A 72,089-nucleotide genomic window follows, 5' to 3' on the forward strand; every position below is an offset into this window, starting at 1 on the left:
AAATTCTACAAATATAAAAAGTTTCACACATTCAAAGTAGACCCTTATAGAATCAAACCCAAACTTTGGAAGAATCTAAGGTTCTTAGCTCAACTTGGCTCTAAGTAATTCTTATGAATATTTGTCACCTCGAAAGAACATCAAACGTGAGGATAAAGATCATGAAGATCATATTCACATGAAAATCATTTGGATTATAACTTATACATAGAGGAATGACGGTTCAAGGACTAGCCCAAAAATACTAGGCATTATAACTGTCTAAGGATCACTTATGAATACTGAGCATGAATGCATGAACATATAAAATGAATGCAAGACTAAGTAAAGCATATGGTGGAATAATTTGTAAAACTAAATAACTAAAAAACTGATAAGCTGAACACTAGGTCATTCAAACCTGAGCTTATATGATCTGAATACTGGACTGAGACTGTGGGAGCTAATATTTAACTAACATGCCCTAATCTAAGCTAATTAGGGTCCAACCTGTAACCCCAGTTGGAAGGGTATCAGTACCTTGCCATGGGGTACTAGCACTGGCTGTGTGGATCCACAAAATTGGTGTCCTGAAGGACTAGGGTGTCAGACCTAAACTGACAGGTGACCCCTAAAAGAATATCAGTATTGAACTGGTGGGTGACCTCCCATAACCTATATTATCTACATAGTGCTGGATCATAGGAACTTCTACTAAACGTCTCAGTCTTATACTCACGGGTGAGCCATCATCCCTAACTTCGCTTGGTGCTAAGTTCTACTTGTAACTGAGCTAACACGGAAACATAAACTAGTGCATGCACTAATAACTAATATGCTCAAATATAGTATTCTGAAAATAACATTGCATACATAATCTGAAGTAATCATGAACATATTAACTGATGTATTTAGTATGATATAATACTAGTGAGTGCTCATTATGAAAAATATTATAAATTTCATGGTACAAATATGGTATGTGATAACGCCCAAGCTACACCTTTACTTCAAAGGTTATGCGGTTCCTGTCAAATATAGTAACCCAATGAAGGTTGGGGTCAAATCCCAAGAGAATAAGTGAAATCGTAGCTCTCAGTTGTTGTAATCAACGAGCAGAACTGGAAAAGTAAATGGGCTGTTTAGAGTGGCAATATCAAACAAGTGGAAAATATCAACTTCGGTTGTAATCAATCATAGGTTAATACTAGGATTGTATTCCCCTTGGCTTCTCAGCTTTGTAGGCTTATCATGTTTTCTTGAACCAACCTGATACCTTGAATGCAGAATCGATAAATTATGTACCATCAATAGTTTTTTGGACGAGCTGGCAAATTTCACCCTTTACCTTTTGAGTCTCAGGATGTCGTCTTTCTAACCTTTATCTTGATCCCAGTTAACTATTACCTTTTGAGTCTCTAGTTATTTGATGAAAGCTAACCATCTTACTTAGATAATACATAGTAGCATGGATCGATGAAGAAACTTCAAATTACCATTGTTATTATCTTTTTCTAGCAACTACTCCTTTTTTGAGTAAGTAACAATAATCTAGGTGGGATCTTAACATTTGTAACTGCTAAGATAACTATTAAAGTAAAGAAAATACAATTTATACATGGGTATCGATTTAGAACAATAATAGCACTTCCCCTACTTTGCCAATCTGCCAGGGTCTCCAACCCTAGCTAAGAGTTTTTATCTGCTCATGCTTGTGAAGTATTGAAAGTATAAGATGAAATCACAATAATCACAAATAAAAACCCAAAATTGTAACTGAATTAATCAACCAAAATCAATACAAGAGAATTCCAAGACAATAATCAAATCTTGAAATTAAAATATATTTGCAAGTATAAAGAGTGCATAACTTCTACTAAAAAACACATAAGGGGTAATTATAGTAGATGAGGAAACCCTAAAATCAAAGTCTGGACAAAATAGAAGGAAAAAGGGTTGGTGTCCACATGCGGCCTGCCCTTGGACGCATGTGGATGCGTCCTAAGGTTAGGCCTGGTAGACATCTACATGTTCCAAAACAAAAAATCCTACAACTTTGCTCTCAAGATTTTAGACTTATGGCACTTGCCTTATCCATATGTGGTCTACATGTGCTACATGTAGTCCACATGTTGACATAGGTAAGTTCTGAAAGTTATTTTTCAGCTCTTTTACTCTCAGGGTCTTCACTTCCAGTACATACCTTAGTCTTATACAGACCACATGTGCTACATGTGGTCCACTTGTAGACATAGGTAAGTGTTGGCCTTCCAACACTTGCAACCAAGCTTCAACTCTTCAACTTTCATCACATTCTTTGGTCATGAATAATTTAGAAAGTGTCATGAACAGCTATAATTGATCACATAAGTAGCCAGAGACACCTTTATTCATCCTATTCATGAACTCAGCGTCCAAAACCTAGTTTCTTGCAAAACATACCCAAAACGCATCATATCTAACAGAACAACCTCAGAAACTTATATATTTTCCTTGTTTTAAGTAATGAAAGTGCTATATTTCTATAGTACATCATTATGATTAACTTGAAATCTTGAAAACTATAGCATGCATGATCATCTAGGTATCGAGTATTCATAACCCACCAGCATTGAAAAATACAATTAAATATGATAATTTCAAAGTAATGGCATGATAATAAATTTCATGACTTAAACTCAAGAATCCAATAATTTCATCAATGTAACAGATTATCATGATAAAAGTACGGAAGAACTTTGAAATTATGAGGGAACACTATTTAATGGTAGAATTTAGGAATTACATAGAGGAAATCATGGAATTTATACTTTTCTTGGAACTATAAATCACAATAGAATTAAACTTGAGAATTAGAGAAAACTTTAGGACTCAATAGGTTAAAGGAACCATTGCTGAATATCCCACATACCTGAATTTCTTAAATTCTTGAAGGAAAACATGAATTTAGATCCTTAAAAGTTCAATTTTTTGAAGAAGAATCCTTATTTGGTGTTCTTGAGTATTTAGGAGAAGAAGGATTGTGTATTTTGTGTATTCTGGGGTTATGGAATGATAAATCATATTTATACCATGTATAGGATGATTTAGGGCGTAAATGACCACTTTACCCTAAAAACTAAAGAGGAATGAGGGTTTTAGCATTTCTAGACATAGGTTCGTGCCATGGTAAAATCGTAGAGCACAAGGTCTGTGCCATAATAAAATTGTGGACCCTCACTAGTTCCTCATAAAAATGCTCATAACTTTTTGCTCGGGTATCAGATTAAGGAAAAATCGAATGAATTGAAAAGAGGACACATTTATCTATAATTTGGTGGGTTTTGAGATTAGAAATTCCATATATTCCATAAGTTATACAAGTTAAAATTTGACCCTTATAGGATCGAATACCAAAATTTGGTCGAATCAAAAGCTCTTAACTCAAGTTTGCTCAAAGTGTTTCCTATGAAAATTTTTCACCTCAAAAGAACTCTTCACACTAGGATAATGATTATGACACTTATATTTGCATAGGGGTAATTGTTTTATAGTATACACATATAGCAACAACGGTTTGAATTCTAGCCCAAAAATGTGGGGTGTTATAGATATCAAGGATAAATGACTTGTTAATGATTAAGGTTATCCTAGTGTGCCATCTCTTAGTGGATATCCTGTAATATAATTGATAAAATATCCATGTTCAACTTCTTGATCCGTTGGATCAGTGAAGTCTATCGACTGAGATTGTTCAGCCTTTGTAGGAAATTGTTGGAGGACAAGTCGATCTAAATCTTGTCTAGATTTTATTTCCCTAACTTGTAAATACCTTAGGTTTACTAGATGAGAACATATTAATAAAATCAATGATTTTTTAAATATTCACTATTTGAGGATAAGAAAATACATCAGACGAAAATGTGGAAGGCTTATCTAGAGTCCTATTAAATTGGTCTAGGTAGTATTTCTTTTCTAATCAAAATCCTGTAAATTAGTTATTATTTATAGGAGGAGATATTGCTCTTTTGATAGAATATTGTAGTCAGTTTGGTATTCTTAGTCAGACTGGGAAGACTCTTAAGTCATTATTTTCAATTTGGTTAAACTCTTGATCAAATTCGTCATTGGCACTATCAAAATCTCCACTTTCTTCAAGTAAGAGGTGTTGGATCTGGCTATGGACAGAATCATCAAGGTTAAGATTCCTAACCTTTTTAGATAATTTGCAATATTTGGCAATATGACCACGTTTTCCACTCCTATAATATTTGCCAGTATTGGGGGCAGGAAGAGTTAGTTTCACTATTGAAAACTGTTTGGGATGAGAAGATTTTTATTTTTTGGAAACATAAGGCTTAGTAGTAGAAACCATATTTTTTGAGGTTGGTTTTTTATGAGCCTTCTTCCCACAAGGAGGTAGGCTAAATTTCTCACAAAAATTTCCTAAATCTCGTCAGGTTTATGCCTTGTCTGTAGCTTGTTGTCTTAGTATCTTATCTTTTCAATAGATTTTTAGGGCAACTTACTAGATTAGTCTTGTGAGATGACCATAAGTTATTTGTTCATAAGGGATGATATCGCTTGAGTATTGGTGTTGAAGTTTGTGTTTGACTAGGTCCCTAAGAGATTTAGGCAATCCATTAAGGAATTATTCTTTTCAATATGGGACATTTCCATCATGTCTTTCATAGATTCTTGTAAGAAAAGAGTCTTTATACCATCTAAAATCAAAAAGCATTTTGCACTTAAGATTGTTAAGTATTTTGGGAGACCTTTCTCTAAAAATACCTTGACTTCCAATGAAGGTTTTGATTATAGTATAAGTTAATGCTTTTTTAGAGTCGAGAATGGTCCCACCATCCTTAAGAAATGGTTCTCCTAGTGAGTTACCTTAGACAATTTGGAAGATATTTTATTTATCTTCCTTACTAAGATGGGTATCCCACCATCCTTTAAGCTAGATTGTGAATCCAACTACAAGGACATGGGTAGTAAGTTGATCTGAGCAGTTCTATAGACAGTGATAACCATTTTCACCTACTAAAATTTGGATAGGATATTATGCTCAGAATAACTATTTACTTTCTATTCATAGATATTATTTCCATTGTAATTATTTTATGTAACATTAAGTTTCTCCTCTAATGCTACGTCTGAATGGTAGCTCAAGGGTTACAAAGTTTTTGTGGCTTATGCTAACTGGACAATTTAGTTTTGATAGGGGCTATTTCTAAAGGAACATTTTCCTTCGACTGGATGTCCTCTAAACTGCTTTGTTGAAGTACCCCAGTTGTAGCAGATGCTATGTTACCTAGGGTATTAGGGACTACAGGGTTGAGGGATTTCTCAATTTATATGATTCTTCATTAAAGGATGGAGGTTGGGGAAAGGTTTTGCATTATGCATTTGGATTTCTCTAGTAAAGGTTCTAAGGATCTCATAAGGTTTGAATAACGGAGTCGAAAAAGTTGAGGTATCTGATGGTTTAGGAGTTAGATATGATTTTGAAGTCAAATATTCACCAAGAGTATGAAGATACATGAAGATACTTATTTCTATAGTTATTTTGTTCAAAAATATTTTTAATATCTTATTTGTAACTGGTTCATTTTCAACCTTTCTTTTATAAGGTGAAGCAACAACTAAGCTATTAGCATGAGAAATAGTAAAACTTTGTGAGGGAGAAAGATTACCGGTGACATCCACACTATTTATGATTTTTAATACTTTGAAACATTAATTGATTTTGAAAAAGAAAAATCTGATTGATGATACTCAGTATAGGCTTCAAACCACTCACAGAAATTAATTTATTTTTTAACAGAATTAAAAACTCGTAATAAATTTCTTTGATACTATTTCCTTCGTTCTTTTTGAAATTATTGAAAAACCAAGTTTGTTTTAAAATATTTTTAGATGAATAAAACACTGTTCTAAGTGTTTCTTTATCAATATGAAAGTCTTGAATTAAAACCCCTAGCTCTCCACCTAAGGCCGAGTAAGTTGGTAATTGGGGTGGTTTATCATGTATTTCAGTTGGAGGTATCTCCATAAAATATTTTGCCTATGGTATCTTAGACTTGAAGTTAATGACATCAATTCTACAAACAAATGAGCAAACTAAATTCCTAGCAGTTTGTATTTCTAGAAGAATCCATGTGAAGCTAGAGACCCTCTGTCTAAGAGATCTATAGAAGGAGATAAAAATAGTTCCCATACAAAACTATCGGATCTAAGAAACTGTAGATTCTTAGGTTTTTCTGCTAGAGTTTCATCCTGCAACATCCAATTTTGGATTAAGGATACCTAGTTCTAAGATATTGGCTTAGGAATCGATAAGTGAGACCGCTGAAGATCAGTTTGAAAGAGAAAAGTTCTTCCTTTGTAGCTATTTTTCATAGCTTTGGAGCTGAAGGCAGTATACATGGCCTTATGCTGAATCTTATAGATAATTACTATTAGGAGAGATTCAGCTTTGGTCTTATAGTTGGATGTCTTAACATTGAGTGTTAAAGAATCAAATATATTTAGATCCTTTAAGGGTACAATAAAATTTGGAAACAATCCAAATAAATTGGACCATTACATATTCTGGTTTTGACCATCCCTAGTAAGGAATCATTGAGATCTAGAAATCTAGAGTCTCTAAGACAAAGGAGAAGTAAGGTATCTAAACCTTCTCAAGAAAGAGGTTTAGCTGCTATTTGAAATAATCCAAAATGGAGGTAATTGTACTTATTCTTATATCTTTCTATAGACCTAGGGTTAAGAAGTTTGATATCCTCATGATTTGATTCAAGGGGAATGGTTTGTTCAATGGTTGAAATATGGTAGTGATTTGTCAGGGACCGCCATCTAGAAGGAGCTTTGTAAATTTGATCTTGAGGATGTTTGGGAATTTGCCAATTATCAATTAATTGCTGCAAATTAAAGAAACTAATCTCTTCTTTGAGCTTTGAATTGGGAGAATTATAGAAAGTTGTAGTGGATGAAGTGGATGGAGAGTTTTTTCAAGGAGAAGAGAAGGGGTGGAAGAATGTTATGGTACAATCTACGAGAGAGTAATTAGAAATAACAATAATAATATGCTTCCTATCCTTGAGTCAAGAGACCATTGGGTTCCATAAAGAAAATTATTCAAGTATTTTAACTCAATACTATATGGGAGAGTTAGATCTATTAATTAAATTAGTGGAATCTTGTCTCAATCCTATATGTATTAACTAGATCAATTTTATTTAGAAGTTTGTTTAATCGGATAGTCCAAAGGTTATAAATAACCATTTGTAAGTCCACTAAGTATTCTCCAGCACTTTCCAACCAGTAATGCTTAGGTAAACAACCTACAGTGTAGATCTGAAAGATCACAGTACTATCTTCAATTTGATCCTTTTATAAAATAGATCTTGAAAATGCATATTGATAGGTAATTTTATATATATATATATATATATATGTGTGTGTGTGTGTGTGTGTGTGTGTGTGTAAAACAAGTGTACATTTTCTATACACATTTTGTACAATTTCCATACATATATCTTATATCGATACATATTTATTTAATAAGAATATATTTTTATACAATTGTATTTAATTATTATTTTTTTAAAAAAAAAATAGACTTTTTTAGTCAAAAATATTGCAGCAAAAAAATAAAATATTTAATAGAAGGGTCGATGACCCAAATTGTAAAAATACTGAAAATGGCCAAAATTGCCCAACAAGGAAAAACAGAGCTAAAGCAGCCCAATCACTATTGGATGGTAATAGTTTGGGCCGACTAGCCATTATTTGGCAAGTGGTTTAAATGTTGACCATTTGTTTTAAAAATGGCCAGTGGGTGTCTTTTTCTTTTTTTTTTTAAGCGTGCAATTAATATCTCTAATTTGTTTGGCCAAATTTTCAGCTATCATTGATTGGAAAAAAATTTCAAAATATCAAATCACTTTCTTCCAATTCATCAGAACACATTTATTTCTCATTCATGACATTTTGGAGTAATCTTATTTGATTTTTTTCTTAATGTTTTTTGTATTTAATCCACATTGAAATAACAAAAAATAAAATGAGATCGTTGGACTGCTTGAGAATTCCAATTATCACCTCATTTTATTCTATAGAAGCCCTCACCCCACTTCCTCACCAACCCCTTCTCCGATGAATTATCATGGGTTAGATCCTCAGTTTCCTCTTCTTTTCCCACACCACCCAAAACCAAAGCCAGGGAACTCATTCTCTGGTTAAATCCCAAGGGGGTAGATTTGTCTCTTATTTATCATCGTCGGATTTTATGTAGACCCTCACCCATTTTCCTCGTCACCTCCTTTTGCGCTGAAATTTCATGGAGATAGATCTCCCTCTTCCTCATCCTCATCGCCTTAATTTTTGATGAAATTTCACGAGACAGATCTGCCTCTTCTTCGTCCCCATCGTTTGTATAGTTGAAATACATTTATACAAATGTATATTTGTATCTCTAAATTGTTTTAGTCATAAAGAGAATTTGTTTGTATATTTGTATTAGTATATTTGTATTTTCATATTTATTTTGTTACATTTCCTTCATTCTTCAATTGATTTCATTTTGAATGCATTTATCCATTTTGTTATGAAATTAAAGTAAGACCAACAAGAAAAAATAGAGAGAGAAGATAAGAGGCTTCTTTATTTCTCTTGAGGATGAGAGATCATAAGATTATTGATGATACAATGAATAAAATCCCTCTATTTATAGGTAAAAATACTCCTAGTTTCTCACTAAAAGACAGATACTACAAATCCTCGTAGATATCAACTAAAAATTGATAGATCTTATCTATATTCTTGATAGACATTCACTATAATGTAAATACATTCATAACACTTCCCCTTGAATATCTAATTGATAGATAATGTGCCTCGTTAAAATCTTACTAGAAATAACCCAGTGGAAAAAAAATCTAGAGAAGGAAAAAGAATAAAAGAATACACACATCTCTAACAATACACATTTCGGCTGCCTTATTAAGAACCTTACAAGGAAAAAATAGTAGGCAAAACCTTGAAAGGGAAAAAGAGTACAATTCAGATTTGCTCCTCGTGATGAGAACATCAATGAACTTTTGCATCCCGATATTGTGCATCATCTTCTTCAAAGTTACAATTGGAGGAGACTTGGTGAATAAATCAGCCACATTGTCACTTGAATGAATTTGTTGCACATTAAATTCATTATTTTTTTGGAGCTCATATATATTGAAAAGTTATGATGAAGTGTGCTTCGTTCTTTCTCATTTTATGAATCCTCCCTTAAGTTGTCCTATGTATGTTGCATTATATTTACACAAAATCATAGGTACTTTGTCACATTTTAAACCATATTTTTCTCAAATGAGATATATCATGGACCTCAAACACACATTCTCAACTTATTTCATGAACAACTATTATCACAGCATGGTTTGATAAAGTGCTAGATAAACTTCTTTGTATATCTCCAAGATATGGCAGTATCCCTCATATGAACACATAGCTTGTTTGAGATCGAGCTTTATGCGGGTCAGATAAGTACCCAACATCAGTATTTCAACAAGATTGAAATTGCAAGCTTTATAATAAAATAATCCCATGTCTTTTATCATATTTTGATATCTACCAGTAGGAGGGGAAATATACCTTGCTAACAGATTGACTGAAAAAGCTAAATCAGACATTGTTGTATCTGGAAGATACATAAATGTACCACTTGCACTAACATATGGTACTTCATAACCAATTCAATTCGGTATATTTCTCATTTTAGCAAATAATTTATTGCTTTTAAAAACTCTCCAAGAGTTTCAATAAATTTATGCAATATAAGGATTATAAATAAGTTTCCCAGAAACTTTTATATGCTTCAAATATTTTGAATCCTTAAAAAGTTTTGATATTAATTTTGGTAAGTGACAATATTCAGCATATCATGTGTGACATAATCAAGTGTCTGGACTGCAATTCAAATAAGTTTTACACTTACGAAGATGCCTCCTTTCATGTCACTTGATAAATATTTCTACGTCAACATGCTTAAATTAATGTAGAATTCAATCCTCATAATCTTTTCACAATATTGTCCAAATATTATATCAAATATATCATCAACAGTTTCTTATTTTGTATCAATTTGCAATGTGACATAACATTTTGAGATCTCATCACTTCATTATTTTCAGGCACCGGAACCTCTCATAAGGTTTCATGAAGTGTTATGTCATAGGTTCTTCAAGAGCATATTGCCTTCTTATTATGATTGTTTTCTCCTTATTCTCTTTACGAATTATTTCATTTGAAACCAATTGGCCTACCACGCTTTACGCATACATAGACTTTGTTCTTCAGGGACACAAAATAGGAGCACTTACAGCTTAAATATGAGATATTTTCGGTATTTGACTTGAATTATCTTTTGAATGAGGATTTGATGATAATTCCTAACATATTTCATAGTTGCTTATAATTTCCCCCTTATGTTAGGAAACTAACATACAACCTCCATCTACTTTGAGGAATCCATCTTTGTGCATCATGGTATAGTTATTAATCATATACCGCACATCAAAACATTAGATAGACAATGTATGGTTCTTGACTCAGAACCAGCTTTAAAGGGAGTTAATCATAATTTATTGGTTTGATACGTACAAGTGCTATTGTATTCAACATATCATATTATAGAACAATACATGAAGCTTTATTCTCATTAGAATTATTTATCGAAGGCATTCAATGCCTAACCATCGTAATCAGGATGAACTGTCTTGATTCCACAGTCTGAAAATTGTGTTCTTTAACTCAATTTATATTGAGCAAGCAACTTTATGACCGTCAAACTATAGGTTGTACATGTGATCATCTTATTGATGTATATTTTCAAGATATCACATGATATGTGAACTGACCCTTATTCACTTTTTATACTTTTCAGATTTTAAGGGATCCAATCCCAATATTAGTTGGTCCAACAAACTTATCACGAGAACAAGCAACATTAAAATTAATGAAGAATTTTCTGATTCTTTAATATATGTTCAAAACTCAGTGTGCACTTCTTTGAGATGTCGCAATCGTTCATGTCAATTTATGAATTTTTATTCTACCCAAGTTTACCATGACATGTACCTTTTACTTTATTAAATTTCAGATTTACTATTACATGAATAAATTTTAGATTTACTACTTTGAAAGTAGATTTAAAATAACTCTTCTCAGTTATTCTTCCTCATTCGGAGGTGAGTTGTGATACCATCACAATCAAGTGTACATTTATATTAAAACAATCTAAATCATCCTTCCCCAAGAATGGAATATAATCTTACCCTAAGTCTATCAAATTTTGATAGCTTATAATCTCTTTCATGATATTGCTACTCTAGGAACAAATTGAGGCATATATATAATGTAGAGAATTTTTCTCTAACATATCTTATAGTCATAATAAGTGTGTGAAAATATTATCACTTGTCTTCTTTCACACATATTATGCACTGCTACCTCATTCACTTCAATAATGGAGCAAATTGTAAACTTTTAGATTCATCGTATATTGCTACCATATTTACTTTATGGAGCATATCTATAAGACCCCACAAAGTCCTAGTCATTTCAGTCCTATATAGCATGCCAAAAAGGTCCCAGACATAGAAAACTTCAGCTAAGTGTTGACACTTAGTCTCATTTATAGCCTCGATATTTCAATGGTATCATTTACAATCTTTCTGGCCTTAGATTGTTGATTTTTAAATTAAATATTGATCAGAGATGTCAATAGGTCATATTGGGTAGTTTCAAAAATTTTAACCTTTATTTGGGTCATGTTTGGATGGCCAAAATAGCAAGCCAATACGATCTTGACGCGTCGTGTTGGCTATTACGTCGACACCATCAACGCGACGCATCAGTGATTGTGTTGATCCCATCAATGTAGCACATCGGTGATCATGTCAAACCCATCGATGCAGCGCGTTGCCAATTGCATCACTGAGCATAATTTGTGTATTAAGTTATGAGTTTTAGGGGGCAAATAAGCATTTTCCACCCATATTGATCCACCTATATCACGAAATTAAGGATCCAAAGGGGCCAATATACTCATTTTTTCACAAAATACTCTCAAGAACAAGCCCTAGTTTCTTTCAAGTTCATGTCCAAGTCCCAAGAATTCACCATAATTCCCACGAAATCAACAATCAAGGTATGTTAGGTGTTCATCCTTGACTTTTCTTTCACCCTTGGAGTTCAAAAAAATATTTCAAAAACTTGAATTATGATTTCCATGTTATGAATTGAATTATGCCCATATTTGAGTTATTGTATGGATTTCAAGTTGAGATTTTTTAAGGGTTCCATGAAATTATCTTAGCACGTGTGTTGAATTATGAATTTTTCATGCCAAAACCCTTGAATTTACAAGTTTAAGTTGTAGTCATGATGCTTATGTGTTGTTCATTATCATGTGCATTAATTAAGCTCCCCAAATGTTTGATAGAATGTCCATGTGAATTGAATAGTATTATCATGATATGTTACCATGTGTTCTCATTCAAGTACAAGTTAATGACTTCTAAGTAATTGACGAAATGTATCAGTGAATGAATTGTAAACAATTAACTATTTCTATGCTTTCAAGATTTGTTATGTTTTACTATTGATGCTATCAAGTCCTAGGGTTATTTATTGCTCGAAATCTAGTTGTTTAATTAGTTGCAGTAGTTATAGTATAGTCCCAGTAAAGGTGAAGAATAGTAGTACTCAGTCAGTAACAGAACTCAGTGAACTTAGTTCAGTTCAGTCAGTCAACACGATTAGTGTCAGTTTAGTCAAGCCTAGTACAGTATAGTGATTAGTTCAGTATCAATTCAGTTAGGAGTAGGATTCAACATCGAGTGAACCCAAGGATGGGGGCATTCCTACCATTAGAGGGTTTGACCCTTAGTAGTAGTTCCTGTGTTACAGAACTAAGTAGCTAGATAGGGTAAGTCGTCCTCCTGCCAGACTAGGGTTGATGCAATCATATATATATTTTATGAGTCTCCTGCCAGATTAGGGTTGACCAAGCATTGTTAGTATCCCGTGGCAAGGTGCTAACATCTTTCCAACTAGGTCACAGGTTCGACCTTTTCTCATTCTATAATCGGGGTATGTCAGTTTGATGATAACTCCTACAGTTATTGTTTCTGTCTTAGTATTCAGTAAAGAACTCAGATAGTTCTACAGAACCATGGCTATCAGTTATTAGTTACACAACCATTAGAATTTAGTACTTCAATATCAGTCTAAACTTTCAACGACCAGTATTCATTTATCAAAACTTAGTACTTCAATTTTAGTCTAATTTAGGTAGATATTATATGCATAATATTACTTATACAACATGTTCAATAGTTATAGTTTTGCATGTACTCTCATCTAGTTACTTTACGATATTCATTTTAGTCAGTTATCATCTCATGCATATGAACCCATGTATATCAGCTTACCTTTCTTATCATACCTGTACATTCAAAGTATGGATACATACTCATTCTTTTGTACTATGATATCTCATATCATAGGTTCAGATGCACAAGTTCCTAATCATACTTAGCAGCTAGGATATCAGTAGTAGATTCAGTAGTGAGTCCTCATCCATCGAGGATATTATTTAATTTTAGTATTTCAATTAGTTCAGTAGTTATTTCAGTCGGAGTTAGTTGGGTGTTTGTACCCTCAACTCCATACTATGACAATTAGAGGCTTTCAGACTAGCACTATGAGTTATTCTATTTTTAGATGTTATTATCAATACACTCAGTTATTATTTTAGTATTTTAAGAACCTTATGGCATTTTCAGTTTTACTTTCGCATATGTATTTCAAGAATATTATTTAGAGCTTATAGCAAGTACCAGTCATGGATTAGCTTGTGAACCTTCGGGGTCGTAAGCACCGTGTGACACCTATGGTGTAGACTTAGGATGTTACAAACTTGGTATCAGATCCTAATTTTCTTAAGAGTCTTAGGGAGTCTAACATTTGCATCAAGTAGAGTCTTGTGCATGGGTGTGAAGCACACCACACCAATGGACAAGAGGCTATGTGTAACGCCTAGAATATGATACCTGAAATGCTACATGGTGCTAGTAATACTGAAGTACCACAAGATGACCCATGAATGATATCTTTAATTGAGCACTACATAATATACTGTATAAATGTGGAATAAAAGGGCTAAAAATCCATAAGGTTCAAATATCTGATAAAACATAACATCTGGAAATACGGTATATCAATACAAAAACTGAAATAAAATGTCTGAAAATACTAGTCTAAAAGCCTCTAAACTGTGTGAAAGCTATGGAGTTGATGGGACATATCCCCAAATAACTCCGTCTACTAAAACTGAAATAATGAAGTAATGAAATAATCATGCTATCCTCAAATGATGGGGAGTCACTGCACATATACTACTGCTGGCAAAATCTGAAGTTAAGTGTGATCGGGAACTTGAGCGTACGAACCTATGGTATAAAACACCATATCACTGAAGAAAAGTATGTGTCAGTACGTCTGAATGTACTGGTATACAAAGTGAGGTAGGCTGAATGCATGGGGGTTCATATGCATGAACAATTCTAACTGACTGAATAACATGAATGTGAGAATACATGCATGAATACGTAACTATAAATGAGATTGTGATAATACTGACTAGTAAGTCTGTATACTGATAATATGAGTTTCGTATAACTAATAAACTATTAACTAAGTGATTGTGTCTGACAGTCCTGATTATTTTGGAACTACCTGAGTTTTGTACTAAACTTAGTGACAGTATCTAATAGTTCTAAATCTGAAGAACTATCAGAGTTATTTTATAAGACTAAGGCTGAGACTGTGGAAAGTAGTCATCTAACCGACATGCCCCTTTTCTGTATGAAGTTGGGGTCCAATCTGTAACCTCAATTGGAAGGGTGTCAATACCGTGCCACTGGTAAGGACAAACTGTGAGTGACCCTTATTTGGCGGTGTCCCCAAAGGAGAATGATAGGACCCTCAACTGGCAGTTTTAATACACCTTATCAATCCTCAAATATCAGTGTTGATGTTTCAACCTATGCTAGCTACATAGTTCTGGAATGCAAGGATTTCTTCTAAGGGTCACACCTTCTACGGTCAGTGTGTGCCCTCTTCCTTGGGTTTGCTCTGTGCTAAAAACTACTCCCAACTGAATAGACACTGAACTAATTATATTGAGATAAACTACACTAAGTTCACTGAGTTTCATGGACTGATGGAATGTTATTGAATTCTATTAACTGACTGAGTTCATGAGATTACTGTGTTTTCCTGAGTCATGTAACTGATTGAATTCTATTGATTTTTGAAACTGAATGAGAATAATATTGATCATGGCATGACTAATATTATGTTAAAATTGACACTGGATCTAGGCACACAACTAAATTATCAGGTACAAGTACCCCCAGGACTCGATAGCATGATACTGATAAGACATGACACTTCTTGAACACATGACCATAGTCAACAATTCATAGTACAAATATTGGAGATTTTCATGAAGTATTTGTATGTCATAAGCTTCACATAAATAGAAATACATATAAACATGTCATAATTTCGTAATTCTAATCTCATGAGCATTCCACCAAACCATTACAATGCATAACAATAACATGGAGGTCCTTGTGAACATAAGGGTAAAGCGTGGATTCATCAATTTGGTCACAATTGAGTCATAAAGCATAATTCTTATTCTCTTAGGCAGTTTAGCAACTACCTTGCATGCATAGCTTGAGGCTTAGACATGAACATTAAAATAATACATCAGGGCAATATTTTTTTCACTTCAAATATAAGAATTCCAATGGCATGCTAATATAATTTCATTATATGTATTAAAGATTTCAACTTGGTAATCATACAACAGCATAAACATGGATATGATTCAATGCATAACATGAAATTCAAAATTTATATTTTTGAAAGGGTTTCTTGAGCTTCATGGGTGAAAGGAACCCGTGAATCAACACTTTACATAACTTAGATGGAAGTTTCTTGAATATTAACGGTGGAATCTCCTAGATTAGAACCTTTAATTGAAAACCCTAGACTTGTTCTTGAGAGACTTTGAGAGAAACAACTATATTTTGGTGAAAACCTAGCTGAATCTCGTGTTATAGGCTTATATAGAGGTGGGAAATTGACCTTGTTACCCTTAAAGATGCGAATATTTAGTGACTAAAAACTGGGCATTGATGCGATTAGTGATGTGGTGCGTTGATAGCATCGACACGATACCTGATGTGTCATGCTAAGCCTCAGTTGTTTTTATTGGTATTCCCTGAAACAATGTTAACCAACACAATAGGCTATGCGGCATGCCAAGATCATGTTGGTCCACTATTTAGGTACACCAAACGTGGTCTAAACGAGTTTCAAAAAATCTGAAACTTGTTCGGGAATACCTATCAACCTCTCTGATCATGAATCAACAAAAATATGGACCATTAAGGGATATTAAGGTCACGAAATGAGATTTCCAACTTTTGAAGTCCAAAAATAAACTAAGTCTTGGAACTTAGCTAGAATTTTCTTCGTCTGAGACCCCTTGAAAAGCCTAAAAGGATGAATTAAGCGTAGAAATTTTGCAGGGTCTTACAATATCTTGCCCTTGAGAACATTCATTCTTGATGAGACTAATTGAGATGGGAGAAATGATAAGCTGAAGTACATACTGATCATGAACAACCAAAACAAGAGTTCATGACTAACATTACTGATTTACTGAGATTCATACTGAGCATGCATATCTGATGCATGATTTCATGACCGAGCTAATACATAGATGCATGAGTGGGAGTACTGATTCACTTGTTCATACATATCTGATGCACGAATACATGACTGACATGATGCGTGAACACATGACTGAATATGCAATGGTAGTGGATACCAAGTTTATAATGGAAATCTTAGCATGAAACTGAATACCAAGTTGTAACTAAAATTTGAACATCAAAATAAATAAGCTTTAAGAAAAGCTATTACCTTGGGCTGAGTCTGAGTTTGCAGAGAAAAGGTGAGAGTACTTGGTCTTTATGTCTATTTCTTCTTCCCAAGTAGCTCCCTCAATGGATTGATTCCGCCAAAGAACTTTGACTAGAGTGACTTCTTTGTTTCTCAGTCTATGAGTCTGATAGCCAAGAATTTTGATGGGCATTTCCTCATAAGAGAGGTTCTGAATGTCTATGCCCTTATAGGGACTACAACTGTCGGGTCAACTATGCACTTCTTAAGCAAGGAGACATAAAGCACTGGATGGACTGAGGCTAGATATGAAGGCAATTTGAGCTCATAAGCTACTTTGCTAAAGCGACTGAGAATTTTGAAGAGACCAACATATCTAGGACTGAGGTTTCCCTTCTTTTCGAACTGCTTTACTCCCTTCATGGGAGAGATTTTCAAATAAACATGATCACTAATCTCAAACTCGAGATCTTTTCTGTGCATATCTGCATACGATTTTTGTCAGCTTTGAGTTGTCTTGAGCGTTTGTCTGATCAATTGGACTTTCTCTAAGGTATTGAATACCAAGTCAGGCCCTACTACTGCGGCCTCACCCACTTCAAACAACCTAATTGAAGATCTGTATCTCCTACTGTTGAGAGCTTCGGATGGAGCCATCTTAATACTGGAATGATAGCTATTGTTGTATGCAAACTCAATCAAAGGAAAGTGGTCATCCCAACCACCCTTGAAATCAATTGTACACACTCGTAGCATATCTTCTAAAGTCTAGATGGTCCTTTTTGCTTGACCATATGCCTAGGGATGAAAGGCTGTACTGAGGTGAACTCGGGTACCTAGACCCTTTAGGAATGCCTTCCAGAACTGAGAGGTGAATTGGGTATCTCTATCAGAGACAATGGACAACGGGAAACTGTGTAATCTGACCAACTCCCTGATATAGAGTTTGGCGTAATCCTTGGTTGAATAAGAGGTATAGACTGGAAGAAAATAAGTTGATTTGGTCATCCTATCTACAATGACCCAAATTGAATCATGTTGATGATGAGTATGGAGTAAAACCGTCACAAAGTTTATGTTCACTTCTTCCCACTTATAAGTGGGAATATTGAACTCTTGCATGGACCCACTAGGCTTCTAATACTCTATTTTAACCTATGATATGTAGAACACTTAGCCAAAAAAATCTGCAACATCTCTCTTCATACCACTCCACTAATAAATCTCCCACAAGTTGCGGTACATCTTAGTGGCCCCTAGATGAATAGAGTATCACACACCATGCACTTCTGAAAGAATTCGTTGCCTCAAGTCATCTACACCTGGCACACACAGATGACCCTGATATGCAATACACCATCTCCCTCTTAGGACAATACCTCAACCTTCTAATTTCTGATGGACTCTTTTAACTTGACTATACTAGAATCTCTATCCTGTTTTTCTTTTACCTAAGAAATTGGAGATGATTCTGAGCTGTTCTGAACTCATACAATACCTTCCACTGAATCGACTAAGCAAACCCCTAGTCGGGAAAGTCGATGGAATTCCTAAGATAACTTTTTCTTACTGTCCCCAACATAAGAAACACTAACCATAGACAGTTTACAGAGAGAGTCAACCACTACATTGGCCTTGCCCGGATGGTAAAGGACACTCATGTTGTAGTCTTTTAAAAGCTCTAACCACCTTATTTGATGTAGGTTAATATCTTTCTGAGAGAATACGTACTGAAGGATTTTGTGATTTGTGAACACATCTACATGCACCCCATACAACTAAGCCTCCAAATCTTTAAGGCAAAAACTACGATTGCTAACTTAAGATCATGAGTCGGATAATTCTTCTCATGGGGTTTAAGCTGTCTAAAGGAGTAGGCTACAACCTTACCATGATGCATGAGGATACAACCCAAACCCACTCTAGATGTATCACAGTATACAACGAACCCATCTGAACCGTCAGGAAGAGCCAAAACTATAGCTAAGTTGAGTCGAGTCTTCAACTCCTGAAAACTCTTCTCGCAAGGATATGACCACTGAAACTTGACTTTCCTCTGGGTCAGTCTGGACATAGGGGATACAATAGAAGAAAATCCCTTAAAAAACTATCTGTAATAGCCAGCCAAACCCAAGAAACTCCTGATATCTGATGGAGAGATAAGGCGAGGCCAGTTTTTTATTGCTTTGGTCTTCTGAGGATCAATTCTAATGCCATAACCAAAAATGATATGACCAAGGAAGGCTAGTGACCTTAGCCAAAATTCGTACTTATTGAATTTGGCAAATAGCTGATGATTTATGAGAGTTTGTAACACTATTTTGAGATGTTTTGCGTGATCACGCTCACTGCGGGAGTAAACAAGTATGTCATCTATGAAGACTATGATAAACATGTCCAATTATTTCTTGAACACTTGGTTCATCAAGTCCATGAAGGCCGCTGGGGCATGGGTAAGACCAAAGGAGATGACTAAGAATTTGAAGTGACTATACCGAGTTCAAAAAACTATTTTTAGAATATCATATTCTCTGACTTTAAACTGATGATAACCTGATTAGAGGTTTATCTTAGAGAAGTAACTGGATCCCTAAAGTTGGTCAAACAAGTCATCAATTTTGGGAAGTGGATACTTGTTCTTGATCGTGACTTTATTGAGCTGGCGGTAATCAATGCACATTCTGAGAGAACTATCTTTCTTTCGCACGAATAAGACTGGTATGCCCCATGGGGACATACTAGATTTGATGAATTCATTATCTAGGAGATCCTTCAACTGTTATTTTAATTCTTTGAGTTCTACTGGTGCCATTCTATATGGCAAAATAGATATAGGCTGAGTATTTAGGAGAAGGTTTATGGAAGTCTATTTCTCTTTTGGGAGGAATTCTTGGAAGATATTCAGGAAAGACATCTGAATATTCATTCACTACTGGGAATGATTCAAGACTGAAAGTTTTGGAACAAGTGTCCTTAACTCAAACAAGATATAGACACATCCCTTAGATATCATTTTTTGTGCCCAAAGGTAGGAAACAAGTTGACCTTTGAAGACTGAAGTACTACCCCTCCACTCTAGGATAGGTTTATTTAGAAACAGAAACTAGACAACTGTGTTTCTACCATCGACTATGGCATAGCAGGAATGAAGCTAATCTATGCTGAGAATGATATCAAGATCAGTCATCTCTAATTAGACTAAGTCTACTGAAGTAACTTTCTGAGATACCATAATCGGATAGTTCTTATATACCCACCGGGCTAAGATAGTTTTACCCACTTGGGTAGATAATGAAAAGGGTTCTGCTAGAATTTTGGTACTGACTCTGAAATCAACTGCTATATAAGGAGTAACAAAATACAAAGAAGCTCCTGGATCTAGCAGAGCGTAAACATGCAAGTGAAAGATTTGTAACTTACCAGTAACTACATCAGGAGAATTTTCCTGATCCTTCTGGGACTGAAGAGCATAAAGTCTGTTTAGGCGTTGCCCACTGGTGGTGCTGGAAGTGGCACCCTACTGGTTCGAGCGACTGGAATGAGCTGAGGAATGGTTACGCTTACCCTAAAAGCCTAAATAGGGATAATATCTAACCCTGTGGCCTTGATTTCCACATCTAAAATAGACACCACTATCAGCTCTGTAAATACCCTGATGGTTCTTAACATAAGTCTGACAAAAAGGATAAGTACGCACACTACTAATACTGCCCTAAGGTTTAGGGTCTGACACCTTATCCCTTCTGTCGTCTCTAAATTTCATCACTGGAGCACTAGTTAAGAAAGGAGATGGAATGGATGACTTTGGGCAAAACTGAGAACGAATCCCACCATCTGACTTAGGTTGAGAAAATTTGAACTACCTGTCCTTATTCCCTTATTCGGCTTCTCTCTCATCTTAATCTTTTGCTCTTCTATCTGATGAGCATGGATCATAAGCCTGGCTATGTCCATCTCACTAATCAACATCGCAAACCTACACTCATTGACCGCACTATCATTCACTCCAGAAACAAACTTACTTATCTTAGCCCTGTTGTCTGCCACTACATAAGGAGTGTATCAAGCTAATTGAGTAAACATAAGAAAATACTCTTTCACTGTTATGTTGCCCTGCCCAAGGTTGATAAATTCTAACACCTTAGCTTCTCTCAGCTCTATGGGAAAGAATCTATCTAGAAATGTAGTGGTAAACTCCTCCCACTCAATAGGCCTTGCATCTATAGTCCTCTCTGCCTTTTACTATTTGAACCATGTGTAAGCCACATCCTGCAACTGATATGCAGCTAGATCAGCACTCTCACAAGAAGAAACCCCCATGATATCTGTAACCTTATGAACCTGATCAAAGAATTCCTGAGGGTTCTTATCTGACTTATACCCGAAGAAGGATAGAGGATTCATTTGGGTGAAGTCTTAAATCCTGGCTGCAGCTAAATTGGACACTGGTTTGGATGGAACGACAGCTGGTTGTTCATTCTAGGCAGTAACTGAATTAGCAAAAGTAGTGACTGTAGCTTTGAACTCTACATGAGAAACATGTTCGTCCAAGGGATCTTCTTGGACGGGCTGAGGGGCAGACTGCTTTCCATTTTTTATTTTGGGAGGCATGTTTTATAAGCGAAAAGGGAGAAATGAATTAGACTAAGAGTTAAATTTGAGCTCATGCTCACTGGCATGACTTGAATAATGAAAGAAGAGAGACTGTTCCTAAAATATCTTATAGCCTCCTGGACATAAATATGGCGCACAACACACCCATGCATAAGACTCTACTAGATGCGGCTTTTTAGACTTCCTAGGACACTGTTGAACCTCTCTCTGATACCAAGTTTGTAACTCCCCAAATATGATACCCAAAATGCTACATGGTGCTAGTAATCCTGAAGGACCACCAGCTAACCCATGACTGATATTTTTTACTGAGCACTATATAATATACTATATAAATGTGGAATAAAAGGGCTGAAAGGCCATAAGGTTCAAATATCTGATAAAATATAACATCTGGAAATATGGTATATCAATACAAAAACTAAAATAAACTGTCTAAACATGCTAGTCTAAAAGCCTCTAAACTGTAAGAAAATTATGGAGTTGATAGGATATGTCCCCAACTAACTCTGTCTACTAAAATTGAAATAATGAAGTAATGAAATAATCATGCTATCCTCGAATGATGAGGAGTCACTACAAATCTAATACTGTTGGAAAAATTTGAAGTTAAGTGCAATCGAGAACTTGAGCGTCCAAACCTAAGGTATAAAACACCATAGCACTAAAGAAAAGTATGTGTTAGTACATTTGAATGTACTGGTATACAAAGTGAGGTAGGCTGAATGCATGGGGTTCATATGTATGAACAAGTCTAACTGACTGAATAACATGAACATGAGAATACATGCATAAATACGTAACTATAAATGAGATTGTGATAATACTGACTACTAAGTCTGCATACTGATAACATGAGTTTCGTATAACTGATAAACTGTTAATTGAGTGACTATGTCTGACAGTCCTGATTCTGTTGGAACTAGCTGGGTTTCATATCAAACTGAGTGACAGTATATGATAGTTCTGAATTTGAAGAACTATCTAAGTTCTTTTACGAGACTAAGACTAAGACTGTGGGAAGTAGTCATCTAACCGGCATACCCCTTTTCTGTATAAAGTTGGGGTCCAATCTGTAACCCCAATTGGAAAGATGTCAATACTGTGCCACTGGTAAGGACAAGCTGTGAGTGACCTTTATTTGGCAATATCCCTAAAGGAGAATGATGGGACCCTCAACTGGCAGTGTTAATTCACCTCATCAGCCCTCAACTATCAGTGTTGATGTGTCAACCTATGCTAGCTACATAGTTCTGGAATGGAAGGATTGCTTCTAAGGGTCACACCCTTTGCTATCAGTGTGTGCCCTCATCCTTAGGTTCGCTCGATGCTGAATCCTACTCCCAAATGAATATATACTGAACTAATTATATTGAGATAAACTGGACTGAGTTCACTAAGTTCTGTGGACTAAAGGAATGTTACTAAATTCTGTTAATAGATTGAGTTTATAAGATTACTGAGTTTTCCTGAGTCATGTAATGGACTGAATTCTACTTAGTTTTAAAATTGACTGAGAATACTACTGATAATGGCATGACTTAGATTATCTTAAAACTAACACTGGCTCTAGAAACACAGCAAAATTATCGGGTACAAGTACCCCCAGGACTCGATAGCATGATACTAACAAGACATGACACTTCTTAAACACATGACCATAGTCAACACTTCATAGTACAAATGTTGAGGATTTTCATGAAGTATTTATATGTTATAAGCTTACACATGAATAGGAATACATATAAACATAGCATAATTTCATAAGTCTAATCTCATGAGCATTCCACCAAACCATTACAATGCATAACAATAACTTGGAGGTCATTGTGAACATAAGGGTAAAGCATGGATTCATCAATTTGGTCACAATTGAGTCATAAAGCATAATTCTTATTATCTTAGGCATTTTAGAAACCACCTTGCATGTATAACTTGAGGCTTAGGCATGAACATTAAAATAATACATCATGGAAATATTTTTTTCACTTAAAATACAAGAATTCCAACCACATGCTAACATAATTTCATTTTATGTATTAAAGATTTCAACTTGGTAATCATACAACAACACACACATGGATATGATTCAATTCATAACATGGAATTCAAAATTTATATTTTTGAAAGGGTTTATTGAGCTTCATAGGTGAAAGGAACCCATGAATCAACACTTTACATACCTAAGATGGAAGTTTCATCTACTGGATTAGAACCTTCAATTAAAAACCCTAGCCTTATTTTTGAGGGAATTTGAGAGAAACAACTCTATTTTGGTGAAAACCTAGCTGAATCTCGCGTTATAGGCTTATATAAGGGTGGGAAATTAAACTATTTTCCCTTAAATATACAGATATTTAATGACTAAAAATTGTCTATTGACACGATTGGTGATGTGGCACATCGATAGTATCGATGTGATACCCGACGCGTTATGCCAAGCCTTAGTTGTTATTACTGAAAGTCCCTGCAGCAATGTTAACCAATGCGGAAGGTGATGTGGCATGCCAATATCGCGTTGGTCCATTATTTTGGGACACCAAACATGGACTAAATAAGTTCTAAAAAATTTGAAACTTGTTCGGGAACACCATCGACCTCTCTGATCATGAATCAACAAAAATAAGGACCATTAAGCGATATTAAGGTCACGAAATGAGATTACTAACTTTTGAAGGCCAAAATAAACTAAGTTTGGGAACTTAGCTAGAATTTTCTTAGTTTGAGATCCCTTGATAAGCCTAAAAGGATGAATTAAGCTTAGAAATTTTGCAGTGTTTTACACAATGAGGCATTTTTAGGAAAAAATTCCCTTCTTTTAGTGTTCATGTTGTCTGAAGGAGAATGAGCTATATTTAAGAAAATATCTTCCTAACTCATCCATCCTTCCATGTATAGAACATGCCTCCTAGATAGAACAACATATGAAGAAACGGGAACCAGCCTGTACTTGCGCCTGTTCAGGAAGATTCCCTGAAAGAGCATGTCTCTCATGCCGAATTCAGTTCTGCTTTTACTACCTTAGCTTATTTAGTACTTTCTCATAGTAATCTTCAGTATATTATCCTATCTAGGCTTTAGATTCATGCTCAGCAAAGTGAGAAAGGGAAGTGTAGAAAGAAAGAGAGAAAAAATAAGAGGCCCAGAATAGGTAGTTTTAAGCAAGGTCAAGAGGTAGTAACCGCTCCCTAATTCTTTAGATATTCTTAGACCTAGATCTATCTTCGGTCAGCATGCTAGTGCCTAATTTTAAGAATAACAGTCGAAATAGAGCACCAGGCTCTAAGTCACAGGGTAGTGGGAAGGATGTCCGTACTTATCCGCTTTACGGAGAATGTGGCAAGAATCATAAAGGTTTGTGTAGAGGCGACAGTGGTATATATTTTGGGTATGGCAAGCTAGGCCACAAAGTCATAGATTGCCTAACGAGTGGTCAACAGGGCTAGTCCAACCATCAACTAGTCCCATCCGATCGCCTGAGTCAACAAGGCACCACTTCTAGTACCACCAGTGGTTAACTTCAGAACAGACTTTATGAACTCCAGTCCTGACATGATTAGAAAAGTTCCCCTAATATGGTTATGAGTACATTATAGGACTTTCATATTCTTATGTATGCTTTACTAGATCTAGAGCTTTACTTTCTCTTGTAACAACCCCTCCCCCTCCCATATAGCTGTCAACTTTGGTGTCAGCTTAAAACATTAGCAGAGCCCTTCTCAGTGTATACCTCAGTGAGAAAGCTCATCATAACTAGGCGGGTACATAGAAATTTCTTGATTATAGTATCCTGGTAACCCACTTCAATTGATTTCAAACACTGAGTCATTCAGTTTTAGTATTTTCGATGATCCAGTTATTGAATGAAGGGGTAGTATCTCCTCAGTACTTAGGAGTCATATGTGTTTCCATATTCCTTCTCAGCTATGATATAATATAATCTAGAATTCAAAGCATGAAACCAGGAGTTTAGCAATAGTAGAAGAGTTTGATGATGTTATCTAAAGTTGAGCAGGTTATATATTTTATGGGACTAGCCATGTGAAAAGTGTGTCAGTAGGATTGAAGTAGTGTATACAAGAATTTAAGTTTGTTGATTTAAAACATATGTTGTGGATGTGATAATAGTAGTCTATGATGAAAGTAGTATAGTTTATTACAGAATTGGGGGATATCTATATTATATGTTAGGACCTAAGTTTAAATCTTTGAATGTTGAGCTAATAGAAAAAAGAGTTGAAAATTCTAAGTTAGTCAATTTTTAAGTAGTTACTTGATGTATTTGGGTCTATAAAAAGTTAAGAGTTCCATCTCAGAAGAAAATATCAGCAGTAGGGTCTTACACTTTTAGGTGTAGTCTTTCAGGATGAGTTTAGTATTTATAAGTATTGTTATATCTCGAACTCTAGAGTAAAGTAGTTTTAGTACAGTTTAAAGAGGTTGATTAAGTGTTCCATAGACTTAGAATGATGGCTTTAAGCTAAGGGGGAGATGGTAGAACAAGTGACCAAGTCAGGCTCTTAGATTCTAGTAGTGATGCTAGTGTGTTGTAGAACAACACTAGGGAGGGAAATACCCGACCCATGCTTATTTCAGTATTTTTACTTTAGTTGTTATGACATATGCTCATGCCTTACATATCAGCTTTATGCTCATAGCTCATATTCATGTACTTTCCATAGAATCATGTATAATTCCAGTCCCTCGTATGAGGAGTTCCAGTTTGCTCAGAAATACGAATCATGTTCCATGAATTCAAAAATTCTAAACTCAGGTCATGCATCTTGTGACTCATGTACTCATGCTCTACAGTATGTTTAGTTCCAGTATTCATGCAACACTCCTAATGATTAGCGAAATTCATATTAAGTCATGTATATCCTCAGCTTAGGTCTCTTGATGAAACCATGATGTTGATATTCTATTCCTTAGGCTTTTTTTAAGTGTCAAGTTCTATATAGTGATCATTCATGCTTTAAGTCCTCGTGTTTTAGCCTTTCAGTGATCTCTTTTTATGAAATGATAGTAGTGATGAACAATTGCTTAGATGGGAGAGAGTAAATGTTTCATATTAAGGAAAGATTATTGCATACTTTTCTTACTCGAGGTTGTAGTTATGAAGATAGGCTTGAATGTCATGTTGGTGTGTAAATGGATAAATGCATTCCGCATTGGCGAATGGCTAATATGAGGTTGTATTTAGTTGTTGAAGGGGAAATTAGAATTATTCATGAGATGAGAAGTTTTGAAAATGCATAGAAATTCATGATTCAGACTAGTATTATAGTATTTTGGGTGCATTTCATAGATCTGAGTGGGCTTGTACATAGTTGGAGAATTTAGTCCAGCTCAGACTTTAGTAGGTAGAGTTAGCAGTGCCTATGTGAATATTTTCAGTAGTCTCAAGTGAAGTGCAGCATTATGGTAAAAGGTATAGTTGTGAGAGTATTCGAGGAGTATGTCTAATCTTGAAAGATAGTAGTTGCAGTGCATAAGGCCTAATAGCTCTAATTTAGTTGATGTTTCATAAGCTTGTGTTTCATATTACCGAATTTCAGTCTTGTTGTGATTTCTTATCTAGATGTCTGATTTAGACTATGCCCAAGATTCCTTACTCCCTAAAAGTCATTAGAACTTCTTATAAAGAGTGTTGATGAAATACTTCAATTAAGTATAAGCTTTCAGTAGGAGTTAGTCTATATAGCTTTCGGTTAGATGATAACTTCCATAATTATAGTTTCGGTCTCAGTATTCAGTAAAGAACTCAAATAGTTCTACAAAAGCATGCTATCAGTTATCAGTTACACAACCATCAGAATTCAGTACTTTAGTATCAGTCTAAACTTTCAGTTACTAGTATTCAGTTATCAGAACTCAGTACTTCAATTTCAGTCTAATTCAGACCGACGTTATACGCACAATATTTCTTATTCAGCATGTTCAATAGTTATAGTTTTGCATGTACTCTCATCCTGTTATTTCGTGATGGTCATTCAGTCAGTTATTATCTTATGCATTTGAACCCATGTATATCAGCCTACCTCACTTAGCATACCTGTACATTCAAAGCACTGATACATAGTCTTTCTTTTGCGCTATGATGTCTTATATCATAGGTTCCGACGCACAGGTTCCTGATTATACTTAACAGCTCAGGATATCAGCAGTAGATTCAGTAGTGAGTCCTCATCCATTGAGGATATTATTTTATTTCAGTATTTTAGTTAGTTAAGTAGTTATTTCAGTCGAAGTTAGCTGGGAGTTTATCCCATCAACTCTATACTCAAACAATTAGAGGCTTTCAGACTAACACAGTCAGTTATTCAGTTTTCAGATGTTATTATCAGTACACTCAGTTATTATTTTAGTATTTTGAGAACCTTATGGTATTTTCAGTTTTACTTCTGCATATATTTTTCAGTATTATTAGTTAGTGCTCACAGCAGGTACCAGTCATGGGTTAGCGTGTGATCCTTCGGGGTCGTAAGAACCATGTGATGCCTAGAGTGTAGACTTGGGGCGTTACATTATCAATGGGATATGTTTCATGAATTTTCACCACACACCCATTATTTTACCGTAGCGATCATTATATCAATAATATGGTGCATTGATATTCAAACTCAATGTCTTATTAGTACAAAGGCATCTTAGCCACAAATCTATGGGGTTTGACCCCAAAATCTTATTTTCATGGTGCATGAATTCATATCGTACTTTTGGTAGAATGACCATCTTCAAGTGGTCAAATCTTTCTTTTAGGCTATTCCACAAAACAAGTGGATCCTTAGTAGTAAGGTATTCAATTTTTATAAATTTGTCAAGATAAAGACGAAAGAAAAAGATAGCCTTAGCATGATTTTGATTAGATATTGTATTTTTTTTCTTTATGGGGTTTCCAAGAACCATAGCATATAAGTGGATTTTAGCATTCAATACCCATGAAAGGTAGTTCCTGCTCGAGGCAGCGAACTCAGGTTTTATAAGATTCTTAGCAATATGAAAAGAAACAAAATAATACCTTAGCCTTCAAATTTGAGATGACAGAGTCTCTTACAGATAATGTATTATGAAATATAAAGTAAGAATAATAAGAATAAATAGAGAGAGAAGAGAGGGGGCTTCTTTATTTCTCTTAAGAATAAGAGATCCTAAGATTATTTATAATACAATGAATAAAACCTCTCTATTTATAGGAAAAAATACTCATAGTTTCTGACTAAATGACAGATATTTCAAATCCTAATAGATATCAACTAGATCTTGATAGATCTTATCTATATTATGGATAGACATTCAGTATAATGTAAATAAATTCATAACAATTTTGAATTTGTATGCATTTATAAATTTAAATTTATATATTTATACATATAATCTGAATTTGTTTCCATTTTATACATTTGAATTTGGATCAATTCGTATTTATCTTGAATATATGAGTAACTGTATATTTGTATCTCTGAATTCTTTTAGTCATAAAGTGAATTTGTTTGTGTATTTCTATCGGTGTGTTTATATTTTTGTATATATTTGTATTTTATGCATACATGTCCTTAATTGTATATAATTGTATGAACATATGTATCATGCATGCTCATTTAATTAACTATATATACATGTCCTTAAATAATATTTTGTATACTCATTTAATTAACTATATATACATGTCTTCGCACATGTATTCTTAATGTATTTTCTATATTAATTATATAGATTTAAAGCTTTAATATTCAATATTTTGTTGTTTTCATTTTGTATACATATACATTCAATTGTTTTCTGTATACATGTGTACTCTATATATATGTATTAATTTCATAGAGTCCATTGATATTATATGTATATATAATATGTGTATATTATATATATATATATATATATATATATATATATATATATATATATGGAAAAGTTGGAGAAAATATTATGTGTTGATTCTTGTCCCTTTCCCTGTTAATCTCTACTGTATTCGAAAAGAGAATTTTTCTTTTATGTTTTTGTATAAATTCTTCCCAAATACATGTAGACATTAACTACTTGTCTATAGAATGTAAATATTGAAAATTAGACTAAGAAATTAGTAAAGAGGTATCTAAGATAGCTATATGTGAAGGTTTACAAAATATATTTTCAGTAAAGCATGTAGTACTACCCTGAACTATGACCAAATTTTCTATGAGACACTCCGACTTCACAAAAGTCCTATACCCCCCCCCCCCCCCCCCCGCCCTCATTTTTAGTTTATTTTTGTCACCCTTTTTAGCCGACATGGCACCTTTGACGTGGGTTCTATTTTATGTAATAAAGGTGTCCTGTCAGCACAAAAGGGTGACAAAAATATGCTAAAATTGAGTTCAGAGGGTATAGAACCCATGTGAAGTTGGAGTGTGTCGTAGAAACTTTGATCATAGTTCGAGGGGTACTAGATGCATATCTCTTATATTTATCTTGAAATAACTTTCAATGAGAAGAAACTACTTACTAGTAAAATGTCAATTATTTAGGCACCAAATGTTGTTGAGACATTATCAGTTTTGGTAGAAAAATAACTATCTTTCGAAAGCCTCTTCTCTTCTCAGGGAGTTGAGCTTCTTTTATACTATTACGAAAGATTTCTTGATGATTTCTTATTTTAATAATCCAAATATTTCATTAATCGATTACCTTCTTACTCCTCTATCAAGCGAGTCTAATTATCTTATACAAAATGATATGGAGAATTTGGCCATTAGGACAATTTGTTGCACCAATTCAAGAATAGTTTAATTTAAGGAAAATTTACATAAATATACATTCTAACTTTCTATTATTACATAAAATCTCATCTACCAAAACTAATTACAAATATCTCATTTTTTACACTTTCTCTCTCCAACCTCTATATACATATCCATATCCATAGGACACCTCCATAATTTATGTCTAAAATCAAGCAATCATAATTAAGGGGTTTCAGGGTTTGAATTTACAAAAATCTTATCAAGTTGCTGAACATAATAATCTTCTTCAATTTATTTTTGAAGTTAGTTTAATTTCTTGATTTTTTCAACTTTACTAAATAAAAAATCTACAAGTAACTTGTAGCATGTGCGTAATTCTCAAAACTTAAGCATTGTATGGAGTCTGGTCCGAGTTTTAAAGAAAATAAATTAAAACATCGAAATGACCCCGCCAAGATAAAAAGGTCGAGGGAAGTTGCTCGTACAAACTCTAAAGAGCCTATTTCTAAATCTTTAATTAAGATAAAAAGTGAAGAATCATCACGACCGCGTCTTTCAAAATTATAGTGATTTGTTGCTAAATATGTATTTTTTGTCGATTTATACATTATTATACATTTTTATATAAGAGAATTTTGTTGTTATTTCAACCTTATGCATAAATTAATTATATTTAGTGTTAGAGACGCCTTCTTATACATTAAATTTGTTATGTAGATGGTCAGATTACTTAGTAAATTCATGTTGTTATTTTGAACTATGATACATAGTGAGTTATGTATATATATGTAGTTATGTCATTTATTGGATGTTTTATTTCAACCTATATACATAAATCTGTTATGTATATATGTATTGAAATAAAAACTGTTGAGTTGTTTAATTTTAGGTCATATACATTACAGAGTTATGTATATGTTATGCATCAATAGTGTTATACATAGCATAGTCATGTGTATGACTCTGTTAGACAAGACGAACTATGTGTATTTCAACCCATATATATAACAGTGTTTTGTATATGAAAGAACATTAGGCATGCATATGATGTGTTATCTTTATGTTTTCAAGTTTTGCTTCATATAGTTATGTATATGTGATGTTTGGATGTGTATTTTGCAAACCCATATGTATAAGGGCTGGGGTTCACTGTTGCCATGTTCTTCAAATCTTATAGGAATTCTTTTTTTTGTTTCAACTTTTTTCATACTTACGTAGTAAAATTTCCTTTATATTAAACAAGGTAGTAAAATTTTTCATAGACTTACATGGTAAAAAAATTTTTATACGAGTCTTTTTTTTCATTTTAAAAATTTCTATGTCCCTTTATTTTATATGGGTCCTTTTTCTTTGGTTCTAAAATTTTCTAGGTGATTTATGTGGTAAATTTCCTAGTAGGAGTATATTTGTAAAAAATTTACATAATTAGGGGATTCATTAATCACACATTAATAAGGTATAATATTAGACAATTATTAGACTTGATTTATTTTCTTAACTATTGTTAAGGAAGTTAGTTTTGATACATAAAATACTTATGTATATTAATATTCAGTTATGTATATGAACAATTAAAATCTGGGAGAGAGAAAAATTTATTTAAAAAATTGAAGGAAAAGATAATTAAGAAGTAAACCAGTGAAATTTATGAAAATTATCCTTAATTTAATAATCACTTATCATCTTATTAAATTCACATGCACTGAGACTTTTGGAGGTAAAGGCAAAAGTAGGAAATATGGACATGGATCCCCCATTGGAATGGGATATGAAAGGTATGTAGTGCCGAAGAAGGCGTTAACAATGGTGGTACTAGGTCTGTGGTTCTTCGAATATTAATTTGGTTGACTTTAATTTTGGGGACATTGGCTTTGCTGTCAATCGCACTCATCCAACATTGGTTCTTTTCTTTCTCGAGACACGTTGCATTTACAAATATGATTAAAATTTGTAGCAATGAGTTTTTTCATTCCATAATGAGATTAACACAATCTTTTAATTTAATTTAAGAAAAAAGTGTTTGAGACATTGTAAGTTCATATATCTATTTGAATGTTTTTGTTTTGTGAACATGATGATTTTCTATTAATAGTTAAACAGTAGCAACATTTGATAAAGCGGGAGGTTCGGGGTTAGCCCTTAGAGTATTTAGGGTTAATACATTAGTAGGCAAATAACTATTACAATTTGCAACTTTCCTAGGGAAAGAATTTCCTATTTTGTCTGCTACCAATGCTTCAGCTACTCACATAATAGGAAATGTCAAAATTTGTAATTGACCAAAACCTGCATCTCCAATTCCCGACCTAGCTAGGGCGAAGACAACTCTATTCTGCTCCCTACATGTGTGTTTCAGGATTGGGAATTCCAGTCTCCAAATTAAGAACATGCATTCAATAATTATGTTGCAATAGACAAGATGGTTAGTGGTTAGCATATTTAAAACAGTGGATGAGTCGTAATTGATTTCAAGTGGGAATAGATTCTTATCCATTGTTAACCTAAGACCTTCAAGGATGGAGAGAAGCTCATCCTATTGCACATTGACATGAGGCATGAATTTGGTGTAGCCCAGGACCTAGTTGCCCCTATGATCTCTAAAGATCCCCGCTAACCTGCCAAACCCAGGTTGGTGTTTAAAACTTACATCAATGTTGAGTTTAATCATGCCATGGTTGGGGGTATCCCACTAATGATAGATTGTCTTGGTGGGCTTGATTAAGCCTAAGTTTCCAGCAACCAACAAAGCATACTCATTTGCATAAGAAATAGTTTGTTCTACATTGGTAACATTACCATAGTTGTTAAATAGTTTAGCATTTTTGTTGAGCCAAGTGTTCCATATGAAGAAAGAGAGGATGGTGTTCCAGTAAAACCACTCATTGAAAGATTTGTTCTTAATGGATTTTCATGTGGTATCCTAATTATCGGGGTAGATAGAGTATGAAAGCAATGGTTTTGCTATGTAAAGCAATGTTGCTCCAGAAGGTGACAACTTTAGGACACTTAAAGAAAATATGGGAGATACCTTTCTAGTTATCGGGGCAGTGCTTGCTGTTTGGGGGAAACCTCAAGGCCTATATGGTTCAGGTAGCCTCCAGTGGGCAACCTCTTACACAAAAGGATCTAAAGGAAAGTTTTGATTTTGTTGGGAGTATGAAGCTTCCAGATCCAAAGGAAATCTTTGGTATAGCTAATAGCCTGAGTGGAGCACCCTTTTTGGATAATTTTGTAAACATTGTTCATGGTAAAATTTCCATCATGGGAATGGTACCAAATGAGTTTGTCTTTAAGATTGGTGAGAGGAGGGATGTAGGCAGTAGAGATAGTGGCAATGGGATCAGGGGGTAAGATAAAGGAAATGGAGTTGAGGGACCAGTTTCCTTAATTATAGATGTCAGAGATAGTTAAGAGGTTTTCTCTTTTATTAAGAGGTCCTTCTATGAGGCTCTTAATGAAAGGGAATTTGGGAATCCAATTATCCTTAAAGAATTTTACTCTATTCCCTTTGTGAAAAATCCATATATGTCTTTGAGAGAAAACCTCCCAACCCTCCTTGATGCATTTCCAGACCCTAGAGATAATTCTTTTCTTGGGTTCTCGAGGGTAGCGTCTATAGTATTTGTGGAAAAGAGTATTTTCCCAGAGGTATTGAGTGTTGTGATAAAGTATCCATGAGAGACTGGAATGGGCAACCTTATTCTTAAGGTCACTTCTTTGGATTCCCAGACCTCCCTTATTTTTTAGATGGTAATTCTATCCCAACTAAGGAGGTAGATTTTCTTCTTCTCTACAGTACTCCCTTAGATGAAATTACTTTAGATTTAGTCGATGGTGTTATGGATTTTTTGGGGTAGCTTAGTATACTGCCTGACATGGGAGGGACTATTACTAAGAGTGGACTTCACAAGGACAGTTCTACCAGCCACGTTAAGCATTTTGGTTTTCCAACCAAAGAGTCTAGTTTGCATATTATCTAGGATGAACTGGAAATCAGCATTAGTAGGATTTGTATGGAATATAGGAAAGTCAAGGTACTTACCAAATGTTAGGCTAGCACTTATATTCAGGGCCTTGGAGCATTCATGGGATGTCTCAGAGGTACAGTTAGAATAGAAAATTAATTTAGATTTATCTCTATTGAGTCTTTGCCTAGAATTGAGATAGAACTCAGAGATGGTAGTATTGATGACTTTATAGTCCTCGGGGATGGCTCTAGAGAAAAGGATTTAATCATCTACAAAGAAGAGGTAGGATATGGAGGGGGGGCTTGTTTGGAGATGCTAGTAGGATTCTAAATTTTGGAGTGAGCTTAGCATCTATATTCCTGGAAAGTCTTTCCATGCACAGAATGAAGAGGTCTCAGATATAGTCTCAGTTCAGTTATGCAGTCTTAGAGTTGTTTGACCAAAGCATACAAATATCAGTATATTTTAGTATTTCAGTTTACAGATTTTACTCAGTCCATGTTATATACTTCGTCATTCATCCCAAGTGTCTGTAGATTTTCATGTATCTTCAGTATTTATAGACTGTCATGCATACTCGGTATTTACAAATTCTCCATATTTTCAGTATCTATATATTCTATGTTCTTTACTTAGTACTCCATGTTTTACATACATATTCAGTTAATTATTAGTTATGTTCATGAATCCATGCATATCAGCCTACCTCATTTAGCATACCAGTACATTCAAAGTACTAACCGCATGCCTATCTTTTACGAAATGATGTATTATATCATAGGTGTTGATGCTCAATATTTGGACCGCTCTTAGACTTCACTTCTTAGGCTATCAGCAGTACAGTAGCAGTGGTGAGTCCTCATCATCCGGGGATAGATTATTTTACTTTATATCTCTATTTCAGTAGTTAGCAGAGTTATATGGGGGCTTATCCTATCAACTCATATTCAGTCAGTCAGTTTTAGAGGCTTTTTAGACATTAGAGTAGTTTGTCAATATTCATACATTATAGTTAGTTATCTAGTTTATCATTATTTTATCAGATTTAGTCAGTTATTTCTATAGACTCATATTTCATTTTTAAATTCAGTTATTAAAACCATATGGCATGTCAATAATCTTCCACATTTATGATCATGTTATCTACTGCTCACAACAGGTACCAACTCATGGATTAGCTTGTGGTCCCTCAAGACTGTAAGCACCGTGTGACGACTAGGGGGTAGTCCCGGGTTGTTACAAACTTAGTATCAGAGCATAAGGTTTTAAAGTATCCTAGGATGTTTGAAATCCATGTCGAGTAAAGTCTTGTGCATGGGTTTGTAGCGCGCCACACTTATGGATGAGAGGCTACAAAGCGTTTAGGAAAAAGTTTCCCTTCTGTCAGTATTCATGTCATGCGAATAAGCATGAGCTCAAGTTAAACTCTTTGTCTAATTTATTTCTTCCTTCCATTTACAGAACATGCCTCTCAAGAATAATGAAAGAGGAATAGGAAATCAGTCAGTCCCTCAGCCTATCCAGGCAGATCTTTTGGACGAGCACGTCTCTCATGCAAAATTTAGGACTGCGTTCACTACGTCCCCTGTAGAGTAGGAAGAGTTTGACATAGCTTTCTTAGACAGATTCTTCCCATTGGAGTTGAGGGAACCCAAAGTGTTAGAGTTTATTAACTTAACGCAGGGCAGCATTAGCGTGAGAGAGTATTCTCTTAAGTTTACTCAGTTATCTAGGTATGCTCCTCATGTGGTAGCTGATAACATGTCCAAGATGAGTAAGTTTGTATATAGTATATCTGATAGTATGGTCAAGGAGTGTAAAACTGCAATGATTATTAGTGAGATAGATTTGTCTAGGCTGATGGTCCATGCTTAATAGATAGAGGATCAAAATATTAAGGAGAGGGAAAAAGAAAACAAGAAAGTTGGGATGAGTAGTTTTAATTTCATTCAGCCAAAGTCAGAAGGTGGTAACTGTCCTCTATTTTATCAGAGGTCTACAACCCCAGCACCCTCTTTAACCAGTTCCCCAATACGCAAATTCAGAAATGACAATAGGGTTACGGCACCAGGCTCTAAGTCCCAGGTCAGTGTTAGCAATGCTCGTACAAATCCTATAAGTGAAAAATATGGCAGACACCATCTGGGTGAGTGTAGAGTGGGTAGTTATGTGTGTTTCGGGTGTGGAATACCAGGCCATTAGATTTGGGAGTGTCAGATAGTTGATCAGAGAGAAAGGGATGTACGCCAACAGGGCCAGTCCTATGACTCTTCAGTTCTATCTATTCGCCCGACTCAGCAGGGTACCACTTTCAGTGCTACCAGTGGTTAGTGTTTGAATAAATTATATTCTCTTTAGTCCTGCCAAGATTAAGAAAATTCTCCTGACGTAGTTACTGGTATGTTGCAGGTCTTTCACTTACATGTTTATGCTTTACTAGACCCTGGAGCTTTTTTTTCTTTTGTAACTCCATGTATAGACGTCAACTTCAGAGTTAGTCCCAAAGCTCTAACAAAGCCCTTTTCAGTGTCTACCCCAGTACGCATTTGCATTATAGCCAGACAGGTATACAGGAACTGTCCGATCATAATATTTCAAAAAGTTACCTCAGTTGATCTCATAGAGTTAGATATGATAGATTTTGACGTTATTATCAACATGGATTGACTCCACTCATGCTATGCCTCAGTTGATTATAGAAACAGAATAGTGCATTTTTAGTTCCCAAATGAACTAGTCCTTGAATAGAGGGATAGTACCATAGCTCTTAGGGGTCAGTTGATTTCATACCTTAGAGCGAGAAAGATGATATCGAAAGGGTGTATTTACCATCTTATGCGAGTCAAGGACTCTAACTCAGAAACTCCAAATCATGATTCAGTTCTAGTAGTATATTAATTCTTAAATGTATTTCCTGGAGATTTCCTTGGAGTTCCTCCCGAAAGAGAAATCGACTTCAAAATAGACATTCTTCTAGATACTCAGCCTATATTTGTACCACCATATAGAATGGCTCCAGCAGAACTCAAGGAGTTAAAATAACAATTAAAGGATCACTTAGATAAGGGATTCATCAGACCCAACGTCTCCCCGTGAGGTGCACCTGTTCTATTTGTTTGTAAGATAGACGGTTTCCTCAAATTGTGCATAGAATACCATCAGTTGAACAAAGTCAGAATCAAGAATAAATATCCACTTCCTATAATCGATGACTTGTTTAATCAACTTTAAGGTGCCAGTTATTTTTCAAAGATAGACCTAAAATCAAGCTATCATCAGCTCAAGGTAAAGGAATGTGACATTCAAAAAACATCTTTTCGAACTTGGTATGGTCACTTCGAATTTTTAGTTATGTTCTTTGATCTTACAAATACCCCAGTAGCCTTTATAGACCTGATGAACCAAGTCTTCATAGATGACATTCTTGTTTACTCTCATAGTAAAACCGATCATGCTGACTGCCTCAGAATAGTACTTCAGACTCTTAGAGCTCATCAGTTGTTCACTAAATTCAGTAAGTGTAAATTCTGGCTAAGATCAATAGCTTTTCTTAGCCATATCATTTTCGGTGATGGCATTAGAGTTAATCCTCAAAAGACTGAGATGGTGAGAAACTATCCTAGACCCATCGCTCTATCAGATATCAGGAGTTTCTTGGGTTTAGCTAGCTATTTCTATCGATTTTTTGAAGGATTTTCTTCTATTGCATCCCCCATGTCCATATTGACCCAGAAGGAAGTTTGGTTTCAGTGGTCAGATTTATGCAAGAAGAATTTTTAGGAGTTAAAAACTCGACTCACCTCAGCCCCAATCTTGACTCTACTAGATGGTTTAGATGCTTTTATGGTGTACTATGATGCATTTAGGGTAGGTTTAGGTTGGGTAGAGGTAAGGTCATATCCTATCCCTTCAGACAGCTTAAACCCTATAAGAAGAATTAACCTACTTATGATCTTGAGTTAGCAGCTGTAGTATTTGCCTTAAAGATTTGGAGGCATTAATTATATGGGGTACATGTAGATCTGTTCACAGATCACAAAATCCCTCAGTATGTGTTCTCTCAAAAAGATTTAAATCCGTATCAGAGAAGGTGGTTAGAGTTATTGAAGGATTATGACATGAGTGTTAAGTATCATCTGAGCAAGGCTAATGTAGTGGCTGATGCACTCTGTAGATTGTCTATGGGCAGTGTTGCTCATGTTGAGGATGGTAAGAAAAAGTTAGTTCAGGAAGTTCATCAGCTTGCCTGACTAGATGTCCGCTTAGTCGACTCAGCAGAGGGTATTGTGTGGGTGCAGAGTAGCACCAAATCATCTCTAGTTCTTGAGGTGAAGGAAAAGCAGGATAGAGATCCCACACTAGCTAAGTTAAAGGAATCAGTCAGAAACCAAAAAGTGGAGGTTTTCTCCTAAAGGTGAGATGGTGTTTTGCATTGTCAGGGTAGATTGTGTGTGCTTGGTGTAGATGATTTGAGGCAACGAATTCTTACAGAAGCACATGGTGTGCATTACTCTCTTCATCCAGGGTCCACTAAGATGTACACCGATTTGCAAGAGATTTATTGGTGGAATGGGATAAAGAAAGATATTCCAGAGTTTATAGCTAAGTGCTCTACATGCCAGCAAGTTAAGATTGAGCATCAGAAACTAGTGGGTCTGTGCAGGAGTTCAGTATTCCTACTTGGAAGTAGGAGGAAGTGAACATAGATTTTATGACAAGTTTGTCCCGTACCCATCATTAACATGATTCTATTTGGGTCATCATAGATAGGATGACCAAATCAGCCCATTTCTTGCCAGTTCATACCTCTTATTCAGCCGAGGACTATGCCAAACTCTATCTTAGAGAGTTTTTTAGGTTGTACAGTGTTCCCTTATCTATCATCTTAGATAGAGGTACCCAGTTTACCTCTCATTTCTGGAAATCATCCCAAAAGGGTCTTAGTACCCAAGTCTACCTTAGTATAGCTTTTCACACTCAAATAGATGGCCAAACAGAAAGGACCATTCAAACTCTGAAAGATATACTAAGAGATGCGTTGTTGATTTCAAGGGTAGTTGGGATGACCATTTGCCTTTGATTGAATTGACATACAATAACAACTATTATTCCAATATCTGTATGGCTTCGTTTGAGTATCTCTATGGTAGGAGATGTAGATCTCCAATTGGTTGGTTTGAAGTAGGTGAGGTCATAGCAGTAGGGCCTGACTTAGTGTTTGATGTGTTAGAGAAGGATTAGTTGATTAGAGAAAGGCTTAGGACTTCCCAGAGATGACAGAAATCATATGCAGATGTGAGGAAAAAGGACCACGAGTTTGAGGTCAGTGATCTTGTGTACTTGAAAATCTCTCCCATGAAAGGAATGAAGAGATTCGACAAGAAAGGGAAAACCAGTCTCCAATATATCAGTCCCTTCAAAATTCTCAGCCATTTTGGAAAAGTATCTTACGAGGTTAAGTTGCCTTTAGATTTAGCCTCAGTATACCCAGTGTTCCATGTCTCATTGTTGAAAAAGTGTATTGGTGATCCAGAGGTAGTTGTTCCCTTAGAAAGTGCTGATATTTAGAACAGTCTTTTCTTTAAGAAAGTTCCAGTCAAAATTCTTGATCATCAAGTTCGTAGACTAAGAAACAAAAAAGTTCCATTATTCAAAGTCCTTTGGTGGAATCAATCCGTTTAGGAAGTCACTTGGGAAGAAAAGGCAGATATGCGGAGCAAGTACCCTCATCTTTTCTCCGTAAATCCAGATTCAGTATAAGGTACTAATCTTCTTAAGATTTCTCTCTATCATGCTCAGTTTCAGTTACACATCATGTTCATGTCACACATGCATTTAAGAATTAGTTCAGTCATGTAATCCATGCACCAAATATGCATGTTCAGTGTGTAAGCTCAAACTAGCAAATTTCCTTCACTTGACTAGTTTCATTCGAGGACGAATGATCCCAAGAGGGAGATATTGTAGCACCCTGTATTTTCCTAGCATAATTTAAGTTCCAATACATGAGTATTCATATATAAAATTTTTGAAACAATCATTATTTTTCATTTTAGATCCTACCATTGCAAAGGAAATTCAATTAGCTTCCTAATGATATAAAATTCTCCCAAATTCGATAACCGGGTAAAAAGTTATGGCAATTTTAAGTTTCAGTCATTAAAAATTGTCATTTTGACCCTTAGCGTATCGTGGAGTCAGTGCAAATAGAAATTGTCAATTTCCAGTATTTCTCCACGACAGTGGTACGTCACGCCGTAGGCCCAGTTCATAATTGTCAAATTCCAGTGAGGCAGCGCGATCATGGCATGTTGTACCAATGGTGAAAATCAAAATCAAAGGGGCACCGTGATTTCTTCGCATCGCGCTATCAGCCCAGATTCCTGTGGCACGGCGCAATAGCGCCACATCGCGCCAGGTTCCCATTTTGGAAAAATTCAACGAAAATTAAAAGTTTTGCCCAAAGGTAAAACTGTCTTTTCCCCTAATTTTAATCCGCCGAGGCATGATTTTAAGCCCTAATATGTTTTTAAACTCATTATTTTAATTATTTCCCCCCAAATCAAGAATCTTTCTCTCCCAAATCAAGAACCCTAGATCTCTAATTTCAAGGCGAATCCCCAAGAACTCGCCAAGAATTCAGGAAATTCATCAATTAAGGTATGTTAGATGTTCATCCATAGATTCCTTTCATCCATGGACTCCAAATATCCCATTTTAGTTACCAAGTTATAATCTTTCCAAGTTATTAAGTTTTAACTTATGATTTTATCCACGAATCTCCACATACTAATTGATTTTATACCATGTTACCATGAAATTATTTTTATTATTCAATCCTTCATGTTTTAATATTATTATTTATTGAATTAAACCAAGAATTAATGCTATTATGATGAATTCATGCTATTTCTACAAGTTCCATGACATTCCTATGATTGTTTTAAACCCTGAACTACAAGTGTTTGATAAAATGCCTACAAGAGTCATTGATTTAATAAAAGCCTTCATGTTTTAAACTCTAAGTTTTAGTGTCATTTTACAATTATTCTTTTTGAGTTTTGGGGTATTGAATACCCAAAAACCATAGTTGTTTATGTAGTCTAGTCTCAGTACATTACAGAATAGTCTTCAGAACATACTATGAGCATTATCAAAAAAATTAGTTACCAGTCAGATGAACTAAGAACAGTCTAGTATTTCAGTGTCTTTCAATTGGGAGTAGGATTTAGAACCGAGTAAGTGTAGGGATAGCGGCTTCCCTATCAGATAGGAAGAGTCATTAGTAGCAGTCCCTATATTCCAGAACTACGTAGCCAGCATAGGGTATGAGAAGTCACCCATCAGATTAGGCTTGACTATCTCGCAGGGGTCGCCTGTTAGTTCAGGCTTGACACCCTTAGTCCATTGGACATTATATCAGTAGTGGAGCAACATAGCCATCATTAGTACTTGTGGCATGGTATTAACACCCTTTCAACTGGGTTATACGTTAGACCCTGATTAGCTCAAATTGGGGAATGTCGGTTAGATGATATAGTCTCAATTACAGTCTCAGTTCAGTTATGTAGACTTAGAGTTGTTTGACCAAAGCTTACAAATATCAGTATTTTTTAGTATTTCAGTTTACAAATTTTACTCAATCCATGTTATATGCTTGGTAAAGCAGCCTTAGTGTCTAAGGATTTTCACGTATCTTCAGTATTTATAGACTTTCATGCATACCTGATATTTATAGATTCTTCATATTTTCAGTAGCTATAGATTCCATGTTCTCTACTCAGTACTCTATGTTTTACATGCATATTCAGTTAATTATTAGTTATGTTTATGAAACCATGCATATTAGCCTACCTCATTTAGCATACCAGTACATCCAAAGTACTAATCGCATGCCTTTATTTTGTGCTATGGTGTATTATATCATAGGTGTTGACACTCAGTTCTCGGACCGTTCTTAGACTTTACTATTCAGGCTATCAGCAGTACAGTAGCAGTGGTGAGTCCTCATCATTCGAGGATAGATTATTTTACTTTATATCTCTATTTCAGTAGTTAGCAGAGTTAGTTGGGGGCTTATCCCATCAACTCATATTTAGTCAGTCAGTTTTAGAGGCTTTTCAGACATTCGATTCAGTTATTCAGTATTTAGATATTACAGTTAGTTATCTAGTTTATTATTATTTTATTAGATTTAATCAGTTGTTTCTATAGACTCATATTTTAGTTTTATATTCATTTATTAAAACCTTATGGCATCTCAGTATTCTTCCATATTTATGATCATGTTATCCAGTGCTCACAGCAGATACAAGCTCATGGGTTAGTTTGTGGTCTCTTAGAACTGTAAGCATTATGTGATGATTAGGGGTTGTCTTGGGTTGTTACAACTGGTTCATTCAAGAACTTAAAATAGACAATTCTGCTCCTATAATCAACTGAAGCATAGCATGAATGGAGCCAATCCATGCTGAGAATGACGTCAAAATCTATCATCTCTAGCTCTACAAGGTCTGTTGAAGTAACTTTATGAGACACCATAATCGGATAGTTCTTGTATACCTGTTGGCCTATGATAGACTTACCCACTGGGGTAGAGACTAAGAAAGGCTCTATTAGGATTTGGAGACTGACTGCAAAATTTACGACTATATAAGGGGTTACAAAAGAAAGAGAATCTCATGGGTCTAACAAAGCATAAATAGGTAAATAAAAGACTTGCAATGTACCAGTAACTACATCAGGAGAACTCTCCTGATCCTATTAGGGTTGAAGTGCAAAGAGCCTGTTTGGGTGCTGCCCACTAGTGGCCCTAGAATCCGCACCGTGCGTAGATGGGCAACCATAATAAATTGGGGGACGGTTATGCTAACTCTGCAAACCCACTTGAGAACACTCACTCATCCTATGTCCTGGTTTAGCACACTCAAAATACACATTGCTGCCAACCCTACAAATACCTTGATAATTTATGCCATATTTCTTGCAAAGAGGATTTATTCAAGCACTATTTACAGTACTCTGAGATTTAGAGCCTGGCACCCTATCCTTATTATCATTCCTAAATTTGGGAATCGGCGCATAAGCCAAAGACAAAGATGGGACTAAAGATTTTAGGCTGAACTGAGGAAGGTTACCACCTTCTAACTTTGGTTGAGCAAAACTAAAGCCACCTATTCTAGCCCTTTTAGTTTTCCTCTCTTTCTCCTTAGTCTTCTATTCCTTAATTTGTTGAGCATGGACCATCAACCTAGCCAAGTTCATCCCCTTAATCAGCATTGTGGTCCTACACTCCTTAACCACACTATCAGATACACTAGACATGAACTTCCTTATCTTAGACCTGCTATCAGCTACCACACGAAGAGCATACCTGACCAACTGAGTAAACTTGAGGGAATACTCTTTCACACTCATGTTTCCCTACTTCAGGTTAAGAAACTCTAACACCTTAGCCTCCCTCAACTCCAATGGAAAGAATCTATCTTAAAAGGCAGTAGCGAAATCCTCCTATTCTATAGGCCCTGCATCTGCGCCCCTATCTACCTTCCACTTCTTAAACTATGTTTGAGCCATATCTTGTAACTAATATCCAGCTAACTCAGCACTCTCACTAGTGGTTACCCCCATAATATTTGTTACCTTATGCACCATGTTAAGGAATTCTTGTGGATCCTCTTTAGACTTAGACCCTAAAAATAAAAGAGGATTCATTCGGGTGAAGTCCCAAATTCTAACTACAGTAGTATTGACCACAAGGTTAGAACAAATAGTAGTTGATCAAACATTCTGAGCTGAAGCAGAAGGGGATAGAGTGGTGAAAGCTGCTCTGAATTCTGCATGAGAAAAGTGCTCATTCAGGGGATCTTCCTGAACGGGCGGAGGTACTAGCTGGTTCCCAGTTCTTCTTTTATTGGTCTTTCTAGGAGGAATGTTCTATAAACGAAAGGAAAAGTTGGATTAGATAGAGAGTTTAACTTGAGCGAATGCTCACTCACACAATATGAACACTGAAAAAAGGGAAATTTTTCCTAAAAATGCCCCATATCTTCTTGTCCATAAGTGTGGCGCGCTGCACACCTATGCACAAGACCCTACTTATAGTGACTTTCAGACTCCCTAGGACTCTTTAAAACCTTAAGCTCTAATACCAACTTTGTAATGCCCCGAGTCTACACCCTGGGCACCACACAGTGCCTACGATCCATAAGGACCACAAGCTAACCCATGACTTGTACCTGCTATGAGTATTGAATAATAATTATGAAACATATGCAGAAGTAAAAATAAAAATTCCATAAGGTTCATAAAACTGAATCAATAATGAATACATTTGTAAACTAACTTCTAACTGAAAGTGTCTGAAAACCTTTAACATCTTAATTTAACTAGTTGATGTGGCAGGCCCCTACTAACTCACAACTACTGTCTAAAAGTAATTGAAAAGCTGAAATACTATAAATAACAAAATGACTAAATAAGTGTCATGCCCTAGATGTATGAGGACTCACTACTGTAGCTGCGGCTGATCAACTGAATCTAACAAAGTACGATTAGGAACTAGAGCATCCAAACCTATGTATGAGACATCATAGCACAAAGAAAGTATGTGTCTGTACTTTGAATATACTGGTATTCTAGGTGAGGTTAGGATGATATGCATGGCTTACGTACATGAAAGTAATCACTAATTATCATAGAGTAACTGTATGAGAGTACATGCAAAACTGGACCTACTATGAATACTGTTCATATAATACCAAACATAAATCATCTGTCTAAATTAGTCTGAATTTGAAGTCTGGGTTTTTAATGACTGCTTTTTTTATAAATTGGAGTCATGATCATGTATAACTAATATGAGTTCTGTACTGAACACTGAATACTGGAACTATAACTATGGGAGTTACCATCTAACCGACATACCCCTATTATAGACTGATATGGGGTTCAACCTGTAAGTCCAGTTGGAAAGGTGTTAGCACTATTCCATGGGTTACTAATAGCAGCTGGGTCAACCCTAATCTAGTGGGAAGACTCATGAGATGTATATGGTTACGTCAACCCTAGTTTGGCAGGAAGATAATTTACCCTATGCTGGCTACGTAGTTCTGTAATACAAGGATTTCTACTAAGAGTCAAACCCTCTGCTGATAGGAATGCCCCCATCATTGGGTTTGCTCGGTGCTGAATCCTACTCCCAACTGATTCAACACTGAGCTGATCACTAGACTGTACTAGGCTTAACTGAACTCACATTGATTCTATTGACTGACTGTATGCTACTGTTCAGGATACTACGGAATTCTTCTATTATGACTGGAGACTATACAATAGCTAAATTTTAGGTATTCAATACCCCCAGGACTCGATAGCATAGATAATGAAATAATATGTCAACTCTAAAAGAGTAACACATAGGATATCATGCATAATTCTTTCACATAAACATTTTGTCAAACACCTAGGATACATAAATTTTGTACATAAGAATGAGCAATATGTGAATATCTTGATTACTACATTCAACACCCAAAAATCAATGATTAAACATGGGGGTTATATACATCAACATGCATTCTAGTTAATTCACATTAAACTCAAATTATTTTTTACTTGAAATCCACACAACCTTGCATACATGAACATAGTTTCATTTAAAAATGTAAATCATAATCTAAGTGCTTGAAAAGGATTTATTGAACTCCAAAGGTAGAAAGAACCCTAGGATTAACACCTAAAGATACCTTGATTGACGAATTCTTGGAAGTTATTGAGGGATTTCTTGTAATTTAAACCTGAATACTAAAGGGGCTAGGGTTTGTTCTTAAAAAGGAATGATTTGGATTTTGAGAGAATTGTGATAAATGAGGCAACAATGTTATTTTGGGACATAAATCTCGGGTTAAAGTGAGTGGAAAAGTCTAAAATACCCCTCTGGACTTAGGATTAAATGAGCTGAGAAATTCCTAGCGACATGATAGGTGACGCGCCACGTCGATGGTATTAATGCAGTTACCGATGCATCGTGTCCTAATCACGTTGGGTTGTTGTTTTTATCATCTAAGCATGACTCAAATGATGTTCATAAATTCCACAACTCACCTGAATTAACCTATAGATAACCCTGACCATGAATTAATTTAAAAATCAATAATCTAAGGTCGGATAGATCATAAATGATATTCACATATTGTAAATATCGAGGCAAAAAATGAGACTAAGTGTAAACACTTAGCTGAAATTTTCTAAGTCTGAGACCTCTTTTGGCATGCTATAAAGGATTAAAATAGTCTAGGACTTTATAGGGTCTTACACTATCGTCAGCTGAATAAAGTCACGGTAAAAAACAAATATCCTCTTCCTATGATTGATGACTTATTCGACCAGCTCCAAGGTGCAAGTTATTTCTCCAAGATAGACCTTAGATTCGGCCATCATTAGCTTAAAGTACGAGAATATGATATCCTAAAGACAGCTTTCAAAACCTGTTACGATTATTTTAAGTTTCTATTCATGTCCTTTGGGATGACAAATGCCCTAGCAGACTTCATGAATTTGATGAACAGAGTGTTTAAATAGTATTTGGACATGTTCGTCATAGTCCTTATCTATGATATTCTTATCTATTCTAATAGTGAGGATAGCAATGCAGACCATCTTAGAATTGTGTTGCAAACTCTTAGAGATCACCAGTTATTCACTAAATTTATTAAATATAAATTCTAGCTTAGGTCAGTAGCTTTTCTTGGTCTTATTATATTCAGTTATGGTATTAGTGTTGACCTCCAAAAGACAGAAGTAGTAAGAAACTAGCCTAGACCTATCTCTCCATAGACATTAGAAGTTTCTTAGATTTAGCTGGATATTATAGATATTTTGTTGAAGGTTTTTATTTTATTGTATCCCCTATGTCTAGGTTAACTCATAAGAAAGTTAAGTTTCAGTGTTCAGATTCTTATGAGAAGAGTTTTTAGGAGTTAAAGACTCAACGCACTTCAACCCTAATTTTAGCGCTACCTGATGGTACAGATGGATTCCTTGTATATTGTTATGCCTCTAGAATTGATCTGGGTTGTGTTTTGATGCACAGAGGTAAGGTTATAGCCTATGTCTCAAGAAATCTTAAGCCTCATAAAAGAACTACCCTACCCATGACCTTGAGCTAGCTGCTGTGGTGTTTGTATTAAAAATTTAGAGACGCTATCTTTATGGGGTATATATGGATATTTTTATGGACCACAAAAGTTTGTAGTACGTATGTACTTAGAGGGAGTTAAATTTCATCAAAGAAGGTAGTTATAATTGTTGAAGGATTATGATATAAGTGTGTTGTATCATCCGGGCAAGGCCAATGTAGTGGTAGACGCCCTTAGTAGATTGTCTATGGGCAGTGTTGCTCATGTTGAGAATGATAAGGGAGAGTTAGTTCGGTAAGTTCATTGGTTAGCTATATTGGGTGTGAATTTGGTTGACTCAGCTCAAGAAAATGTTTGGGTTTAGAGTTGTTCAGAATCTTCTCTAGTTTCTGAAGTAAAAGAGAAGTAGGATAAAGATCCTAGTTTTGTCAAACTGAAGGGGTTAGTTAAAGACCAAAAGGTGGAGGTTTTCATCCAAGGAGGAGATGGTGTATTGAGATACCATAGTAGATTATGTGTGCCATGTGTTGATGATTTGATACAGCGGATTATGGAAAAAGCACATGGAGCGTGTTGCTTCATTTATCCAGGAACCACCAAGATGTACCGTGATCTGCGAGAAGTCTATTGGTGGAGTGTTATAAAGAAAGATATCACAAAATTTGTAGCAAAGTGTGCAACTTGTCAACAGGTTAAGGTAGAGCACCAAAAACCTGGTGGCACTTTGTTAGGAGTTTGGTATTCCCACCTAGAAGTGGGAAGAGGTGAATATGGACTTTATAATAGGATTACCCTATTTGCGTTGACAGCATGATTTTATTTGGGTTATTGTAGACAGATTGACCAAATCAACCCATTTCTTGCTAGTTCACACATCCTACACAGCTAAAGATTATGCTAAGTTGTACATTAGTGAGTTGGTTAGTTTGCATGGAGTTCCCTTGTGCAGCATTTTAGATTGGGGTACTCAATTTTTCTCTTTGATTTGAAAGGCCTTTCAGAAGGGTCTTGGTACCCAAGTTTATCTCAGTTTAGCTTTTCACCCGTAGACAGATGGTCAGGCAAAGAGGACCATTTAGACCTTAGAGGATATATTGAGGGCATGTGTTCTTGATTTAAAAGGTAGTGGGGATGACCATTTGTCATTAAACGAGTTTGTCTAAAATAACAATCACTATTTTAGTATTTAGTTGGCCCCGTTTGAGGCTCTGTATGGGCGAAAATGTAGATTACCCGTTGGTTGGTTCGAAGTGGGTGAGGCCACTTTGATTGGGCCAAATATGGTGTTTGAAGCCATGGAGAAAGTTTAGTTGATTCGAGAGATATTGAAATCAGCTCAGAGTCGTCAGAAATCTTATGCAGATATAAGAAGGAAAGATCTTGAGTTTCAAGTAGATGATCTTGGGTATTTGAAAGTTTCACCCATGAAGGGGGTAATGAGATTTGGCAAAAAAAGGAAGCTTAGCCCCCGATATATGGTTCCCTATAGGTTTTTAAGTCATGTGGGAAAGGTAGTGTATAATCTTGAGGTACCTGCAGACTTGTCGTCAGTTCACCTAGTGTTCCATATATCCTTATTGAAGAAGGGCATGGATGATTCTGTTGTTGTAGTCTCTCTAGAAAGCACAGATATTCAGAATATCCTTTCATACGAAGAACTTTCGATAGAGATTCATGATAATCAGATCCGTATACTAAGGAACAAAGAAGTTCCCTTGGTCAAAGTTCTATGGCGAAATCAGTCCGTTGAGGGTGCTACTTAGGAAGCAAAAGCAGACATGCGTACCAAGTATCCTCACCTTTTCTCCATGAACTCAAATTCAGCCTAAGGTAACAATCTTCCTTAATTTAGTTCCTTTTCAGTCTCAGATTCATCCATATAGTTATCTTCATGTAAATGCATGCATTTGCAAATTTGTTCAATCAGTTTGAGTAAGATTAGATTCAGTCATACAGTTTTGTTTCAATTTTGCATGCTAGCATATAGTCTCAGTCCCTCAGAAACTTTAGTTTAACTAGCCTCATTCGAGGATGAATGTTCCCAAGGGGGAGATACTATAATAACCATATTTTTCCTAGTCCTGTTTAGCTCCTAATGTATCAAAGGACAACTTTAAAAACGTATAACTCTTGATATGTGTAAATTTTTCAGCTATAGACCCATCAAATTGTAGACAATTGAACCAGCTTTCCAACGATATCAATTTCACCTTAATCTGATACTCGATTGAGAAGTTATGGTACTTTTAGTGAAAAACAGTAGGCCAACACGATAGCACCGCATCGCGGTAAGGTGTAGAATTGCAATTGTCCAATTTCCAGTGAAGCACCATGATTAGGCTGTGTCGCGGTGAAGCCCAAATTGCCACTCGTCCTTTTCTAGTAGCTCACCGCAATTTGTCTATATCGCATCAAAATTATTAAAACAACAGATACCGCATCGCGGTGAAATGCAAAATAGAACTCGTCCTTTTCTAGTGACGCAATGCGATTATGCCGCATCGCGCTAGAGCCCAAAATGGAAATTGTCCCTTTTCCAGTAAGCCACCGCGATGGTTTCGCGTCGTGGTGGGATGTAAAAATCAGGATTTTTAGTTCTGAACTTAATTTTCCAAAGGACAATTTATTCATTTCCCAAGCCCCCAAATCATGAAAAACAAGGAATTAAACCTATTTTAAGCACATTATACGTACTTTTCATCAAATTTCTCTCCAAGAAACTCTAGAGATTCAAAACTTAAACCTCAATAAATCCAAATTCCACCATTCTTTTTCCAAGATAACCTAAAATTCAAGATTTACAATTCAAGAACTTCAAGAATCAATCTTCAAGAGCACAAATAGGAACTCAAAGTTCAAAATTCTTCAATTATTCATCAATCAAGGTATGTGGGGTTATAAACAAGGATAATTCTTTCATCCTTGTGCCCAAAATTAGTTTTAAAGTTGAATTTTATATGAAACTATATGAATTTTAGTTTAGGGTTTATACCCAATTATTACTATTTGAAGATTATGAGATTTTTAGAGATCTACATGTTGAATTGCATGTCTACTTTCGTATTTTATGTCTATTGCATTAATTTCTAGATTTAGAATTGATCAATATTTTTATTATCAAGCATGAACTTTTTGATGATTTGACATGAAATAGATGCATGGGTTATTATCCCTACTTGACTGTTGTTATTTCAAAAAGATTATGCTTTTACGCATCCTATGATTAATTATATTCATATTTTTAACCAAGATTTGATATTTTGATCTCAGCTTAGATATAGAATCCACTTTACAGTATTATTATAGTTTACAGAAAATAGATTTAGCGTCGCTTACTATTTGAAATAGATAGATGCATAATTGGGTTTTCATTATAAACTCTTATGCTAGTTTTAAAAGTGGATTTCCAACAAAATGAGCATACATATTAAAGGGAGTAGTATTTAGCACTAAGTTGGGTATGTTTACATGCCACAAAACTATGAGTCAACATAGGTTCAGATTATTCTCATTTCTATATGGATGACAGATACAGATGTGATCACTTAGATTAGGGTATACTCGTGGAAAGAGTATGTCACCTCTCCCCAACGTGAGGTTTTCCCATAAGGAACTAGAAGTTGGACTCCATGTTAGCTCACATGGTTTATGTAGGTTAGAAGAACCTCCCTACAGCCTAGAAAAATGAGTAAAGAATAACAAAAAAGCTTTTAGAAACTAAGTGTAAAAGCTCACAATTTTATTCAGATATTGTTTTATATAAGTCATTAGCTACTAGATTCAGCTTTTCGTTTACAAATACGGAGTCCATTTACACTTAGCATGTATGATTTGAAAATAGATTTCAAGTACAGATTTAGAACTAAGTGTGGTGGCTTACAACATTCATATAGTATGTTTTATCATTCATGATTTACAATTTCAGATTTTAATTACTCTAGCTTGAGTGAGCCATTATTACTTAGCATACATTATCTTACAAATTTATATGAACATTGAGATATTATTTTACTTGTGCATTCACCCTCATATACTCAGTACATTCCAAAAGCACTAATCCACATATACGTCGATGTGTTATATTGTCTCATAATATAGGTTTAGGTGCTCAGTTTCAGCAGTGTGAGTGATTTCGAGCATTCTTCATCTACATCTCAACAGTTGATGAGTCCTCATAGTTTAGGGATGTAGTCATTCAGATTTTCAAGTTTATTACAGTAGTTGGTTTAGTATTTTTCAGTTAGTTTGAGTCAGCTGGGGACTTTTCCTAATGGCTCTATAGTTTTCTGTAGTAGAGGCTTGTCAGACTGCTAGTTACAATTCAGATTTCTAGCATTGATTGTTTTGAATTTAAGTCTAATATTTTTAGATATTATGTTCAGATAATTTTAGCATAGCTTAGACAAAATTCTGCAATTTAGCTTGGATTTTATATCTATATTTCCTCTATTATGAGCTTCATATTTAGTAGAAGGCTGACAAGGTTAGATTAAGGCTACTCGTAGTCTTGAGCACCGTGTGACATCTCGAGAACTATTTTGAGGGCGTTATAGATTGGCTTGAAGTAATTTAAGGCACAGGTAATTTTAGAGTCTCTGAGAGGGGCTTGAAGGAGATTGTCTTCAGAATTGGTGAGGCAGAGGGTATGGTTCATGGATTTAATATAATGGTTTTTCATGGATAAAAGGTGGTCAGTGGATTATAGGCTAGATTAGAAGTCCCTGATGTGATTGGTGATGTCAACCTGGTCACAAATCTAGTTCCACAGTCATCTTTCTGAGAAAGGATTTTATTTTTTCTTCTTTTATTGAGGGTTGAAGTATGAAAGAATTATGTGTTAGAGTCACTCTCTAAGAGAGTTAATTCTAGATTTAGTTCTTCAAAACTCTTTCTCAAATCTAAGGAGTTTTTTATATTCTCGGACCAACTCAGACTTAAGATTTTACAGAAATTGTTTGTGATAGTAGTGGAGAGACTTTTGAATTCCTTCAATTCTGGCCAGGATTCTTTTCAGATTATGAAATAGGTTTCCAAAGGATTCCTTATTCCAGATAGAAGAGCTATGCTAAAGGTTGAGGATGGCTTTGGTAATGATATTAGGAGGGTCAAAAGAAGTAGGAACCACTCCTTCGAAGAGAGGATGCTTAAACCACATGGGTTCATTCTAAAAGGTTTGTAGTGAGTGGAAGTACCCTGATTAGGAATGTTGATCGATAGGGGGCAGTGGTCAAAATGAGTACAGGGTAGGTGAGTAATATTGGCTTTAAGGTACCTTTTGATCCCAAGGTTATTAGCCAAGCACCTGTTAAGTCTCTCAAGGATGAGAATATTCCTACTTTTATATCTTTTATTACTCCAAGTGTACCTGCTCCCATTGGTTAATACAATCCTAGAAGAGGTTTGCTCTTCTATTGTTTACTCTACTCCCACTAAATTGTTCCCTAGCTTGGAGTACTTTATTAAAGTCACCTGCTAGCATCCATTCTCCGTGGTGGTTCTAGAACATGGTAATGATATTGTCCCATAGCTATCTTCTAAGGTTGAATATAGTTCCAGCAAACATGGTAGAGAAATTCCAAGAGAGGGAAGAGTGGAGTACCTTTACAATGATGTGAATGGCTTGGGGGTGATGGAAATGTCTTCTAGCTTGAGGATGTTGTCCCTCTAGATGATAACAATACCTCCAGATCTTCCTACAACATAAGATTAGATTTGATCATCAAATCCAAGTTCAGTAGTGATGTCCTTAGGCTCAGCCATTCTAGTCTCAAGTAAGACTAGCATAGAGGGCTTATGGACGTTAACCAGCGTGGTGTATTGTAATACCCCATACGTTTCTAGTTCAGTCCAGCCCCTAGTTCTTCCTTAAGGCACTTAGACCCTGAAAAATAAGACTAAGTGTTGAGGGACTTAGTCACTTTTTTACTCCTTTTAACTTCGAGGAATTTTAAGTTGACCTTCTGGCTCCGAGATGATGTTTTTTGAGTTTATTCATGTTGGCGAGTATGTGTAGCATATCTCAGGTACTTTTAGGATTTTTTGGATGAGGTTTGGACCATGTTTGAATTTTCCAAATAGCAGCTCACCGTGATTGTAGTGCATTACGGTGAGTATAGAAATAAAGGAGTCACCGCACTGCGATGAAGGGCAAAACGGCAATTGTCTGGATCCAGTAAGTCACCACAATTACACTGTGTCGCAGTGGAAATTTTAATGATAGCCTTGTCGCATCATGGTGAAGGTCTGAATCGGGTTGTAGTGGCGAATTTTAATTTCCCAAGGGTAGTGTTTTCAATTGCCCTATCCCAATAGTGAAAATAGAAAATTTAACCTTATTCTAAGAAGAATATTCTCGTTCCTCACCAAAATTTCTCTCCAAGAAACCCTAAAGCTTCAATTTTAACTCCAACAAATCATAAGTTTCACCAACTCTTTTTCAAGATAACCAAGAATTCAAGTTTCTGTGTTAAAAAACTTCAAGAAGAAGCTTCCAGAACATCATTAGGGATTCAAAGTTCAAGATTCTACATCCAATAAATCAAATAAGGCATGTGGGGGTTATTAACAAGGATACTTCTTTCATCCTTGTACCCAAAACTAGTTTTAAAAGTTGAATTTACATTAATTTCAAATTGGATTCATACCCAATTATCATTACTTGAAGTTTATGAAGTTACAAGTGATTTAAGTGTTGAATTGCATATCTACTTTCACATTTTTATGCGTGAGACTTGATTTAACATATTGAAAATTGAATTTCATTATCTTGACTAGAATTGTTAAAGTATTTCAAGATTATTATTGTTGATCATGATGTTTATTGAGATTTGACGTGATTTTCAAGCATGGTTTATAAGCCCTAAGTTTAAGCCTTGATATTTCAAGAATGGTAATTTTTAAGAATTTTTTGATAAGCATGTGTTCACATTTAAGCAAGATTTGATCTTTTGATCCTCGGTTAAGATATCACACATTTAGTTTTGATTATAGTTTAAAATAGACAGATACATAACTAGTTTTCATTGTAAGCCCTTATGCTATTTTTAAGGTGGATTTCCTACACAATGAGCATATAAGAAAGGGATTAGTATTTTGCACCGAGTTTGGTATGTGTCTCAGCTCACATGCCCCAAAACTACGAGCCAATGTAGGTTCAGATTATTCAGATTATTCCCAATTATATAGGTGCAGATACAGATTGTGATCACTCAACTCAGGTTATACACCTTGGCAAGAGTATGACACTAGTATAACACTTCTCCCCAACGTGAGGTATTCCCCTAGGGGAACTAGACTTTGGGCTCCATGATAGCTTACATAGTTTATGTCGGTTAAAAGATCCTCCCTAATAGAAAAGAATAATAGAAAAGCTTTTAGAAGAAAATCCCTAACTCCTAAGTCCTAATATAGAATAACAGAATATCTTTTAGAAATTAAGTGTAAAGGCTTACAATTTTAGTCAGATATTATTTTACATAAGACCTTAACTATGAGACGTTCAACTTTCAGTTTATAGATGATAAAGGTGATTTCTTTTACACTTAGCCTGCATGATTTAAAAATAGACTTGACGTCAGTCCTACTTATCCCACAAATAGAAAGAGTAAAAGTATATCTTTTAGAATAAAGTATGGTGGCTCAAAAATATTTTCTTTATGCGTTACAACAGTATGTTATATTTCACAGATTTTACATTATTCAAGCCAATGTGAGCCATTACACTTAGGATGTATCTCTTTACAAGTTATATGTACATTTAGTTAATGTTCTACTTATGCATTCACCCCACATGCGCAGTACATTCCACAGGTACTGATCAATATATATGTCTATGTGCTACATTGTTTAATAATGTAGGTTCAGGTACTTAGTTCTTGCAGTATGATTGACTTCGAGCATCTCTATCTACATACCGATAATTGGTGAGTCCTCATAGTTTGGGGACCCAGTTATTTAGATTTCTAGATTTATAGAATATTTTATTTTTTTGTTTTCAGTCATTTCAAGTCAGCTAGAGGTCTTCCCCAATGACTCTCTAGTTAGTAGTGTTAGAGGTTTGTTTGACTATTAGATACATTTCAGTTTTACAATGTTGGTTGTTTAAATTTCCTAGTTAAGTACTTTCAGACATTGTGTTCATTTAAAATCAATCCAATTCAAATAGTATTTTAGTATTTTTAATGCTTCGCATGCTTATATTTTTCCTTTACTTTGAGTTTTAGATGAGTAACAGGCTTACAGGGTTAGCTTGGGACTACTTGTAGTACAGAGTACCGTGTGACGTCTCAGGACCTATTTTCAGGGCATTCAAACTTAGTATTAAAGCCTAAGGTTTAAAGATTCCTAGTGACTCAAATAAGCCACGTTACGTAGAGTCTTGATCATGGGTGTGAAGCACGCCACATTTATGGGCAAGAGGCTACAAAACTATTTAGGAAATCATCTTTTTCTTTCATAATCTATCATTCTTATAGTTGTTTCTATCTTCTTTGACTCATGATATTACGTGATAGAAAATGCCTCCTTGCCTAGATAATGCACGTAAAAATGATAAACAGCCACCCTAGCCTGCATATCCTCTGAATGAAAATGTGTCCTATGCTTAATTTTGGGTTGTTTTTCAGGCATTGGCCCAAGTTGTGATTGGCAATGTTCAGGGCAACCATCAGGCTGCAATCCCACTTCAGCAGAATGGTGATTTAGCTATAGCCAAAATTCATGATTTTATAAGAATGAATCTTCCTGAATTGTTTGGGTCAAAAGTAGGTGAGGACCTATAGTTATACCTTAATAAGGTGAAAAATATCACCCAGATTATGCATATTACTGAGGAGAAGAGTGTAGAATTGGCATCCTACAGGCTAAAGGACATTGCTTATGATTGGGTGGTTATGTGGAAGAATGGTAGAGGTGAGAATGCAGCTCCCTTAAGTTGGCAAGTGTTTCAGGATGCATTTCTAGATAGGTTTTTTTCGTGTGAGCTGAGAGAAGCTAAGATAAAGGAGTTCATGAATTTGAGGAAAGGCTACATGACAGTGAAGGAGTATTGCCTTAAGTTCAACTAGTTGTCTAAGTATGCTTCCGACTTGATAGCTTACTCTAGATTGAGTATGAGTATATTTGTTGCTGGAGTGTCTAGTTTGGTAGTCAAGGAGTGTAGGACGCCATGCTTATAGGGGAAATGGATCTTGCTATACTGATGACTCACGCTCAATAAATTGAGGTAGAGAAGTTAAAGGGGAGAGAGGGAAAGTAAGAAGTCTAGGATCAGATAGTTTGACTATAGCCAAACAAGGTTTGGAGGTGGAAATCGTTCACAGTCTCAGGGTCGCCCATCTATACCAGCTCCATCTTCAGCCACTGATACGATACAAACTTAGATCGTATACAAAACAGGCCAAAATAAATCCACAATCAAAGGGAAACCTAAGAGCAACATAAACACAATTCTCGGCTCCAACAACAACAAGAAACAAGGTCTAAATGACTAACAACAAGGAATAGAAAACATTATGAATAGAAGAACAACACTAGGATGACAACAATCCAACATTACAAGATTACAAGACACAACAAGAACCAACGGTTTTACTAGACAACACAAACTAAGATATGAAATGTAAGGATAGAAACTGAGACATACACTATTACAAGATTAGGAACCCAAAGATATATTAAATCTAAGGACTCCTAGGGATTAAAATAGAAACACCACACCCTTATGAAGACACAATATTGGAATCCACCTCTCAAGCACCAATATTTCCAAGCAATACGCATTCACAAGTGATTCCACAATTTCTCATGTCCTAGTTTTGGTCTGGGGGGGCTCTCTCTCTCTCAAGAGAGATGTTCTTTGTGTTCTTACATCAACATTCAGTAATTAATGAGCTAAAACCCTAAATGTTCTTTATATAGGGTAATACAAGTAATAGATAAAATGACAAAAGAGCCCCTTAGTGTTAAATGGACAAAATAGCGCCCATGGAGTGCAATATAGGGGCAAATTTGGATCCATTTTCACACTTCAACTCATACACTCCGTAGGTTACATTCAACATACTCAAAAATATCTATTTTCATAATTGTGGCCATATCAGCCATTGCTCTCGTACCCAGAACCAGGCAGGAGCAGTAGGGTAGAACTTTTATGTCCTAGTCTCAAAATAATATGGGTGGAAGTCCCAGTTATCTGACATGTGCTAATTTTGGTAAGAATTATCTTGTTAAGTGTTTATTAGGACAAAAAGATTGTAATAGATGTGGTAAGATGGGTCATCGGATTAAAGAGTGCTCGTATGCTTAGAAGAGTAGTGAGATATTCATCCTCAAACTCAGGCTACTAGTACACCAACCCCTCTAGGTCACCCAGCCCCTCCTCAGGGTGCATCATCTAGTACTAGTGGTGGTCAGTGCCAAAATAGGTTCTATACTTTGCTATCCCACCAGAAGCAGGAGAGTTCACCAAATATTGTCACTGGTATGCTTTGTGTCTTTCATCTTGATGTGTATGTGTTGTTAGACCCAGGGTCAAATATCTCATATGTGACTTTGTTAGTTGCAGTGAATTGTGAAGTAGGTCCTAAAAATCTTTCTAAGCCCTTCTTAGTTTCCACCCTAGTGGGGGAGTCAGTCGTTGCCAAACAGATCTATAGAAAGTGTCCTATCATTGTCCTTTATAAGACCATATTAACAGACTTTATAGAGTTAGATATGGTTGATTTTTATATTATTCTGGGTATGGATTTGTTCTATTCCTGCTATAATCTATAGATTATTGCACTCAAGTAGTGAAGTTTCAGTTTCTTGATGAGCCATCCTTTGAGTGGGAAGGTAATTCAGTATTTCCTAAGAGTCAGTTCATATCCTATCTTAAGGATAGAAATTTGATATCAAAGGGGTACATTTATCACTTAGTTTTAGTTAAGGACACTAAGTCTGAGACTCTAACAGTTCAGTCAGTCCGTGTATTCGATGAGTTTCCTAATTTTTTCCCGAAGATCTGCTAGGGGTACCTCTTGATTGTGAAATAGAATTTGGTGTTGACCTTCTTACTTATACTCAGCCCATATCCATTCCTCCATATTGTATGGCTCTAACCGAGCTTAAGGAGTTAAAAGAGCAGCTTAAAAACCTCTTAGATAATGGTTTTATACGGCTAAGTGTCTCTCCATGGGCTGCTCCCATCCTATTTATGTGAAAGAAAGATGGTTCCCTGCGAATGTACATTGACTATCGTCAGTTGAATAAAGTCACAATCAAAAACAACTATCTCCTACCTAGGATTAATGACTTATTCAACCAACTCCATGGTGCAAGTTACTTCTCCAAGATTGACCTTAGATTCGGCTATCACCAGCTTAGAGTAAGGGAATGTGATATTCTAAAGATAGCTTTCAGAACCCATTACGGTCACTATGAATTCCTAGTCATGTCTATTGGGATAACAAACGCTCTAGTAGCCTTCATGGACTTGATAAATAGAGTGTTCAAATAGTACTTAGCTATGTTTTTCATTGTCTTTATCGATGATACTCTTGTCTATTCTCATAGTGAGGATGACCATGCAGACCATTATAAAATTGGGTTGGAAACTCTTAGAGACCAGTTGTTCGCCAAATTCAGCAAGTGTAAATTTTGGCTAAAATTAGTAGCTTTTATCTATCATATTATTTTTGGTAATGGCATTAGAGTCGATCCCCAAAAGATCAAAGAAGTGAGAAACTAGATGACACACATCACTCCATCAGACATTAAGAGTTTTTAGGTTTATCTAGCTATTACTGTATTTTGTTGAGGGATTTTAATCTATTGCATCATCCATGTAGAGATTGACTCAAAAGAAAGTTAGGTTTAAGTGGTTAGATTCCCCTGAGAGGAGTTTCCAAGAGTTGAAGGCTCGACTCACTTCGGCCTTAGCTTTAGCGCGCTACCTGATGGTACAGATAGATTCGTTGTCTATTGTGATGCTTCTAGAGTTGGTATAGGTTGTGTTTTGATGCAGAGAGTTAAGGTCATAGCCTATGCCTCTAGACAGCTTAAGCCTTATGAAAAGAACTGCCCTACCCATTATCTTGAGTTAGCTGCAGTTGTAATTACATTGAAAATCTGGAAGCACTATCTTTATGGAGTGAATGTTGATGTGTTCACGAACCACAAAATCTTGCAATATATGTTTACACAAAGAGAGATAAATATTCATCGGGGAAGGTAGTTAGAATTGCTAAAAAAATTATGACGTGAGTGTGTTATACCATTCGGTCAAGGCTAATGTGGTGGCAGACGCCCTTAGTAGATAGTCTATCGGTAGTGTTGCTCATGTGGAGAATGATAAGAAATAATTAGTTCAAGAAGTTCACCAGTTAGATAGACTAGGTGTACGGTTATTTGACTCATCTAAGGGAAATGTTTGGGTCTAGAGTAGTTCAAAATCTTCATTATTTTCTGAGGTGAAGGAGAAACAAGATAAGGACTCCAGTTTGGTTAAGCTGAAGAAGTCGGTTGGAGATCAGAAGGTAAAGGTTTTCTTCCAAAGGGGAGATGGTGTGTTGAGATACCAGAGTAGATTATGTGTGTTGTGTGCTGATGGTTTGAGGCAGCGAATTATAGCAGAAGTGCATGGTGTGCATTACTTCATTTACCCAAGTGATACTAAGATATACCAAGATTTATGGGAAGTTTATTAGTGGAATGGTATGAAGAAAGATATTATAGAGTTTGTGGCTAAGCATTCTAATTTTCAACGGGTTAAGGTGGAACATGAAAGTCCTAGTGTCACTTTGCTGGAGTTTAGTATTCATACCTAAAAGTGGGAAGAGGTGAACATGGACTTTGCGACAGGGTTTCCTCATTTTGCATCGTCAGCATGATTTGATCTAGGTTATGGTTAACAGGTTGACCAAATCAACCCATTTCTTGCCACTTCGCACGTCCCACTCAGTTGAAGATTATGCTAAGTTGTATGTTAGAGAGTTGGTCAGATTTCACGGAGTTCTTTTGTCCATTATTTCGGATAGGGGTTCTCAATTTACCTCTTACTTTTGAAAACCCTTTCAGAATAGTCCTGGTAACCAAGTTCATCTCAGTTCATCTTTTCACCCTCAGATAGATGGTCAGGCAGAGAGGACCATTCAGACCCTAGAGGATATATTGAGGGCATGCGTTATTGACTTTAAGGATAGTTGAGATGATCATTTGTCGTTGATTGAGTTCGCCTATAATAATAGTTACTATTCTGGTATTCGGATGGCCCCATTTAAGGCTCATTATAGGAGGAGATGTAGGTCACCTATCAATTGGTTTAAAGTAGGTGAGGCCACTTTAATTGGGCCAGACATGGTGTTTGAAGCCGCAGAGAAGGTCCAGTTGATTTGAGAAAAATTAAAAATGGCTCAGATTTATAGAAATCTTATGTAGATGTAAGGAGAAAGGATCTTGAGTTTGAAGTTGATGACTTAGTTTATTTGAAAGTTTCACCCATGAAGGGGGTAAATAGATTTGGCAAAAAGGGGAAGCTTAGTCCCTGATATGTTGGGCCTTACAGAATATTGAGTCATGTTGGGAAGGTTGCATATGAACTCGAATTGCCTGTAGATTTGTCATTCGTTCACCTAGAATTCCATGTATCCTTATTGAAGAAGTGTATGGATGACCTAGCTGTTGTAGTCCCTATAGAGAGCACAGATATTTAGGATAGCCTTTCATATGAGGAACTTCCATTTGAGATTCTTGATCACCAGATTCGTAGGCTAAGGAACAAAGAAGTTCCCTTGGTCAAATTTCTTTGGTGGAATTAGTCTGTTAAGGGTGCTACTTGGGAAGTAGAAGCAGATTTATGAACCAAGTACCCTCATCTTTTCTCAGCAACTTCAAACTCAACTTAAGATAACAGATTTCCTCATATAATCTCTTTTCCATTCTCAGTTCTATTTGAATATCATCATATTCATGTCACTTCATGCATCATGAATTAGTTCAGTCATTTAAATCATGTTTTCAGTAATGCGAATTTAGTACATAATCTTAGTCCCTACGTATTCTCAACTTAACCAGTCATATTTGAGGACAAATATTTCCAGTCATATTCGAGGCTGGGATAAACTAAAAATGTATGGGGTATTACAATATTTGAGGAAAAATATTTCCAAGAGGGAGATATTGTAATACCCCATACGCTTCTAGTTCGACCCAGCCTCTAGTGCTTGATTAAGGTACTTAGAACCTGAAAATAAGACTAAGTGTTGAGGGACTTAGTCACTTTTTGACTCTCTTTAACTTTGAGGATTTTTAAGTTGACCTTCTAGGCTCCGAGACGATGGTTGTTGAGTTGATTCATATTTAGGGGTAAAAGTAGCATGTCGCGGGTAAGGTTCAGATTAGGTTTGAACCATGTTTGAATTTTTCAAACAACAGCTCATCGAGATTGGGCCACGTCGCGGTGAGTATAGCGATGGAGGCATCACCGCATCATGGTGAAGGGAAAATCGACAATTGTCTGGTTCTACTAAGTCACTGCGATTAAACTACATCATGGTGGAAATCGCGATGAGAGCTTAGTCACGTCATGGTGAAGGTCTAAACCGCGTTTTAGTTGCGAATTTTAATTTCCCAAGGGTGGTTTTGCCAACTACCCTACCCCAAGTTATGAAAATAGAAGATTCAACCCTATTCTGAGCAGAATATACTCATTCCTCACCAAAATTTCTCTCGAAGAAACCCTGAAAATTCAACTTTAATTCCAAGAAATCCAAAGTTTCACCATTTTTTTCAAGATAACAAAGAATTCAAGTTTTCGTGTTCAAGAACTTCAAGAAGAAGCTTCAAGAACATCATTAGGGATTCAAAGTTCAAGTTTCTACATCGCATAAATCAAATAAGGTATGCGGGGTTATGAACAAGGATACTTCTTTTATCCATATGCCCAAAACTAGTTTTAAAAGTTGAATTTACATGAATTTCAAATTAGGGTTCATACTAAATTATCATTACTTGAAGTTTATGAAGTTACAAGTGATTTAAGTGTTAAATTGCATATCTACTTTCATATGTTTATGCATGAGACTTGATTTAACATATTGAGAATTGAATTTCATTATCTTGAATAGAATTGATAAAGTATTTCAAGATTATTATTGTTGAGCATGAAGTTTGTTATGATTTGACTTGATTTTAAAGCATGGGTTTTAAGCCCTAAGTTTAAGCCTTGATATTTCAAGAAAGGTGATGTTTAAGCATTCTTTGATAAGCATGTATTCAGATTTTAAGCAAGATTTGATCTTTCGATCCTCAGCTAAGATATGGAATCCACACATTTTATTTTGATTGTAATTTAAAACAGATAAATGTATAACTGGTTTTCATTATAGACCCTTACTCTATTTTTAAGGTGGATTTCCTATGGAATAAGCATATAAGTAAGGTAGTAGTATTTAGCACTGAGTTGGGTATGTGTCTCAGTTCACATTCCCCAGAACTATGAGCCAACGTAGGTTCAGATTATTCAGATTATTCCTATTTATGGATATAGATACAGATTGTGATCACTCAGCTCAGGTTATACTCCTTGGCAAGAGTATGACACCTCTCCCCAATGTGAGGTTTTCCTCTAGGGGAACTAGACGTTGGACTCTATGATAGCTCACATGGTTTATGTCGGTTAAAAGAAACTCCCTAATAGAAAAAAATAATAGAAAAGCTTTTTGAAGAAAATCCCTAACTCCTAAGTCCTAATACGGAACAACAGAATAACTTTTAGAAATTAAGTGTAAAGGCTCACAATTTTTCTCAGGTATTGTTTTACATAAGACCTTAACTATGAGATTTTCAGATTTTAGTTTACAAATGATAAAGGTGAATTTTTTTATACTTAGTCTGCATGATTTATAAATAGACTTGACTTTAGTCCTACTTATCCCACTAATAGAAAAAGTAAAAGTATAGCTTTTAGAACTAAGTGTGGTGGCTCACAAAGATTGTCTTTATACATTACTACAGTACGTTATATTTCACAGATTTTGCGTTATTCAAGCCAACGTGAGCCATTACACTTAGCCTGCATCTCTTTACAAATTATATGTACATTCAGTTAATGTTCTGCTTATGCATTCACCCCCATATGTGCAGTACATTCCAAAGGTATTGATCCATATATATGTCTATGCGCTACATTATTTAATAATGTAGGTTTGGGTACTCAGTTTCAGCAGCGTAATTGACCGCGAGCATCTCTATCTATATCTCGATAGTTGGTGAGTCCTCATAGTTTGGGGACCTAGTTATTCAAATTTCTAGCTTTATAAAGTATTTTATTTAGTTTTTTTCAACTAGTTCGAGTCTATTAGGGGTCTACCCCAATGACTCTCTAGTTAGTAGTGTTAGAGGCTTGTCCGACTATTAGATACATTTTAGTTTTACAGTGTTGGTTGTTTAGATTTCCTAGTTAAGTACTTTCAGACATTGTGTTCATACAAACTCAGTCCAGTTCAGATAGTATTTCAGTATTTTAGTGTTTCACATGATTATATTTTTCCTTTACTTTGAGTTTCAGAATGAGTAATAGGCTTACAGGTCTAGCTTAGGACTATTTGTAGTTCGAAGCACCGTGTGATGTCTCAGGACCCAATTTTTGGGTGATACATATATTTTCTTCTAAAAGTGGCACTATTTGCCCCTCTCACATTCCAAATGATGAACTTAAGTATTGGGTTCATTTAGAGGGGTAAGGGTGGGGTCACAGCTTTCTCTTTCCCTGAGTTCAGGAGGGTTGTGTTATTTCAGTTACATAAAGAGCCAAAACAGAAAGTACTTAGTGTATCTTGTTCATCAGATTCAGAGAGCACATCCTCTTTTCCATGGTACAAAGCACGGTAATTTCTTCTCTCAATGGCTCTTTGAACTCTTTATGAAACGTGCTCTCTGGGGGACGATCTCTGGAATTTGTTCCCCAAGATTTTCCAAGAGAGTTTGGAGTTCCTAGTTGCACTACTTGAGTGAGTCCAAGTTTGAGCTTTCTCCCTTTCCTTAGCCTCCTACCCAGCCTCCTGGGGAATAAGGTTAGTACTGGTTAAGGAGATTACCCATAGTGTTCCATGGGATGAATGAGGGACCCATAAGTGCTGTGTGGAAGTTTTAAGGGGGAAGAAGGGCATGCTATAGAAGATTTGGCTTTGGAGAAGGTTGTTCTCTTGTATGGTTAGGTTCACTGTGTCTTTCAAAAGTTGGTCTTGGAGGAGAGAGTGCATGCACATTTGGCTTCCTTGTGGATACATAAGTGGTCTATTGCTTTCTTCACCACATTGGCCAAGTAATAAGGATCCTGGAGAAATAGCACCACTGGCTGGTCTCCTATGTTGGCATTTAGGGTCAATGGCATATCCCCGAGGAGCAATTCTAGCCATGAGTCTAGTACATGATATGGGGGCAGTCATAAGAAATATTAGAATTTTTAAAAGGGGTGGTTATAGTTCATGTTTCCCTAGTTCTTCATTTCTAATAGGGGACAGAGGAGATGTGAGAGGATAATATCTTAACTTACCATTTTTGGTAGTAAGGTGTTGACTATTGGGGTAGGACTTAATTGACATGACCTCGATGGTTGTGTCATCTGCAGAAATTGGCTCCAAGGCCTCTTTTCCATGTCAAATTAGAGTGACATTTAAGGTATTGTGACCATTCCAACTAATTTTGGAGTTAATTGATGCAACCTCTATAGTTTTGTCAACAACAGTTCTATCATGATTATTCTTGTGCTCAGGGGTATTCTGATCAGGAAAGAGACTATTAATATTTCTACTCTAGGGAAGATAAACCTGTAGAGCCCTAATGGATCCCTTTTTGGGATTTTATGCTTTTTATGGGGACGATACTCTATCAGTTTGTAGATTTGAGTGGTACCTATAAGGTTTTCTGTGTTTCCCCACTCTATTGGATTAACCTTATTGGAGATTCAATCTTGATTCTCGGCAGAATGGTTCTCTATTTCCCAAATCATAAAAGGGGAGAGGTTGGTGTGGAATAGAGCATTGGTGAACTTACCTGGTGGGTCTTCAACCAGAGTTACCTGATTGCGTTTGAGTTTTAGTGGACGAGTTTTGGGTAGGTGATGATTTTTCACATGCTTTTCGGTGGTGGGGAACTTGGGTTATAGAAGATGAAGGTTTTGATTATTGCATGGGGGTATCCAAGGGGAAGCAGTACAGGACTTGAGGGTGTTCCCTAATTGACCGCATCCAGTGTATAGAATTCCATCTCCTTAGTATTTGATTTCTTGGGTATGGTCACCAATGGTGACCTTTATTTTGACTGGAAGATATAGAGGGACCTGTACATAGATGCGTGCATATCTACCCCACAGCATTGCTAAGGTGCATGAGTCAATTTTTAGTAATAAACCCAAATTTATTTTGACTTTCTCGAGGATTTATTGGTTTTAGAACTCAATGGGAAAACGGGGGAGACGTACTGATATAGTAGTATGCCTAATAGTGGACTCTTGGGGCACAAAGTTTGGCTCCCATCTTGTAACTGAGAGAAATCCACCTATAATAAACCATGGTCCCTTTTGTAGGGCTCGATCCATGTTTTCTTTCTTGCTAAAGTTGGCTATGTAAAACCCTTACCCCAAAATCAATGAGGATTAGAGACTCAGAGAGCTTCCATACCTCTGTGATTTTTTATTTCAAAAATTGATGGGAGACTTTTTGTCCCATCAATTTCAAAATTACTAAGAACCTCCATGGATGGTATATTCTAGCTTTTTCTTGCTATGATAGGGTTTGGGTTCGTCAGTTTACCCGATCTCATCGTATGCGGCCGTCCAGTTTGCCGGGTTGTAGGATTCATTTAGAGATGTGTGCTTATCTATCAAGACACTCTTGAAAGACTATTTTGGTATGACATCTTCCATGTCGATGTTGCTGGGGTGGTGGATCTGGTGGATCCAGCAATTTTGTAAGATTGTGGCCCGTGTGTTGGTGGTTCAGTGTCAGTTCCATCGATTTCTATAAATTGAGAAGTATATGAAATAGATTAAACTATATTATAAAAAGAATCTCTACATACTACAATATCAGTGCATTACTGTATATCGTAACTACAAAATAAATACTTTTTATTCTAAATGTTGTTAAGGCGTTGTGATTTCATATATTTATTCTATTATAGCAATTATCTTTGTGCAATTATCTTTTTATACATAATGACATATATAAACAAAGTTAATTGTGATTTACAGAAAAGTAAAAATGTAGAAAAAATTGAGATTTCTAATCTTATATGAATACACTTTCACATACTATTTAATTTAGAGAATAATTTTCACAAATATCTATCTAAAATCTATATCTATAATATATTAAAAGTGTGAAGGGCCTTAGAAATGTTGTTTGAACTTTTTGTGCTTCATTAAAGTTTGCTTTAGAAAAAATCATCTTTCACTATTTTTTTCCTAATACTTAAGAGTTGAAAATTAATTAAATATATTTATGGTAAACCCTTGCCTTATTAGATGTCTTCAGAATTAATGACAACAAATATTCTTTCCATTAGTTTAAGAATTTTAAATCAACGACCCCAAATTTTCTTGTGAAAAAAGCACCGAAAAATAGGAAAACCTAAACCTTTTCATTGACGGAGATGACCGTTACCTCTTTTGGTAGGGTAATCCCACCGAAAAACTTCCCACCTTTACCTTTATTAAAATCATTCAAGATGTTGTACCTATATCACAACCGCATCCTCCAACAACTAATGATTCCCAGATTCAATTTGCTAGTTTGTTTAAACATAAAATTCCAACAAGTTCAGTCACTAGAGTGCCAAAAAAACTAGTTGTTATGCTTCATGGAGAACCCAGCATTACTTGGAAATCCTCTAAGGTCAAATCTCTCATTGCTCAGGAAAACCTACAATATGCTATTTTTGGGAAATTCTCATATGGCAAGCCGGATATCAACAATGTAAGGAAAAGTATACCTAACCAATATGGTATTAAACAGGAGTGTATGATTGGGGTGTTGGATACCAGACATATATTAATTAGATTAACCAATCTTGAAGATTGTGTTCATATATTATCGACTACTGCTTTTAATATTAAAGCAAGGGAAAGATATTGGCAAATGAGAATGCTTAAATGGGATCTGTGGCTTGAACCTGATGTTAAAACTACAATTGGGGTGGCATGGATTTCACTTCCCGATTTACCACCAAATTTCTTTGCAAGGGATGCAATTTTCTTAATTGTATCTGCAGTTAAGAAATCATTAATTGTAGATATGGCAACTAAAAATCAGACTAGACCTAGTGGATTTGGTGAAACAATTGCAACAACATGTGAGAATCAATGAGAAAAATGATGAAATAGACGAAGTTAAACCAAAGTGCATTCAAATACAATATGATTATATGACTAAGTATTGTAAGGAATGTTGCTTACAAAGGCATGATGAAGATGCATGTTGGACAATTCATCCAAAATTGTTTGAAGCCATGAAGAAGGAGAAAGACAAACAAAAGCAGGAAGGGGATAAAAGAATGGAGAATTCACATACTCATGGTAAATAAGATGGAGGCACAGGCATTAACAAGAAGAAACAAGAATGGATGACAAGGAGAAATAAGTATAAGAAGGATAAGTATGGTCATATAGAAGGGAAAATAGAGTATAAGAATGAAAATCCTTTTGAAGCTGTTAGAGAGGAAAGAGAGAATGTAATGATAAAAGATAAGCCAGCAGATACTCAGCAGAAGGTCCAAATGAAGTAATGGATCAATCAAGTTTTTGATAAAGAAAATAACAAGGAAAAATGTATGGAAAATAAAAATACAGAGGGTGATGGAGAAAAAGTACATGATCAAGAGAGGATGGGAAAGAGAAGCTAGACAAAGACACTGAAAGGCAAGAAGAACAGAAACAGTTAGAGGAGTCAAGTGAGACAAATCTAATTGGTGATCATAGCAAGGAAGATGATAGGGTCATCATTGTTTATGAAGGTCAGACCAAGGGTGTAGTAACTTTAGCCACCAACATGGACAATGAGGATTTGAGTGAGGCTATTGATAATATTTCAAGAAGAGATGACTTGTTCCCAAAGTAGATTGAAGGAATCAAGGAACAATATGTGAAAAATAAGAAGAAAGGGAGTGGAGACACAACCTCAAATCAAGCAAACTTAAGGCAATCAAGGAGAACAATAAAAAACCTCTTAAGTATCAATGAATGCACTGATTTAGAATATTAGATCAGTGAACACTTAAAAAATATTCACTAGACTAATTAATAAGAATAAAAGATATCAATTTTGTTTTATTAGGTTAATGGAGCCATTTTAGGATGCATAAGAGAGGTTTATAGAAGAAAGTTGGATATCAAACACTCAATTGCAAATGTTAATGGCAAAATCTGTGCCTCTGTTGATTAAATGTTGGAGGTGGAAGTGTTAAGGGATGATGATCAGCAGATTACATTGATTTTGAATAATCAACAATAGGAGAATGAAATAATGGTTAATTTGGTGTATGCTAAATGTACTCAAGGTGAAAGACTTCAATTATGGGAATCAATTTATCAGAATTCTCATAATGTGAAGAGACCATGGTTAGTAGGAGGGGATTTTAATGCTATCATCAATGATGAAGAAAAACTGGGAGGATTGTCGATTATAGAAGCTGAGGTCAGAGATTTTAATCATTGTATTAATAGTTGTGGTTTAAAAGATTACGGTTTTAAAGGTAGTAAATATACATGGTGGAATGGGTGAACAGATAATAACTGTATTTTTAAAAGTTTGGATAGGGTGTTATTTAATGATAGAATGCAAGAATTGTTTTCACGAGTAGAAATAGAGCATCTGATAAGAAGTGGATCTGATCATGCCCCTTTGTTGATTACGTTTAGTACATATAATGAAAGGATAATCAAAAGCTTCAAATTTCTCAATTTTTAGCTGAAGGAGAAATCTTTTATAGATGTCCATTTACTATTTTCCATCACAAGCTAAAAAGAGTGAAAAAGGCATTAACACAATGGAGTAGAGAAAATTTTGGTAATATTTTTAAGAAGATTAATACTATGGAGGAGTTGATAAAAGTGTTGGAGATTCAATTTGAAGTAACCCCTTCAGGAAGTAATAGGGAAAAAATGCATGAGGCTTAAGCTAGGCTGAATAAATATTTATATAGAGAGGAGGAATTTTGGAGGGATAAAGCTGGTATGGATTGGTTCAAAGATGGGGAAAGGAATACAAAGTTCTTTCACTCTGTTGTAAAAGGTAGAAGAAGTAGAATTAAAGTGAATAGAATTTAGAATAAAGATGGGGAGTGTCTAGAAAATCAATTCGAGATTGCTAAAGCAGCTGTGGAATTCTATAAAAATTAATTCACAAAGAGAAATGGCCAACCAAAATTGGATATATTGGAGGAGCTGCCTACTATTTTGAATGATGAAGAAAATAAATTGATGCATAGTATTCTAACTAAAGAAGAAGTCCAGCAAGCAGTCATGGGTCTTAATAGGGATAGTGCAGGAGGGTCTAATGGTATGATGGGATCTTTCTATCAAGATACTTGAGATATTATTAGAGATGATGTACATGAGATGGTCAAAGCCTTCTTTTGTGGAGCTAATCTTCCAAGATTTGTAACATATACAAAACTTGTATTACTACTAAAGAAGACTATGGTTAGTACTTTCTCTGATCTAAGACCTATTTCTCTGAGCAATTTTGTAAATAAGATTTTTTCAGAATTTGTGCATTGAATAATAAAAATGCTGCTCTCTAGATTTATTGGTGCAAAAAATTATCACAAAAATAAGAAAGAGGGGCAAGCCATCCAATTTGGTTATTAAATTGGACATGATGAAGGTTTATGATCGAGTAGATGGAATTTTCTTCTTAATGTCCCCAGGAATATTGGCTTTAGTAAGAAGATAATCGATATGGTTTATAGATTGGTGGAAAACAATTTGTACTCAATTTTGTTGGATGGGAAACCTAAGGTTTTTTTTAAATCCAATAGAGGATTGAAACAAAGAGTTCCTTTATCCCCTGCATTATTCATCTTAGCTTCGGAAATATTGTCTAGAAAGTTGAATTCCTTAATGAATGGAAAGGAGTTTAAGAGATTTGAAGTTCCGAGAGGCAGTCCTCAAATTAATCATCTTGCCTTTGTAGATGATATGATTATCCTATGTAAGGCAGACTTAAGGACAACGGAACTAGTTGCTCAAACTTTGGATGTCTTATTTCTTTAAAAGGAAACAGAAGAAGTATTATCATTATTTGATATAGAGGATAAGTTCAAAACTCCAAACATGGAAAGGTAAATTATTTTCCTATGGTGGAAGGGTTATGCTGATAAAATATGTACTACAAAGTATTCCTATTCATTGTTGATATTTGATGAATCCACCTATTAATGTGCTTAACCAGATTCACAGAATTATGGACCAACTCTTTTGGAGCAGTTGTATAGGGGGAAGAGAAAGGCATTGGACTAAATGGAGGAATCTTTATTTACCTGAGCAAGAAAGAGGTATGGGGTTTAGACTCATACAGGATATTTCAATGGCCTTATTTTGTAAACTTTGGTGGAATTTTAGAACAAAACATTTAATTTGGAGGGACTATATGCAAAATAAGTATATCAAAAGGATGCATTGTAACTTGATAATGTGGAAGAATGGAGGGGGATCACAAGTTTGGAAGAAGATGTTGCAGGCCAGAGATTTAATTGAGGTAAACTTTGGTGGAATTTTAGAATAAAACATTCAATTTGGAGGGAGTATATGCAAAATAAGTATACCAAAACGATGCATTGTAACTGATAATGTGGAATAATGGAGGAGGATCACAAGTTTGGGAGAAGATGCCCCAGACCAGAGATTTAATTGAGCATCAGATTTGGTGGAGTACTAAACACAAAAATTCCTCTTTCTTGCATGACAATTGGACTAGATTAGGGGATTTGTACACTATCACGGGAGAGGTTGAATAGGATGAAAATTATAACCTAGTTCAGGTTGTTGTTGAGAATAAAGAGTGGGATGTTGAAACACTGTAATAATTACTCTTAACTAATATAGTGGAGTATATTATTCAGAATGTTAGACCACCAAATGTTGAGGGGGAAAAGCATAAAGTTGGCTGAATGTTGGAATCTAAAAGAAAATTTTCTGTGAAATCTGCTTGGCAATATGAGCGTTATAAAGAGGATTAAAATAAAATTTATAAGTGGATGTGGGGGAAAGGTTTTTCTTTCAAGATCTCATTTCTTATGTAGAGATTATGGAAGTTTAAACTCCCAGTTAATGATAGGATAAGAAGGTGGGGAATGGAAGGCCCATCTAAATGTTGGTGTTGTACCAATCCACAACAGGAGACAATGGCACATGTATTTCTAAGGAGTAATACTACTAACGGGACTTGGTCCTATTTTTGTTCTTTTGTAGGTCTTAATATGGAGGGATTATCCTTAAGAGAAGTAATTATGCTATGGTGGGAAGTTGAAAGCAAGAAGGAAATCAAACCATACAACAAGGCATTATGATGTATTATTGTATGGGAATTGTGGAGAAAGAGGAATATCAGTAAGCATGAAGGCAAGATAATTTCAACTTAGTGAGCCATTCATAATGTGGT

This window comes from Capsicum annuum, chromosome 9, assembly GCF_002878395.1.
Source record: "Capsicum annuum cultivar UCD-10X-F1 chromosome 9, UCD10Xv1.1, whole genome shotgun sequence".
Classification (NCBI taxonomy): domain Eukaryota; kingdom Viridiplantae; phylum Streptophyta; class Magnoliopsida; order Solanales; family Solanaceae; genus Capsicum; species Capsicum annuum.